The sequence below is a fragment of the Eutrigla gurnardus genome (assembly GCF_963514095.1).
Source record: "Eutrigla gurnardus genome assembly, chromosome: 8".
In the NCBI taxonomy this organism is placed as follows: domain Eukaryota; kingdom Metazoa; phylum Chordata; class Actinopteri; order Perciformes; family Triglidae; genus Eutrigla; species Eutrigla gurnardus.
Window position 1 is genome coordinate 18,915,278 of NC_139922.1, and position 72,089 is coordinate 18,987,366.

The following is a 72,089-nucleotide window of genomic DNA, read 5'->3' on the forward strand; positions in this document are numbered from 1 at the left end:
GCCTGTTTTCTGCAGATTCCATTGACTGAATAGCACACAGATATGCACTCGGTTAGATAGGAAAAGACAACATTGTGGTGTAACTTGGTAAGTAAAGGTTGCAGACAATTTCAGGAGCTTCTTATTTTTTTCTCCACAGATTAAATGGTAAATTATTATAAGGTCACAGTGTATTTTTGCCTCTCTCGTCGTGATGATGTTCAAGGACGATATACAGTATACTTGCACTCTCTGCTGACAACCAAGTCTTAACTCATAAGGATTATACAAGACTGTTGTGAGTTCAACTGAAGATATGAACATAGATAGTTCAAAGATTCCACCATATATATGTTTTGAAAGCGAGCCGATGAGCGTTGCAGCTTTGAGACTCATTTTGTTGGTCATTTTCTCCGTTAAGGTGTTAATCAATGTGCCACATGTACCATAACATACCCTCCCCAATGAACTTCAGCCCCATTTCTGCATGTGTTGTCGTTGGCAACGAGGCCGAGGTGCAGCCTTGATCCTGATGCAACACTAATCAGCTCTCTCTCAGCTTCTTATTGATGCTCTCGTCAATTTCTATTAGTTTTATGAAGCTAATAGAAATTGTAGTCTAGACACACACACACACACCAGAGTCAGGGCTGACACACACAGACTGACAACTATTGTCACTTGTCGTCACTAGCAACTGGTTGAAACCCGTTTAGAAACACAAGTAGGTCTGCAGAGAAAGGTCCTGTGACCTTGGCTAGGCACAGAGTTTAGGAAGGCCTGCTCGGGGGCATCGGGCAGAGACACCGCCGCCTCTGAAGTCTGTCATGGAACGTCAGAAAAGCACCGTCATGGGGTGAAAATGAGACGCTATTCTCCCTACAGAGTTCCGAGGGCAGGAAGGAGGGACATCAGTTAGCATCAGCTCACAGTGCTCAGCTACAGTTAGCGCTGTCTGTTGACAAGCTACCACTTGTCTCTTTGAATTTCTTGTTTGAGGAAGAGATTGCAAATACAAGGAGGAGTAGCTGAACCTGGTCCCGTGGATTTACCGATTTGAGGATTGGTTACACAACACCCTTATTTGTGTCCAGATGCGGCCAAGCATGGAAACCAGACGAGCGAGGGATTATTTAACCCGACAACAAGACGCCGATGCAAGACACACCTGGACCTGGATTGTATACATTCTGCAGGTTTACCAGGCAGATACACTTTGAGACCCTGCATGATGCTTTGTTAGAAAAAGGACTATCACAACACCATTTCATCCTCTGGTTCTTAATTACTCCAACTATTATTTCAGGTAAAGGCATGACCCGGCTACCCATTAAGCTGCCTAATTATTTGGAACATAACTTACAGGGTTAATGGATCCTGCTCTCGGGAGACTCCGCCTGTCCAAACCAACTGGCAGCGAGAGTTGCTGTCTCCTCCTAGACCTGTACACCACCGATCACCGCCATCGTAGCTGTGGAAATTCATGAAAGACAGCAAACTTCGAGGACCCGTTTTGTAGTCCTCTCAGACCTCCTTGGTCTGCCAGTCAGCAGTGGTCCCTCCACTCAACACCGGACAACCGAGGAGCTAATCAACTTTGACTGCGCTGTCTGAACCCGGTGGTGGCGGAGTCTTTGACGGGTGCAGGTTCGCAGCAGGGATTAATCTCACCGCACTAAAGTATCTCCCCGGCAGCTGTTGGCATGTGTCGTCCAACCCCATTGATCGGGCCCGTCTGTGCAGGCAAAGCTGCATAATTCTGTTTAATATATGAGGAGCGAGGGGGGGGGAGGGTGGGGCTCAAGGCCTGTCACAGTCAGCGAGGACCGATCCAACTCTCCTCATGCTAATGCGGCCTGCCAGTCCTCCCGGAGGACAGAGCCTTGCTTTAGGGAGCACGGAGGAGGACTCATTCTGCCCATGCCGATTCGTCAAGCAGGAGAGGAGAACTGTATCTCCAGGTGATCCCGGAAACACCCAGACGGCACGGGAGGGAACGCGAGGGCGAGACAGAAAGAATACGACAACCCGGAGACGAAGAGAGAAGGCACGAGAGGATGAGACGGATGCCTTCGATCAAAGAAAAAATGGAAAAACACTAACTGGCTGCTTGGGGAAATTATCATTTATTGTCTCATCGATGGAATCAGCTGAGTGTGTGTACGTGTGTGAGTGTAAGGAGATGTCTCCGTCCATTAGTCATTAGTTATTTTTGTTCCATCGTTTGGCTGTAACCCGGGGAAAAATTGATCAAACGCGTTTCAAAATCATAAATGTGGTGTTATTATTTCAAGGCAAACAAGTCAGACAAAATGAAACTGCATCATTCATGCAGAACAAGAATTATTGTTGGGTTGAGATGAAATATGAATCCCTCTGAGCACTAAGGCGGTCTCCTGGAAACCACGCCACCTCTTTTACACGACACTTTTCACATGAAACTCCAGCCCAAAGTGCAGGAATGGAAGATCTTGTTGCTTTTGACCCCGAGTTACATCACATCGCATGAGTCAAAAACCACTGTTCATTCCCGGAGCACCCATTTGTAGTGTTAGCGTGTATGTCCAATTAAAGTTTCAAGTATAGTTATTTATGGAGCACATTTAAGAACAACCAAAAGTCATATTTAGGCATACCTGTTTTCTTTTACAGTAGCATAGAAAGTTGTTTTTGGTTCCCAGTAGATTTTGAGGTGTATTAGTCTGGATCAAAATGCCAAGCTGAGCTGAAATGACCAACATCGAGCCGTGCTGCTAGAGTGGCTAAATGAGAAAAATAACAAAGTAATGAAACGAAAGCAAATGCAGTAGGTGTTAGAGATGCCAGTGGCTTTTTCATGTGAGCCGGTGCGATCAGGTTGTAATTTTAAGCGAATGTTAAATAGGATTCTCCACCCGGCCTGCAAAGACCATTGTAGAGGGAATACTAAACAAACAGCGGCTGTGCACACAAAGCTTTAATCAATGCTTTTATAAGAGGTTGACTGCTTTAGATGAGAAGAAGAGTCGGCCGAGAAGACATTTCACACTTTAATCAGGTAGAAAAATAGCTATGGCAACACTTGTGGATCGTGTCACTGCTCATTTCGGAGCTTTGGATTCAGACAGACCATGGTAGGAGTTATTTCTGTCACTTTGGAAATAAATGGTGCATTTGAGCCATTCGATCCATCGATCATGGCTTATCTTGTTAAGGGTGGCGGGCATTTCTAGAATTATAAATATGCAGACAATTCTTAGGGTTTAAAGCTGCTATATGAACCATGACAGTACCAAAATGAAAGCACTCTCACTCAGCAGTCTGAATGTTTAGTGAGAATGAATATACCCTGTATAGTTGACTCTAAGTATCCCACAATGCATCTTGAATAGTAATGTACAACTAATGGCCACTAACATAGCACTTTATACCATCATGCATTGTGTTAAAGGGAATCTGACAGAAGGATGGGAGTAGAGAGAGCAGCATGATTGAGACAAATCATGAGTTGTAGCACAAAAGGAATATATCACATTAAAAGCCTGAGGGATATACTAGCAGGTGAACTCAGATTACAATAAATTAGCTTATAATATGTATTTATTTTAAAAAAAAGGTATGTGTGTGTGTTGTTTTTTTACCTGCTGTAGCTTTGACTTGTTGCAGTCCGTCAACACAGTTGAGTTTCACCTCCAAAGAAAGTGGCTGAAAGAATCTGAGCTTGTTTGCAACCTTTCCAATAATCAGTGAATCGTCAACATCAGTGACGTCGCCTTGTTCCGAGATCTCGGCAGTTATAGTCGGAAGAAACATTCTGATAGAAATGCTGGCCCAAACTATAAAAACAAGAATATGGATTTCTTTTTCTTTTGTATTTATCTGGAGATTACATCCTTATCTCCAAGTAGGGTTTTTCTTGCAAACATGACTTGCTTGATGTTTTTTTAAAGATAACGATGCTTTTTAATGTTTATTTTTTTAGGCCCGTCATTTTCTTGTGGTACCAAGTTTATTATTTAATAACCCTTATGTGATAAATGTGACTCCATGCTGAGAACAGTAAGATTCAATCAAAGGAGACATTAACAGTCGTTTCATATCTGGCGACAATATTATAGTAAAACTGTTATGAATGTTGGATGAAGTTGTGATATATTTCTCTCTCGTTCACGTTGGTGGAACCTCGATCCGGTGTCACACAGCATAAAGGTCGGCGCTCTCCTTAGTGCTGCTCTCATTTGTTAGCACTAATTATATTATTGGTGTATCAAATTTAACAAGATAATAATTTATTCATTAAAACGCTAACTGAGCATAGCACTTTGAAATGAGCACGACATTTGATTTGACAGACGCACGGACGACCCAGCTTGAGTTCATATTTCAATCTTTCATCTCAAGCTGTTTGCGCTGAACCCCCCCCCCCCCCCCCCCCAAATCCCCCGACTCACTCCAAGAAACTCCCCATGTTGTTTTACATTTTTATTAATAGCAACATCAGAGTACTAAATGTACAGAGGACGAATCCAATGAGAATCGCATTTACAGTGCTTGCAAATACAGAGCTTAGTAGTACAAGAGTAACCAAATCAAAGTCACCTGGAAATCGAAACGTTTACCAATAACTACAAAAGGAAGAGATGTGATTCATAAGACACTAAATAAAAGTTATACAACATTGAGCCGTCACAGAGACAGACTGGAGTCCCTTTTGTGGAGGTGTGTGTTTTGTGTTGTGTGTGTTGTGTGTGTGTGTGTGTGTTTGTATATACTATAGTCATAGGTCTTATACAAAAGTTAACAGAGGTACTCATTGATATATTAAACACAAATATAAAAAGTTTAAGAGTCACAAAGTACAAACTCTTCATTTTTATGGCGACAACACAACTCGAGTCAGGTTTCTTCACGGTAGGTATGGATTGTGATTGTAAATCAGCCCCCCCCCCCCAAGAAAACGTCCTCACCCCTAGAAATTGGAACTCTGTGATGTTTTTTTTTGTGTTTTTTTTCTTCATTTTGATCAACTCAGGGAACAAGCAATGCAAATCAAACGCAGCGGCGGCAGATTTGGGTCACGCAGCTAGTCTCCGTCTAGCCTGGTGGATGGGGAGAATTGAGATGTTGGGAACAAAGTGTTGTTTTTTTCTTTCTTTTTTTTTTCTTCAAGTCTTTGACTGTATTGACACGCACTGCCGGTGACAGTGCCTTAGCTCTTGTGAATAGAAAAAGTAAAAACGTGACCCGAGAGGAGTCGGAGCCCTCCGCTTTTTAGATACAGTAAGCGCACAGTACGTGATTTCTCTGAAACGGGAGGAGAAGCGGAGGGAGGAGCTACAGTTTCCTGACGGCTGAAAAAGGAGAGAGATGCATGTCGGCCTATAAAAATCAACTTTGTCCTGTCCTCTGCGTTAAAACTTTTTTTCTGTCGGATCAAATATTTTCTCGAGTCTCACCTCGCTGTCTATCGACCGAGATCAAACCGAGTCAATACATCGATTCCTCTCCTTTCGTGAGCGCTTCTGGTGATGTGGGGAGAAAAAAACAAAAAGAAAGCAAACAGACTCCGGCCTTGGAGACGTTCAGCCGATGCCTGGTTTCGAACACGTATGTCAATAGGCTCCGCTCTGTATGTCTGACGTGCAAACAGGAATCACAGTCCCTGCAAATGAGCGCGCGGCACATCCTTCATCCTGACAGGAAACCTTTGCTGATTGATAGCTTTGTTTGTGCTGAAGGGGAGCGTGCCGTTGGCGGGGCCGCTGAAGGGGACAGAAAACGAGGGCTGCAAAATATGAATTTGCTGTGAAAAAGGCATGTCTTTGGTGTCTGTTTAAGACTTTCCTACGAGCCCCCCTCCCTCCCTTCCCCCCTCCTCCTCACCCTGTTTCCTGTTGCCTTTTCCTACGCTGCTCTCAAATAATGTTTCCTGAATCAAATCTGACCGGCGGAGTGGAATCATTTCCCCTCCCTCTCAGCTATGATGCACCACGCTCATCAGCCATTCTAGAATATAAACTGATAAGGCAAGAAAGCAGCAAGACATTTCCTTACATATCAGTTTGATTTCAGAGAGTTTTCCAGATATCCTGTTTAGAAAAAAAAAGGTACATATCATAGCTGCTCGCCTATCTAAGGCCCTTCAGGGATGCAACGTGAATTTCTTTTGGCTAGCAGCTCCCCGTGGTTGTAATGAGGGATGCCAGCAATTGGAAACACGCTTCTGAAGCCTAGTAATCCCTTTTCTCCACGGTATGAAACTCAGAAAGAAATTCCAAATGTCAAAGTTTCCCTTCAATAATCAGATTTCGTCTCCCACAGTCATTATAAGTCAACCATTGTCAGTAAGATTACATTGCCATGTTACAATTATCAGATACAGTGTTGGTAGTATAGAAACTTGGCGACCTTCTCTGACGAAGCAGTGTGCAACCCAATTGTCTTAACGTTGTGGGTGTGATATTTCAGCACAGATGTCTCACGAGCTTCAGTGTTTAAAGGTCCAGTGTGCAGGATTTAGTGGAAACTACTGCAGATTGCAACCAACAGAACGCCATCAGCTCACCCCTCCCTTCCCCAAGCGTGTTGGACAACTACGATGGCACAAAAGGGTCTCTCTTGGGCTAGTGTTTGGTTTGTCCTTTCTGGGCTACCGTAGACACATGGACCCGCTGCCTATGTAGATATAAACGGTTCATTCTAAGGTAATGAAAAACGCCTCATGAAAACATAATTATGGATATTAGGTTGCATTCCCGCCAATAAATCCCAACTTAAACCTCCACACTGGTCCATTAAACTTAAAGGATAATGTGGGGTCAGTAAAACTTGAGTCTTATTTTCTTACCATCGTTACTTTCAGTAGCCTATTATATATAAAAAGAATTAAGTAATAATGACATTGTAATTAACCAAGTTCAATGTTAAGATTTGGGAACACAGCAGAACAGTCAGGTTGTAAACAAATCCCAGTTTAGCCAAACTAACCTGGGATTTAGAAAATGTCATAAGTGATAGTGTGGTCATCGCTTTCTCCAACATTCCTATATACACTGTTGCCCATACAGTTGGAATATTTTGTTTTCACACACAATCTTTGTTTATTCCTATTAAAATGTATCAGTAATCACTTTTGACGAGGTGCAATGATGTGTCCCAATTACCCAGGTGAAATTAGTTTATTCAGAACATTTGTTTGGTGCTATAAAAGCAAATTATTCCAATTTTATGGACGACCCTATATATATATATATATATATATATATATATATATATATATATATATATAATAATCCTTTGAAAAATTTGATAAATGGAAAAAAATTTAGTGGCTTCCGACTTCACCGTGCATAACTCTGAACACACCATCATCCTTACACAAGTCTTTCTTAAGACGTCTTTCCCTGATTATCTCATATGCTCATAAATGCTAATATCATTTTCCGCAGTCATTGAAATCACTGTGTGGCAAATTGTGTATTGTTCTGGGGCAGATGAAGAAATATGTATATACATAAAAAAAAACAAAATACGACATAGCAATGCAACCCAGTGTAGGTCAAGTTTAGTTGGTTTCTTGGCAGCTACTGTTGGATTTACACTGTATTTTTTTGTTGTTTTTTTTTAAATTGTGTGATGAAACACTCGATATTATAGTCCATGTAGAAACGATGTCTAAGAACGGAAAGTCATTGGTTTTCTCAGCCAACCATGAACACAGCAAGACATGATCACGACGTGTCTTGGAACCGCTCAGTACTCTTCAGACATTCCACCTGGAGATCGCTCCCCCGGCTCTCTGAACTATTGCAGCGTCTACTGAAGTATCATACTGGTTAGCTAAAGATATAATACAAGTACTGCTTGAAAGTGCAGGTAGGAAGCTTGGCACAAGGTTAGTTTTGTGTGTTTTGAAAAGAAATACCGTAGTTACACATGTAAACAAAGACACTATCCCCGACCTAGCTGAGACCCTCCCCGAAACGGGATGGGCCCTGAAAAATAGAACACACCTGTACACAAATAGAAGCAAATATATAGAAAATACATTTACACGTGTATAATATACAGTAAGTTTTTGTAACCCTCTCGACTATTAAGATTAACACTCTTTGTTCAAAAAAATATATGTTATGTCAAAGAAGCAACTCCGCAGCCTGACACACACACACACACACACACACATGTGAGTGCGTTGCGAGGCTGAATCGGTAAGGGTCATTCATGAGAGTGGTTTTCATGTTGTGAATGGGCCAACGCGGGAGTTTTGCACCACAGTGTTGATCCCGGGACGCCGTGGCGTCTCCTGAATGGCTCACTTTAACAGATACTGATCTGGCTGGGGCGGCCTGTTTGCTCGAATTCCTTTAAAGGAAGCGAGTGCAAAGCGAATTACTGGACTTCCCCTGTCGACGCGCAACAAAAGCCGCCTTTCAAATCTGTACATATTGCTGTCTGCAGCCAAGAAAGGAGTACAATGACGTTACAGTATTTGTGCTTTGAACAAACTCCGCCGCACAATAAAAAGGTAGATTCATTGGCGGCTTCCTCAAAAGCTTAGAGCACAATCTTGTCTTTCCAGGATTGAGGTTAGTGATAAAAATTATTGGGGGCTAGAAAAGCTCTCAGGAGAGCTTTAGTGTCCTTCCTGGCCATGGAGTTCCCTCACCTTGACATAAGAGATAGTTTAAAGCAATTTGGCAGCGGCTGATTGGCTTGTCATAATCCCCTCACTTCAACAATACACTGACGAAGTGTTTCGGCCCTTTGAAAAGAACAAAATTAAACTTCTCTTTCTCAAAAGTCCATATAGCGTTTTTTCGCTCTGCTTCCTTTGGCGCAAATTAAAACACATCTATTTGTGCACAGAGCCCCCCCAGCTTCCTGGCTGCGATAGCTGAAATTCTGATATGCCCTGAAATATTGTCCAGTATTGAGTGGACCCGGCTCTTGGGGAGGGAAAACAAAGCCCTACTGCAGGTAGGCAGATCAGTTTGATCCTGAGGGGGCGCCTCTTTCACAGCAAAACTAGTGTTATGTTCCATCTTCAACAAACTGGTTCATGTTCTTCCTCACGTTCTGACTGTAATTCACTTTTTAGGGGCTCCAAATGTATTAATAATTGAATGAAAGTGAATCTGGGTGTTGGAAGGACATATTCATTTACTATCTGCAGAGGGATTCGTTTTCCACTCTCTTTCCTATTAATGCAAATCAATGAATGATTTGAATTTGGAGCTCTAATTGAATGTATTCCACTCTTCTTCTCCTTTTTTTAGCGTTGCAGATCCGATCTAAATCAAAACCAGTATTTAGAATTTCTCCCAAACAGCTGCTGAAACTGAGACCAACATAAACTGTGCAAGAGAGCTAGACAGACCTGAGGCAGTGAGAATGTCCTGTCCAGCTCCATGCAGTCTGTTGTGGCTGTCCTTACTGTCGAGTCATGAATTTGCTTCTATGGGATGCTCTGCAGCAGTGATCCTGTACCACAGATTTTTTCTTCCATTAAGCCAAATTGGGTACAAATCTTACATGATTAGCAAATGAAGCGGGCGTTGGGTTGTCTTGCACATCGTATATTAACGTGATCTACGTTGTTTTAATCTCAGCTTGGGTGGGAGTATTTAATTGAGTCCCAGCTGCTTCGGACTCCACTGTTGGGGCTGTGGCAGACTCTACTGTGTAAAAAAATAGACATAACTATTCTGTTTTTAAAATGGGACCTATAGAAACGATGTTTTTAAAATCAACTGTTCACTAAAGCATATACCGTTTCTTCCCCCCTCCTCCCCACATCTTCTCTCTTCCCAAACGAATACAATAGTGCTTCATATAAATATCTTTTTGCGACACATTTCTTAAAACTATTTCAAAACATATTCAAATACATCTGTAGCATGTTTTATCTTTCACATTTGTTTTAAAAAAAACAACAACAAAAAAACAATGTAGTTGGAGTCAATACAGGGTAAATATAACGCTCTTTGTTTAAGTCCATCCGTTGTTGTTTAAACTTCCTTCCATCCAGGTTGTGGCACATAGTGGCATTATTGGCACATTGTTCAGAAATACAGTTCATCCTCCACCCACAGCAGCTCCTTGGGTTCCTTTTTTTAAATGTCAAAGGTTTTTTTTCCTCGAGACATCTGTGACACCACAGTCTTGTCCCGCACATCCCGTAAATATACCTATATATAATCTATATCTAAATGACTGTACGTTCCTGGAAATATGGAGTAGCAGCGTTGTGGCTGCTCTTCTTGTCATCTCTAGAAAAATAAATATCTTCACCAGTGTCCAAAGAGTGATCACACTATTTTACAAAAAGAAGCTGTTTTGTGTGTTTCCAACCGGAGCCTGTGGAGAAGAAAATCATAATTATCCCTCATAAAGCAGCACACAGCACAGAGAGGATTTTCAAAACTGGGCTTCTAATTATATGTTATGGGGAAGTGTTATCCAGCTCTGGCCTGAAAAACCCATTAAAAGACAAAGCTCGATATGAAATACGTGCTGTAACATACACGTAAGCCTGAGAAATACATGAGGGTTTTAGTATAATAATAATAATAATACGGGATGTTGTGTCTTTGAAGGCTGCAGCACCGGGGACATGCTGTGTAGAGCCGAGCTGACTGAGACTAATGTGTGTCCAGACAACGGCGAGGCGTTGTCCTCTCACTACGCTACCTGCAGGCCATCTATTCCTTTTAAAATCTGGGTCAATAGCAGACGTTACACCTCCCCCCGGGCTCCCAGCAACACTGTGGGGCCAGAGCATGTGTTTAACGTTCATGCTTTGAATTTCAAATGCAGGCCAGTCTGGCATATATTAGCCATGAATTAAAAAAATATATCTAATGAGGCGAAGTGAAAGTGCTCCTTTACGCTTGTTCAATGTTCAAAACAATATGCTATTTGGTGTAAGACATAAATATGAATGAGAGCGTCTCAGATACGAGGAGTGAAATGGTTAATTACCAGCATATAGCTTATTAATACTGATACATGCACAATTTGTTTCCTATCTCAACTAGACCTCTGATACTGCGCTGAACTGTTTTTCTCAACCCTTTCTTCGTCCCTGGGCAATGGTTATAAAGAAGCATAATCATGTCACAAATAACAAACATATGCCGAGTTCCCTCGTATTCCCAAAATGGGGCAGAATCGCCACGGTGATCGAGGGCGGCCGAGGCTCGGACGATGATTTGCAAGGGGACAAAGTGGCAAGGTACCCACCAGAGCGTGAATTCAGGAAGTCCCTTCCGCCCACAGGAAGTGAACAAAGGCCTTCAGCTCGTCAACAAGAGATCTCGAACCATTTCTCTGACACGAAGGCCACAGGAATCAGCTGTCTTTCAGTGGGGGAGGGCCTGCAGGGGAAAAAGGTGGGGTTGTTAATACTGGTGGATGCCGAGCCTCACTGTCACCACTGTATCATTGCTCACAGGCAGACCCAACGGAGATAATCATATACTGAGATAGCCACTCCTAAATGAATCAGTCATTCCTTTGCTAAAATCTAAAAAAGATCCTTCCATGCCTCTGAATAAATAAATACACTCTTAGGACTATTTGCACCAGACGGATGAGCCTCCCCTCACTGCAAGCACAATGAATCTGTTCCAGGGCTTTGGATACACAGAGTAAGTGTGACCATCTTTGCTGGCCTTGCAGCTTAGATGACTGTTACTGTTATCCACTCAGACAGTAAGCACGCTCAAAACTCCACCAATTATCACACTTCACATAAATGTAGGTTTAATGTATAATCTGCCTAATTTCTATGTAAAACAAATAACTGCCTGTCAGTATGTATCACAAAGTGAGACACGTCTTCACCCACAGAGAGGAGCAATTTAAACTGTGAAACACAAACACACCGATGACTCACCACTTTTGTATTATTATTTTTTTTTACCTCCCATTATGAGTTGGCTTGGTAAACATGGACATGTTTTGTGCAGTTTGCTGGTATCATATTTCATGACTTCTGGGTATTGAAGTTCAGTTTTCAGTCGGAGATAAAAACGTTGTCAAGACTTCACATCACATTGGCTACATTGCATCTATAAATTGAGTCATTACACAACAAGAGAAAACCCTGTTAGGTTAAGGTTTCTGTGTGCAGCTTGAGGCAGCTCAGCCAGGTGTTGGGCAGATGGACGAGGAACGAGGCGATGGGGGGGAAGCATTAGAGGCAACCGATTTATGTGTGGCTTGGCCGGGAAACAAAACTCTGACTGATTGTGGTTCAGAGTAACGGCACATGCAAGGAGAAGGGGGGGGGGGGGGGGGATCCCAGCGTTTCATGATGAAAAAGTAGATTCACCATGAATGTCATTTCATTGGTTTCTTTTTGCCACCACTTTTTAATTGATTGATTCAATTCTATTGAATAATGTTAAACATAACTGAGCAATGTTTAATTACATTTTTGTATTCAGCATAAAATATTATGCAGGTTTACTTTTTTATAGAATAAATATGTAATTTTTCACCTTTCAGAAGAATACAGATAGTCTCACTTGCATTATTGCATGTTTATTTCATGAATATAGAATTTTGGTTACAAGTTACTGAATCAAATCATGGTTTACAGAATCGAATCGAATCGTTACAAAAAAAAAAAATCGCCATTGAATCAAATCGCCAACTACTGTATCGTTAATCGAATCGAATCGCTGTGAAGCCAAAGATTCACACCCCTAATGGCTCTGCTGTAAAACAGTGCAGTGTAAATAAAGATCAGTCATTCATTCACTAAGCACATAAGCACACACACACATCCATATAGAGTATCAGCTCATCCGGTCCCATGATAGAGTCGGATTAAGCAAATTGCAACTTGTTGATCAATAAAGCATCTTTTACTTTAGAAATTTAGGGTGAAGGAAGGCTGTTGGTTGTTGGTGTGGCAGGTGGATTGTCCATGTTTAGAACAGGTTCTTAATCTAATTCAAATTGATTTGTCCATTTAGTGAGAGGTTTCCTAATATTCCGGCAATTTAAACTCTAACATTAAGGATAATAACCGAACAGAGACATCAAATTTGAAAAGCAAAAAGGAGCTGCATATTTCCGTGCTGGCTGACTGAACAAATGTTCTAGTGTGCATCGGCCTTGTGCGGTAAACAGCCGTGGGCCGGCATACCTGTTCCCGTTGTAAGCAGTCTTGTAGACAGGCGTCTGCTGGATCATCTCATCAGTGTAGATGGGCACGGCAGTCCGAACGCACTCATGTGAGCACTGCAGGCTGTCATTGTAGGCAGTGAATATGTCCACCTTGCTGGGCACCCGCGCTGGGGTGAAGTCTGTCAGGTTTTGGCAGCTTTCTTCCTGCTGGTGGATCTTACGCTGATGGCTATTGTGGCGGCCATTTCCCGACTGCGCACAGCTACAAAAACACGCACCAAAGACAAGAAACAAACATAAAATCATACCTTGGACCTTTCTCAATCATCTGCGAGGGTTTCTGACAAAGTGTGAGCTTCTTACAGCTGCGTTTTTTTCAATAAAAAGTAAAGGAATCTTTCCTACCAGTTCTTAAGGACGAGTGTTGTGATCAAGGCTGCGATAACCATAATGAGAGACACAGTGATTGTGATTATCTGGTGAACTGCCAAACCTGCAAAAAGAAAATAAGCACAAGAGCAGGGAATTAGATTTGTGAAGGAAATGGTTTCAGTTGCTGAGTCCTGCACGTCACTTCCCTTTGGTTTTATGTACAAACTACACAAAGTATCCATGGCAGAAGAAGAAGATGACATTTTGCTCCTCATGAATTATTCCATTACAGTACAGCCAACTGTAATGCATCACTGAGTTTTCTTTCAATGCACATATATGCTTATTATTCTCATCATGGCATTATTCCCAGTTTTATTTGTATTTTTGCAAACAAAATGATTCCTCCAAAGCAGACCCAGCATGCTCTTTTATAACCTTTTCTCACCTAAAAGTACCTCAGCAGGATTTTGCCCTAAGGCTTTTCATTTAAACATTAAGCGAAAGCAAATTGTTTGATATGCTGTATCAAATAAAATATTTGATCAAAAGGAGGTCCTGATAGGCATTCTGAGAGCTTTGAAAAGGAAGGCGTGTTAATGCAGTGAAGAAGCCACACACAGGCATTAAAGCTGCTTTGTTTGACGGAGCAATAAATGATGTACTCGTACTATTGAGAGCTTTAAAGAAACATATTCAAGACACTGTTAGTGTTTCTTACACATTGAATGTAAAACTGTTGTAATAACAAAATAAAGTTACTTATTTCTTTGCCAAAACTAGGCTTTTTTCCTAGTCATTAAGACATACATTTTCATATGAATTAAAACTTAATGTGACCAGAATTTGTGTGAATATACTATAATTATAAAATATGAATGTTGAACTGAACTCAATATTTTCTCTCTTTTTGGCTCAACAAAACCAAAAGCTAAACAAGACGAAAAAATGCTCAGCTGAGGGGAACTGATGGGATGTTGATTCTCTGTTACTATTTTCACATCGCACAAAGTCATTTGATCCATTGTAAATAGAAATAATATTGAATAGTGCAGCTTTGAGGAATTATTAATTCTGTGCTAACGCGATGCTCTGCACGACAGTAAAAATGTGAACCACAGATGAGAAAAATTACCTCCAGCCAGGACTTCTCCGCAGGTCACCAGCTTAATATTCATAGAGCACGGCTCTTTAAGATCTGCTTGCACTTGTCTGCTCCATTATAGAAAATCATTGATGGACAAATTAAAACCCAATTACAGTGCTTTGAAATGGATGGCAGAGAGTTGAGTAAACGACAAGTAAATGGATCCTCTGTATTTTAGAAACACTGAGCAGTCAATAGAGAACGAAAAAAAACTCTTGACTTTGAGCTTTCTTAGCTAAGCTATTAAGACTGAAGATTCTATGCATCCTTTTGCATCTTAACAAAAATGCAGATATGAATGCAGACCAAAGGTGTTCTGTTTGTTCTGTTTGTCTAAAGTACAAAAGCATTGTTCTTCTTTAAACGCTTAAGACTCCTGTGTGTGCTGATCCTTCACGTCTGCCAGAGGATAGTAATCCAAAACAAAACTGTGCAGTACATGTCTAAAGGGAGGATTAGTGTGAGCCTATGCTACTGTCCTGTTGGTTAGTGTGTGTGTGTGTGTGTGTGTGTGTGGGTGAGTGATAGAGCATGAGAGCAGCTAGGACACGCTGCAGCAGGTGACATGCTGCAGGAGGGGAGGAAAAAAACAGAACCACGGTGAGAATGCCCACGTGGGCCTTCTACATCTCACCTCTCCATCAGCCCGCTGCCTCGCCGCTGATCAAAGCTCATTTGTCTTCGGAGAGGTTCAAAAGGAAGTGCTGCTCGGTCATTTTGGAAAAGCACGTGGCCTCGTCTCTGCCTGCCCGCTACCCGGACAGCCTCCTCTTGGATAATATACTTCTACGGGCAGGGCCTTGCAAAAAGGCAGGCCAGGTCAACCTTGGATTAATGATATGCCCGGCTGGCCCAGGGAAGCCTTACCTTCCCGGTGCAATCAGTCCCTTGCCATGGCAAAGGCACATTCACTTATCTGGCAAGTCATTTGCATTGCCCTCATATCCCCCCTCTTTCCGCCTCCGTCTCCCCCTCTGCCCATCTCCGGCTGATTCCAAGGCTGTTAAGTTGAAAGTGTTCGGTTATAAATTAACATCTGTCCGAGTTCAGGCATAATAGAGCTTGCTCCCGACCTTGATCAATAGCTGAGGCCTCTACTGAGAATTGTTTCATTTTACATTGATGTCAGAGTGAAAGGGAGCACTTCCCAGTCAGGAAATTTAGAATTAAAAGCTGCGCTTGACAAATTTGTCCTGCAAAACCGCTCCTGATTAAATCACATTATAGCACTACATTAGGTTGAGCTCTGTGCGCACCTCTGCACATCCTCTGCCCAGGCAAAGGAAACTTCTGAGTACGATACAAAAGTGCATGCAACCATCGATTTAAACAAGAGGAATCCGGCGGGCCCAGTGGGTAAACATGAGCATGCTGTGTGCAGTTTACTGACACTATGTTACATGTTTCAGGGTATTTAAGTCCAAATCACTCATTAAGACTTCCTCCAGGCTGCTATCTGAAGCCAAATATCCAGATACATATAGTACAGCTATTTAATGAAACAAATTAATCCGAGAGGCCCGGCAACACAAACATCAAGATTAAGTCCATTATAACCTCATTTTCAGGGCATTACGTTTAAGGGGACAGTGATAATAGAGCAGATAATGATATGAGTGACAAATCTGAGTGCAGAGGCCAGGTCTATTTTCATCCAGGAGTGCCAGTTGGAGGGAGGGAGATTTGGCCTGGCCATCTGAGACTCATTGTGCCCTGGCAGTCAGGTTGAAATATCACCTTTGGCAGTCACCTTGCTTTGGAGATACCCGGTTAGGATTTTGTTTGTTCAAATCACTGCCAAACAAAGAGGGGCTGAGAGGGGGGATGGACAGAGGAGACAAGGGGACAGGGAGAGATACAGAGAGGAGAGGACGGCTAGCATGTGACCTCTGTGGCAGCGGGATTTGAGTGCCCATCGATGCCCCCAGCAAGAAATAAATTAGATTTGTTTTACCTCCATGGCCGTGACAGTTTGATGAACACGTCAAAGAAAAGCACGCGGGTTCAATGAAATCTCTCCGTGCTACCTACTTTTAATAAAACAACCCCAGCTTAGACACAACTACTCAGTGTGAGGTCAATAAATGTGCCTAGCGGGTAATGTCTAGTGGTGTTTGTATCACCAATGAAAACTCCTGTTTTTTCTTTTTGTTTTCCCACTGTCATCATATTAGCTCTGTGTTTTCAGGCTGAGTACATTTAAGATATATGCATCAATCTTTAGTCACACACATCAGTAAAAAATCAGTGCGTAATGCAAGAGGTGTGGCTCATGGTGATCCAGAGAACAATAACCAGACCCTCAGCCTTATTGTAGGCTGGTTTAGTCCCACTGCCCTCCTCAACCTTGTTTCCAGACGCAGTAGGCAGCTGCTTTTAGCAAAAAAGCTAAGCTAAGATACAAAAAAAACACTGCATGCTATTCGGCAAACATCAAACAGCAGGCAAAGTTAGTGACTAACAGCTAAAGAGCCATGTATTCCCCTCAGGGGACACCAAAACAGGGCTAAAAGGAGTGAATATTGGCTCTGGAGTCTGCTGGATATGTAAAAACTATCAAGTTTGCTAACAAATTTGTTATAATTTTAGAAAGTGTGTATTACAGCTGCTTCACAGCTTCAGAGTCAGAGTTTCCAACATTTGATAGTGTTGGAAATATAGGAGCATCTATAAGATAATCCCAAGATGCCATTTCAAGATCTGACTCTATACAGTAACTCTTGCTAGTTACTGGCCATATAGTATAGCCACAACTTGTGATTTGTGTCATTAAATAATCATTAATGAAGAGCATTTGACCATTGACCACTGTCATTTTCCTGCTGTGTCAAGTTTTCAGACAACATCCTATCATATCCATATCAAAATAAAGAAAAGAAAAACGTATTGTTACAGCCAACCATAATATTTAGTACACATCACGATTCAGCCTCAGCATGCAACCATTTAAATGGTTGTCTTTTGACCTTTCTGAATTCCTGACTTGTCTTTGCAATTTACATGGTGAATGATGTGAACACATCTAAACTGCAGGCAGTTTGTCCTCTGAGTTAAAATCCCATAACAAGGCAGAACTGGACAAATGATGAGGAAAAGATCATTTCCATCTAATTAGTATGCATGTGTGTATGAGTTATTGTCGATCTCTAGCTGTGTGTGTGTGTGTGTGTGTGTGAGAGAGAGAGAGAGAGAGAGAGAGAGAGAGAGAGAGAGAGAGAGAGAGTGTATGTTGCAGTAACTCCTATTAGGTATCCAATGCAAAGAACCATTTAGGGCTAATGGTGCCTACACCCACGCAGCGCCGGCTTAAAAGCTCCAGAAAAATGTGGGAAAGGCCCTGCATTTGTTAAACAGATAGTTATGGCTTACAGAGGTTGAGCCGCCTCACTCCCACACACCCCAGAGCATTTTGTGCAGGCATATTCAATACATGCTAATACACTGCAAAGACTCTTCCCAGGTCCACTCTCCTACAACCAGATAGCTGTGCTGGGCAGGTTAGAGGGAGAGACTTCAGTCAAAGGCAGCATGCTGATAGTTAGGAATTGCCAATTAAGGTTGGTGTCAAAGTGTCAATCGGGGCTGATTTCCACTGAGTCACCAAGCAATCTAAAACACTTATTGGAGAAGAGGGTGTGTAGAGGGAGGGAGGGAGAGAGAGAGACGAGTAAAGTTGAACAGTTTTCTCTCAATGCCGAAGGCATCGCAGCATAAGTCAGCGAGGCTGGATGGCAAATGCTAGAATGGTCAAAAGAGGAGGATTTGCTGCGATGATGGTGTGCCTTACAGGAGGATCCACATGTCCTGTGTGTTAGGAACAGTGGAGAACACACAGTCACTCATCCTCTTAACAACAGACACATGGAAATGACTGCAATTTTCAGGTGGGTGTTAAAATGGCATTGCTTCTAAAGCAGCTTCAATCAGTCATCCGGGTACTGTCACGTCGAAGACGGGAGTTATTTTTTTCGTCAAACAAAGCTAAGCTGAATTGTTTCGCTGGTGAATGGAGTGAATGGAGTGGGGGAACATAGCATGCACCTGCACTGTTTTGGCTTTGAGTCCAATTTTTCGGCACACTCTATAATCCTCTCTGTCTTTCCTGTCAAGCAACACCATGTCCCTTTTCAAAAACAATTAAAATCTACAAAAAAAACCCAAACAGGTCATATTAAATATGCCCCCCCTCCTTCAGGCAGACGTGTCAAGGCCATGAAGATAGAGCTGAGCAGCGGAGGAAGAGAACGTGAAACAGCATCTGCTCGGTCTGGCCCCTTCATCTCCTCTTGGCTCGGGTTTCTGTAAATCAGGGAAAGGGGGTTTGACTCTGCATGCCTGTCACCAGGCATCAGCATTTAAGTCCAGATTTAACACTCGAGAAAAAGGAGATTCATTTTTACCCACTTTATTGAGAGTCAATACAGAGCGTAATGGCAAATTTATTGGATTGCCATGGTAACCGTTGGGAAAAGTGCTCTCTCTCTCCGTCTCCCTGTGTGTCTCTCACAGCTGAGGAGGCTGTGCTATACGCCTCTACAGGTCTATCACAGGTCAAAATGCTGCATTACATTGTTCACTGAGCTTGCCTCTATAAAAATAGATTCCAGAGACACTTAACATACTTTTTACATGTGCTCGACTAGCATATTTTCTCCATTCATTTAACCCTCCACCCCCCTCGATAACATGATGTGAATATCATTTAACATACCTGCTGGCTCTCACGCTGGATATCATCTTAAACTTTTATCACCTAGTGTCCTCGACAGAACTGTGAGGCTCTTCAGTGGGGCTATTCAATTACATCCAGTATGCATAAAGCCGAATATGACAAAATATGTGAACCATAAATATAGTGTATGGAAGTAGCCATGTCATCTCTGTTGAGAGTTCCATTGACTGCTCTGCATTGATAGGTTGGTTGCTCTGATAATGATATAGGCATCAGTTACTCAGCGATGCTGGTGATGCAGCTTTCCAACGTGGAAATATTTGCCCTCGAAACAAACAAACTCAGCGGTGGAGGAGACTGATATTCATTGCGATGTTGGGGGGAAACAGCCAGCAGTAAAAGCAGAGTGGAAGTGCCAGCAGACAGTTTATGTCGATGTCCGTCCACTGACAAACGTATTGGAGTCCAACTTAAAACCATCGTCAAATGTGGTTTGGTTTCATGTGTTTTTGCTGTCCACACTTTCTAAAATCAATCTGGATACATCTTAGTATGCCAAAAAAAAACACAGATTTGGGCTGGCAGATTTACCAAGACCTTTTGTAACTTTTCAAAAAAAATCTGGCTTTTGACAGTCAAAATCACAGAACTACCCCAGTGAAAATATGAAATGTAAAATTGACAATGACGTGTGTGGGAGAGATGGGGAGAGAGGGAGGTGTGAGAGACTGGTAAAGAGAGAGACTGTGTGATTGCCGCTTGTTCACTTCTGTGTACATTTTTTATTGTGTTTCTGCATTTTGTGATGTGTCTTGGTGCATTTGTAATTTCAAAAGAGAGACAATAAAGTACTTTTTTTAATACATGCGCTTGCATTTGTTTCAAATGTGTCATAATGAAATGCTCAAAAAAACTTTAAGGTTTTAAATGGGTAAATGTTTGGCCTTTCTACATTTTCTTAGAAATATCAATCAATCAATCAATCTTTATTCCAGACACAATGATGGTCCATAGTAGAAAAATACATATAAAGACATAGAGACATAAAATTATAAATATAAGTAAGATAGTTAAGAGGCAAATCTAAAAGACCATGGACACTCCATAAAAATGTTCAAATATTTACGTGGTACGTTTTGCTCACTCCACGCAAGCCTCTAACATTTAACCTTGCGACTCTCGGACCCTCTAACAAGACCTAAGTTATCAGTAGTGGCTTTACTGACTGCAGTTTTAATCATCTTATACCCATAATGGAGCTGACAGCTCCATCTGCGTAGAGTAGAGGGGGGTCGCAGTTACTAGCAGCACAATCACCGGGAACAATCAGTGAGCATCTGGAGGCACCACGGCTAAAACTCCCCCACCACCACCACCTCCTCCTCCTCCTCCCACCTCCTGTCTGATGGCCAGAGAGCACTGTGAGGATGAACAGGAGGCATCTAGACAAACTCACGGCTGACCAAGATATGCACAAGATGCACTCTGATGCTGAGAATGGCCCCCGTCGTTGCATTGTCTCAACCCAGGAAATGACACACTGACATACAAGTTATTAACCACCCAGGCTGGAATAAACTACTTACTATACTAAGGGAAGAGGCTTGCTGTGTTATTTTAACAAGGGACAGAGCTTGATGGCAGAATTACAGCCCACAGTATGCATTACCTGCTGACAGGTGAGGTCTACAGTATTTGCAGACTGCTGACATTGATAATTGTTAAACTGTGCATAGAAATAGTGCAAAAGGAAATCAAACTGTGGCAGCTTGCTTATAAGCAACATTACCATCTTTGTCCTGGGAAAGATGTTGGATTCTCCACAATAACAGAAAGAGTTGTCCCTTCGGGTGTCCTGCACTATCGATGCCAACGGTGTGTGGGAGTAAAGACACGTAGCCTGTAGTCAATACGTGCAAAACAGACAAGCAGTGTGTTCTCTGTGTCATTACAGCGTTGGTTTCAAACCAAACCAAACCGGTTGGTAAAATGTCACACATTAAAACGAATGAAACAATCACAGAGCTTGTCCATGCGGAAGTTAAGTCCATGGATCATTTCTGCTCACTGGCTGACCGCTCCACAAACTAGTTGTAGTAGATGTTGGATCTCACCTGCAGCTTCAGGCATTATAGGTAAATCATGTTTTCTATAAAATGTTGTTGCTATTGCGTTACATTATTATGTGTCTGATCATGGGAGGTTTTTCAAATTGAATGTAATGGTGCCTTATTTCCAAAAACAAAACACAATGGCTGACTATTCACTCTGATACAAACAAAATACTTGCCAGTCAAGTCACCTGGCAGATTTTCCTTCCTGTTATCAGTCATCGTTTCACCAGACAAAGGAAGTCTATTTTATCTGCACTGGAAAAGCAATTACATGTCCAAATCTTTGGGCATAAACGTGTTTAATCACAGGAATATTAATGAAAATGCCTGCACCAACAAAGCTACAACGCTGGTACACTATTTGTTCTACTGGCTGGGGCTGGCGTCACACACATGGTGATAGCAACATGAGTGGGTATCTGGCAGTGGTGATATTCCTCTGCACAATGGCAACAGGTAATTGTGTGTGTGTGTGTGTGTGTGTGTGTGTGTGTGTGTGTGTGTGTGTGTGTGTGTGTTTACAATGGAACATCTGACTTAATGTGAGGAGACATTTCATTTTAGGAGGCAGGGAGATTTGGCAACTTCTCCAGTGGGCTCTGACATTTGCTGTGCATCTTTTCTGGCTTCATGATGAAACAAGCTGTCAAATATGCATAATTATTACTTGATGTATTAATGATTACGTTGGACCAGAGTCGAGCTAGAAACTTGAATATTCAGACTGCTCTTCACTATGTGCATCACTTCTTTGTGAGAAAGGCATTTTGGAATAATTTCCTCCCTTGTTCTCTACCTCCTTCCACAAACAACCACTTGCATCCATGTTTGACACACACACACACACACACACACACACACACACACACACACACACACACACACACACACACACACACACAGCGTGAGATGATTACAGTCATGATACACACATCATATGCCTTATGTGGCTGAGACAAAGTACACAAAAGGCTTGAATTTGTGCTGGTTGCCTACAGTATTCATGAGTCATCGTGAATGAGTTCATGCAGACCGTTTATTGTAGGGGTGAATACGCATTCTGTAATCTCATATTCCGGAGAGCATGAATAGCAATGATATATATGCAATTTATGAGCTGCAGCAGTTGAAGCATTTATGTGAAATTAATTATGTATATTACTCTTTCCAAAAACGTTTATTGTAACTTAAGCGTATGAGGAAACAGAAATAGGTCAAATGCGGTTAATGTAGCTGCTCATAATAAAGGGTAAGCTCCCATACTGCAAGTCTTTGGACTGCAGGATGGGGATAGGTTCATTGATGACTCTAAATTGCCCGTAGGTGTGAATGGTTGTCTGTCTCTACATGTCCTGTGATAGACTGACGTCCTGTCCAGGGTGTACCCTGCCTTCGCTCAATGACAGCTGGGATCGGCTCCAGCCCCCCCGCGACCCTGAATACAGGATAAGCGGTAGACCATTATTATTTCTTCTTCTTCTTCTTCTTTAACATTTAATAGGTTTTACCAATCTAATGAAATATAGAGTAAAAAAGAAACTTGTTGGTTAAAGTTTTGGACATAATACAGACATCAGTTTAATGTAGACTCAAAGTCCCCAACATACATAATGCATACAATTAGCCATGTCAACATATAATGGAGTAAGGTCTGGAGTAAGGTCTACCTGAGCACAGAATGAAGACGCTGTCTCTCTGTGTGTGTTGTTATCTGATCTTCTTCTCGCTTCGTTGACAGAGCATAAAGCCTAACACTCAACCTCCAGTTCACCCTCAGCTAACATTGTTAGCTCTGTCAGTACTGTTGCTGTTGTTTGCGGCGCTGTTAGCACAATTGTCTGCAAGCCGTCGCCATGTTGAGAGCCATGTGGAGGCAATATATTTACTCTGAATTGAAAATTTGGCTCCTTTAAATGGAAGTTCACACGCCGTGGTTTGAATATGTTTGAGCAAGAACCAAAACCTCTTTCAGCACTGTCATACAGTCTATGTTGTAAGGCAGAGGAAGTATTTTAATGCTAAATTTACTGAATACTTTGGACGACTGTCTAAACTCAGTTTAGTTTTAAGATGCAACTAACATGCTGTTATGATATCTTGAACTTCATAATAATTCAAACAATACATTGTAATGCAAGCTAATATGATCACTTGATTAAGATCATGAGTTTTTCCTATGCAAGTCTGCATTATTGAGACTTATATTGCATGTCATGTATCCATAAACATCTTCAAAGACAAAGCAGGAAAGATACGAGTAAGAGACAGCGACAATGTGAAGCACCTCTTCTTCGGTAATAGTTTCATTCCATCAGCAATCCAGTGCTGTGCTGTCGGTGTGGTAATTATTAGGTCTTGTCTTGGGGCCAATATGAGGGAGACATGGGTTAATGTGTTGTGAAAGCAAAAGGAACGTTTTCTGCAGCATTTAAGCACCTGGGCTTTGCTTTGAAAGGGGATTCTATTCATCTGCTCTGATGAGACACACTCTGCTTATTGATACAATAATGTGCACCAGTCTAAAAAATCAGACCTTTTTCCCCTTCATCAGCGCTCCGTTAACAGTGCTGACTGATTTCCTCCAGGATATCATATCAAGACATCATCTTGAATCACTTGGTGGTCTCTCACTCGCCTCCCAAATCAAGATAAAATTAAGAGATCATCACATTGCTGACAAGACAATTACATGCTGCCACTTCCTTTCACATGAACTATACACACCTCGTTCACCATAGCAGATAGTTATATATGCAACTAACATGAACTAACTTTCATGGTAAGTTGTGTTGCCCTCTTAAGAGCTGAGAGTTTCTTTTTTCTTTTCTGTTTAACTTGCACAGCATTGCGAGGCTATAGTAATATTAGCTATGGGATCAAGGTTTGCTTGTGGTCCCAGTTCACCACCTGGTCCTTTTTTTTCATTATCTTGAATATTGGAATGTTGGTATAAAACCGTTCCTAAGGAAATTGTCAGAGTTTCAAGTTGAAATTAGGGTTGGGCGATTGTATACCTATACTGCTTGTTTTTGGGGCAATATTTGGGGGAATTTTTGTCATTTTATTTTGTTCATTTAATGGTCTGCTTCAGGAGTGTGGCTGCTCAGCGGGCAGACAGACAGCATGGGAAAGCAGTGTTGTATGATGTGTGTTTGTCTGTTTAATAAGCAAAATAAATTGTGTGTTTATTTGTGGAATGTAGCAAACCCGCCTCTCAAATCATGTATATATATATGCACTCGCTGGTTGTTAACATGTCAGCCAACCCGAGTTCAGGTTATTTTCCATTAGCAGCCCTCTACTGAACTGTGCATTTTCACATTCCTATGTTTTAAGACATTTTTCATTGTAATTGAGTAGGAGGTGGCCAAGGATCTTTGATTACCCTTACTGCTAGCTGCCTAATTTTATGACATTTCTATTGATGCACCAAATGGGAAAGGTTCAATTAACATAGTGCTTGCTTCACAAGTTGTTAAACATGACTCATGTTTTATTGCTACCTGTATGGTCCATTTAAAAAGCCATGTTCCACATGGACTTAATGAAATGGTAAATCCAATATATCTGGCTGGGAGGTTTGTGTGTTCACAGCACAGAGGGACTGTCCATAAATATCACATATGCCCATGTACAGTAATCCAGGCATGAGGGCCACAGGACGGTCAAGGACATAGCCTGTGAATCAGGCTATTTTCCTAAGCTGTAATATTATATGACTAACCACTAGTCATGTATTTAACTCTTAACCGAACTGAAACATTTTTTCCTGGGAAACAAGTTCCACTTGCACAACACATAATGATACTGGAAGGCTGCAAGTGATTTTTCACCTTCTCCCCCCCCGAGATTCCACCCACATGATGCACTCCTAACCCTCTATTAGAAGTTTAAAGTGGAAGGTTAGGAATATGGTCCTGCACCGGCTTCCCACATGTGAATGCACGTCGACTGTGTTTGTTTGTTGGAACACACAACCAGGCTTCACTACAGACAATCAAACCCTCTTCATGGGGGAGAATGGTGCCATTGGTGACCAGTGCGCCCTTCATACTAATATTAGCTTTTGCAAGTTTCCTCTTACAAACCAACTTTTCAGAATGTTTGGATTACTTTAATAGTCTGTCAGACTTTCACAATGGCACTCATTCCCATGATGCTCTCTGTATTTCTGATATACTCATACTCTGTGTACATAGGCATACATACCGAAGATAAACTCATGACTCATGCAACCATGACATTTAAGGTAGATGATTAAATGTTATGCTTTTAAAGGTCTCTTACCTGGTGTGTCCCCATATGGCTTTGGTGGTTTTAAAGTCTCCCCCAAGCTGACAGTGGCCTTGGTGGTGGTAAGCCTCTTGGGCTGTGGTGTGGTCACCACAGGGAATGACCTTTGGGAGAGTGTGGTTGTAGTACTAGTGGATGTGGCCACTGTGGTAGTTGAGACCTTGGTGGACAGCGTTGTGTTGGGCTCCGGTTTGCCGTCGTCATCTATGTTATCTGTCCCTGTGGGTCCCCAGTCGATAAATCCGGCCACTGTGGTAGTCCGGCCCTCCTGAGACTTGTCGTAGTTGTCCCATTTGAGCTGCCTCCTGGCTCTAAGTAACAGCCTCACTGCGTCTCCTCTGCTCCCGCTGGATAAAGATGCTGGAGCTTCTCCTATTACAGCCAAAGGATCACTTGTCTCCACTTGAGAGTATCTCAACCGGCACTCCTTACATGCCACTTGTCCTTTATGTGCTGGCTTCCGATGCTTTTGACCCTTGACTTTTGTCCCAATCCCTGCCCTGTTGTCTTGGGGTGGACTGATAGGGTGGAGGAGTCGACGGGCCAACGGACTCACTGTTCTCCAGTGGAGCTTGTTTGGCGTGTCCCAAAGTGGCTGCCAGCGAGGTCGAGAGCGAGGCACCAATTTAGGCGTATGTTTGACCCCTATACCCTGACTGAGGGGGCTGCAAACAGAGAAGTCCAGGGTGAGGTGGGTCATGGCCAGCAGGATCCACACCCGGTGCCCCACACAGCTGCCTGGCCTCAAAGCAGACGGACTGCATAGAAAGGAGGAAGTAAATGAGAGAAAACGATTAAAATCAATATGTTCACTGTATGTAAAAAAACCCCACACATCTTTCATCCAGGAGCCTAAGGTCCGTGTCCCGTGCCAGACTAAAAGTAAATGTTTACATTTTGTCACATCAGTCATTAGTCATGTGACTCATTAGTGTCGTGACTCATGCGAGTGGCTAGTCATGTGACCCGTTTGCCACTCACTCAGTAGTGACGGGAGCCATTAGTCATTCCTGAAACCTAATTAAGTGTTTTTGTTGCCTATGAAGACAGAAGTTTATTTTGAAAAGACACTGCATGTGAGGAGTGGAAACCGACACGCTTTCCCTGCCACGTCTAAAACTTATGCTAGAGGGGTAGCTGGAGTGTCGTAGCTTGAAGCTCAGGGTCACCGACCAAGCGTTGGTGTTTGACGAGTTGGGAGTGAGAACGTGCTCATAGATTCCCCCCTGTCCCCTACCTTCAAGTTAATGGTCAGTTATAAACCTCCCCATCTGCATTCACCCTCCATTTGCACTCCTGGCAAAGTTCTCCACAACTTCTTCCACTCCTACTTAATTAAGCTTCGTAATAATTAGCTTCGCAGAGCACCTCTTGAATTGCAGTCTAAGGGTCAGTCACAAAGTAAATGCTGTACAACATGTGAAAGATTATGGATTTGCACTCTTCACTCTCAGCAGCCAAAAGCAGTGAGGACTTATCTTTGATGTTACAGATTCATATCAATCCAGGGATGATTACACCGACACACAAGGTCAAGCCTGGTTTACCTGATCATCATATTCTGCATTATCTCCCTCAGACACAAAGTCATCTGATTCCCAAAGGGCAGTTTGATTATGCAGCGCAATGATCAGGGAGGTAACACGCAACACCAGCTGAAGACACAGCATGGAGAGTGCATTGTGGAAACCTTCGCTTGTACTCCATTAATTCGTCCAAAACAAAAGTGTGTCCGAAAATGTCCTTTGGCATTGTATGACGCTCCCTTCTTTTAACTTACAAGATGGCAAGGTGACGGCTAAGCTGGCTGTTCAGGCCAGGACCCTGCAGTAGACTGATTTTCCTGACAACCTTCAGTGGCCCCTGGGACAAAGCTACACATTGATTCCTAAGGGAGAAACCTCATTATGGGCTATCTTTCATCTCTGCTGTCCTTGGCCAATTTAAGCCCACACAGAGGACTCGTTTTGGAAGCATCACAGAGGTGATGATAGATGGGAACGTGTGAATGGGTTCATCGACTGTCAGAGGCATCACAAAGATGATGTTCATATAATCAGCAAGTTCTGCTCTTGTAAGTCTATAACTATTGCCAGGCTATACTGTAGTGTTATTTGACAACACAAACTGGACTTTTGTATTGTGTTGCAATGTTTCTATACAAGTCATCGGCGATTCTTCTCACACCCAAATCTACATCATTGTGATCAAAGATGAGTGTTCAGCAAATGAGACAAAGTCTGTGGTGATTGCTACAGTCCAGTGAGACTTCATGCCGAGTGATTTCATGAATGTTAACTGTTCTGCAGTAGATTTTAAACATTATCTGATGCCAATTTTAATCCGAAATTCAATCTGTCCAACCGCTTGCATTCCCTGTCATCCTCTTAGTAAACTAGGCTTGTTTCTGTTCTCTTTGCTTGCACAAAATGGGACACATTGTGGTTTTTGGATGTGATGTATAAACAAAGATAACGATAAGGTTGTTTGAAGAGTTTGTTAAAATGCAACTGCCTGACAGTAATGTTGGCTTGTCCCCCTGAGTAACATCAACAGAGTTTAGGATTATGATTTGGGGGGTGGCATTTGAGTTTATTCCAACAAATGATCTGTAGTTCTCATTCAATCAAACTTTTTTTCTCCCAAAGAAGTCAGCCCTATTACTCCATCTAGCTGTTTTTCTGCACAATATCGTTTTGAGTTTTATGGTGAAGTGAGTAGTTTCAAAATACTGTTTGATATTCATGAAAACGTTGAATTTTGCTCTCATCCATAATTGACATGCGGCTCAATTTGAATTCTGTCATAATTCAGACTAAAAGAACAATAGGAACTTAGACTTTAACAGTACAATTGATGTTCAGTCAACATTTTTATTGAACCTTCCAACTGACGGAGAATGATTCTGAACTGGATGTTTTTATTATTCACCCCACCTTCATTTGAGTTGCGAGGGACCAGCAAACCACTAACTGATAAATAATTTAGAATGGCATTTTAATTGAGCCATAAACGGTGACGGATGTGGTCATTAAAGAGCAGTGACAAGGTCAGTGTATTATTGACTGTTAAAAATATGGGTAATAACTTGTCATGTGAGTGTTTGGCTGTGACCTCAAACTGCGATCCTGGCACTTCCCCAATCAACAGACTTGAGGTGAAGTTTAACTCCCTGCACCACATTAATGCAATATCTGATAAGGAGAGTGGTGTTACTCATCATACATAATGTGATCTGAAGTGGGATGTAAAGAAGAGCAACATGTTTAAGATGGTTGTTAATACTCTGCTGGGCTCAAATGCAACAATGAGGAAGGGATGAAATAACCCGAACAGACACGAGATCCATAATAATGCAGAATCAAGGTTGTTGTGTATTTCACACTACATGAGCCTTGAGACCGAACGGGCCAACAGTTAAGCTAACTTCAGGGTGAATACTCAGCCCATTTAATGCATGTATGTGCCATATTACATTCTGGGTTTCAAGGATCCAGGCTACCCCCCCAGATAATGGATGGATGGAACAATCCAGACTAACTTTTTTCACAACAAAGTTCTACATGTTATCCTCTTACCTTGTTATCACCATGTATGTTGTTTATTTGCATAAAATACACAATTCTAAATATTAGGAATGAAATGACTATATTTAATTAAATGAGCTACAAACAGCATTCAGAGCATTAATAAAGCTGCGAACAACTATAGGCTCTATAGAAAGATTATGGAGTAATGTCTACCTGAGCAGAGAATGATGTCACGCTCCCTCAGTGTGTGTTGTTATATGAGCTCCTCCTAGCTTTGTTGACATAGCCGGGTCGGCCAAGTTTGCTTTTAGTGTATGTCGCCACTCTGCACTCCCCTCATATGGCTGTTACAGATGCTGATAACACCAATGCAACCGACGCAGCGTCAACACTGTTAGCTGGTTCAGCATGTTTCTATGATGCTGTATTGAGGTGATGTATTGCAGCACTCGCCAACAGAGTTCAGATTCGATGGTGTAATAGGCAGGTGAGCTCAGAGAGGTGGCAACTGAGTGTTTTGGGTTTATTCTTTAAATTACTAAAGCAGTTAATAGCGATATGATTTTCTTCTGCCGCCACCACCCGCATATCATCTGGTCAGTACTGTCGGCACCTGCTGTGAACATAACATCAGGGAGCGACGTAGCAGTGCAGAGTGTGTACAGTTCAGGCTATTTGTCAGTGAATAACTGCATAGCTGTGTCCTGCTTGAAGGGGGGTTAGCCCTGGAATTAGCCACAACTTCAGCTCAGGCTCTTAAGTGCCTTTTAAGATGGACCAGCTATCTCATTTTAGTTACAAGTCACTCCTCTTAGTTTTTCTTTAGATTTGCCTCCGATCTGGGGCTCACAAAACTGTGGCAAGTGGAAAATAAAGACCAAAGTGGTGTAGTGTGAACAAGCATTTCTCAAGAATTTGAAAAGCACAGCTGAATGACCGTCACTGACATTGAAATCACTTGAAAAAAAGTGACATTAATACTGAAAATGGAAAAAAAAGACGAAAAACACTTGAACACATTAGTGAGAGAAGCTTTCATGCCAATGAAATCAAATGAAAAGGTAAATCTTCATGTCTTTCCCAACAGTAAGCTATGATGTAAAATGTTAATGATGCTAGTTTTTACAGCTGCTGCACCAACATCATCTTTAGTACTACAATCAATCAGGACCCACTGTCCCGAGAATCCTACCATTAAAAGATGAATAATTGTCCAAAAATGTTAAAAGCTAAAACTGCTGGCCGGCACAAAGCCTCTAAATCTTCTCGTTTGCTAATATAACGACAGCTGATTCTGTCTTCAGGTGAAACTTCATCAGTTTTATAACGCCTGATCAATCAAGCTCTTTACTGTTCTCCCTCTCTCTCTTTCTCTCTCTCTCTCTCTATATATATATATATATATATATATACACATACATTCTTCAGTGAATGAGCCTTCCCATTTGTCTCTTGATGTGAATCTGTTTTGTTTTTTCATGTGTAAATCGTTAATGACTTGCTTTGTGTTTAATTATTGGTTTATTTGTTAATAAGCATCAACACAGATTGAGGTGATTAATTAACATCCCACTTAAATTACACAACGAATACAACTCTTAATAAACCAGATGGTTTAATTGACATTCAAAATGATTCAGATAACAATTCCATTTCAACATCGTATCTTTAATGGATTTGTATACACCTTTGCCTACAAAGTTGGAATATTTTGTTTTTTTGACACAATCTTATGTTTGTTCCAATTTAAATGCATCAGTAATCACTTTTGACCAGGTTCAATGATAACATTTGTGAATTATTCCTCTTTATGGGTGACCCTATATATATTTATGAATGCATAGTTAAAGTGAAACAGATTTTAAATCTCTTATAACATTTAGCGGCGGCATGTTGATGTGGTTGTTAGCACTGTCACCTCATAACAAGAACGGCTTGGGTTCAAGTCGCGGTTCGGGATCCTTCTGTGTGGAGTTCTCCAGCTTCCTCCCACAGTCCAAAGACATGCAGGATGGGGATAGGTTCATTGATAAATCTAACTTGCCCGTAGGTTTGAATGTAAGTGTGGTTGTGTGCGACCTGTCCAGGGTGTACCCTGCCATTGCTCAATGTCAGCTGCATCTCACACTATGTACTGTTGTAGCATTGACACATTAAGGTGTTAATTATCTGATGTCCAACCAGTTCAATAGAGCGACAGGTAAAGGAGCAGTCACTGTCCACCTGTTAAGTGGACTGTGATAAATGCGGTACATTATAGCCCTGTTCCATTTAGGTCCTGGAATGCATGCTGGCTCACTTGAATGACTGTGACACACTAAATAGAATGAGACCATAATTAATAGTACATAATAAAAGGGCCTATTGGTAGGACGGGGGATGTCATACACTCAGGTCCCATTAATAGTAGGCACCAAGTAGGCCATCTCCATCCATCCAGATGCCACCTTATTTAGGTGTTTGCAGTGAAATGAGGAGGTATCACAGTTAACTCCTCATTTCAACATCACAAGTCAGCTTTCCTCGTCCATTCCAGCACTTTCACAGTGCTTTATAGCTCGAAGGGGTCGAAACATCATTTTTGCCAATCATGACAGCCTTAAGAAACAGGGCGCTACCACTGGGCTGTCTGGTCTGGGAGTTGTCTGTGTTTTTGTATTCGAACTTTAACACTTTCTTTGGGTGTTTTGTGTTCATGAAAGTTAATGCAACATTTATAAATACAAACACACTTGCTACAGATAAAATGGGCTGGAAATGATAATTCCTTCAAAGTTAAAGAGTGTCTCTCTCATATTCTTTGACATATAATGAAAGTATAATTTGGAAGTGTTCTGCACAGATGGCAGATATGTGCAGCCTTCGCAGTGTGAACGTACCAGATTGCTTTCTGGTTGGGAATGTGTGCCTGGTGTCCTATTTTATAAGCACATGCTCCATCATGCCGTCATTACTAACTTCCATATATAGTTAAGCCTCGACAATATGGCAGGAAATCCCTTTAGTGGAGATTGTGACATCTCCTGATTCTGAGCTCCTACTGTCCTGCCTCACATTTTTATCATCACAAAGCGTTGGGATTGTACATGACGTCGCTGCGGGGCACACAGACAGATGGATTTTCATGGAAGAACCACATTTTCCTGAAAAATTGAGAAAACTGGTACGTTGGTGGAGGGGGAATACATTCTTATGCACAAGTTTATTGATGGGGGAAGTTAACGTGGACCGTAAGCTGCTTTGTATGCATTATTCGGTGGTATTCATTGGGCCAACGGGCTGCTCTCAGTATGCCAAGTCCATTCCACAGCAGACAAACAGGGAATGAAATAACTTTGTGAAGTTATGGCGAGAACCGCTAATTGGCGCGTCTGTTGGCCTGGAGGAGTCGGATTTGAAGGTCAGCAAAAGACTTGCTGGAATGATGATTTTAACCGGGACATGACAGACAGCAGATGAGAAAGTAGCAGCCTGTGTTGCTGCTCACAGACGCACCAGGCAGAAAACAAAATCTCTGTGCATCGCACGTACACACACTCCTGGAGCCTCTACCATCAAAATACACACAAACATAATATTCTTTGTACATCCCATGTTTCTTGTACCTTCAGGGACCATGATACATGCCATATGTCCAACTATACATCGTATGGCAATTGTACAACTGAGGTCTGTGTGTGTGATCCCAACCTCAAGCAAAGTAGAATGGTATCAACAGAATGCAAGTGATGTGATATTTCGGAGCAATATATACTGTATGGATTATGCTTCTCAGGCCAATTACAAAAAAAGCGCTTGGAGGAGGATTCACCAAGCTTCACTTCTCTCTCTCTCTCTCTCTCTCTCTCTCTCTCTCTCTCTCTCTCTCTCTCTCTCTCTCTCTCTCTCCTCTGTGCCAATTTAAGCTGTACTATATTCGGTAAATCTACTTCCAACTTATTCTGCAGCTTCCTATGAACGCCACTGTCACAGGGGTCGGGATTAGGCCCTGACAGGCACTCCAAATTAAACACACGATCTTCATGCTTGAGAACCGCAGACTGCAGCACATGATTACGGTTTCCCATTTTGTGCAAATATGTTTTGCATACAACTTAAGCCTATTTCTGACTAAATTGCATTTCCCCAGTTAGTCTTGCATTAACGACATTCTGCAACTATGTTTGCAGCATGACTGTGCCTAAAAATAGGCTATAAAAAGTGTAGAGTTGTGCTAAAAATAAGGTTTACAAAGTAGGACGGATGCCTGCAGAGTCAAAGCACACAGCTTCTGTCTTGCTAAAGCTGGACATTTTCATGATTTCCTGTCACGTCCCTCTTCAAAAAACCCACGTTGCACTGCTGTGCAAACAGGGAGAACATTGGAATGAGTAATCCGTTGCTCACAGCACTTAATACAATTTACCTGCCCTTGAAACTGGACACCTCATATAACCAACATAATGCCATCAAAAGACCAAAATGAATTAAGAGCATCCTTTGAAGTCTGTTAAAAAGATTCACGACATAATCCTGAATCAAATGCTTGAGCAGAGGATGAGAGTGCTTAATGAAAAAGGCCATTCACACACACACACACACACACAGGTTGCTTTGCATAAGAGGATGTCGTCCAACATGTCAGATTGTTGACATGTGAAGTGCTCTACTGTGGTGTGGGCTGTTTCTAAGACCGCCCTGTGATGTCTTTGACTCTTTCATGATCCCTGAACTCAGCCGCAGCACGTTTGAGGGTTCTGGTTCAGAGAGGCGCCACGACTCAGGCACTCTGAATGAAGTAATTACATTCCCATCCCTCTGCTTCATATGTAGCATCGGCTCAAGGGTCTCATGTGATGTCTCATAAGATGTTGAAACCGATCTGAATGTACCTCGGCGGCAGAAACGGGCTCCTTTTACTGTGCAGTTGTGTCCGTGCAAAGTGAGGGCATGTTAATGTTCGATTTTTTCAGATACAACACAGATACTGTGCATCGCCGACGCTGAAAATGCCAAGGAGAGCTTGACTTGCTTCATGGTCAAGTGTTACCCCAGACGACGCAAGCCTTATACGTCATAGTTCAGTCTGTATATCAACTGAACTATACGAGCGTATCATCTGTGTATATACATGACTCATACGATGTGCAAGTTGGATAACCTTTATGTCTGCATGTGCAGAGTCTTACATGTTTAATCGTATGTGATCATGTGACCTGAGTGTGGAGTGGAAGGCCACATGGTTGTATAGATCGTGACTATTTTGGTTTGGATGTTTGCTCCAAAAAATCTACTGAAGGAACTTTTACTTTAAACCCTGTTTTTCATGTATTTTGGTTAAAACATTGTTTGCGAATAGAGGAACCAGAATACAATCTTGACTTCCAGTAGTAAAGATAGATCCAATCAGCATTTTTTTAAACCAAATCAGACAGTATGTGACTCATTTTATCCAGCGACAGTCACCATTGTACCTACGAAATAAGGAAGCTCGTCACGTACTTAAGGCTCGCAACATGTCAAGCACCTTGAAAAAAGGTGAGCGTTGCCCGCTCCCTGATGATTGTGCTCTTACCCCAGAAAAGATCAAAGTCATTGAGCGCTGTGTAGGCTACTATGTGCGGCGATTCTGCAAACCATGAGCCAGTGGGGCATAGATGAGCACAGAAACAAAGGGCAGGATATAGTCTTTGTGAATGAGGCCCACTTTAAAAGCCCTTGTAAGCCTTTTTTTCAAGGCTTCACAGAACCTCAATGTTTTATTTATCATAAGCAGTCAAGCTGGCAACGTGGCAAAACAGTACAGAATACATTAAAATAACACCCCCACATAGGGGCTATTAAAAAAAATCCTTCTTTATAGTGTATTTAAATTATTGTCGTGAGAGTACTAGAGGCTAATGAAAGATTTTCTGACTCTTTGAACCCTGTGTGTCATGTTAGACCCATTAAAACAAAACTATTATCTCTGCAGCTAATCACATATTGCACCTAATTATTGTGTTCTGTGCTGTATTCCTGGCCCACTTCTCGTGTCATTGTCACACTGTGATCGCTTGTGCAAAGTAGGTCTAGATTAGTACTTCTCGGTGGTTTGCAGGAGTGAGGCCTCGGCAGATGGGCTTCCCACCTGAGGGAGGTGAAAAAGGCACGGCTTCTTCTATCCCCTCATTCTCCGTCCCCAGGCTGCCATCAATGGAAGTTTTGTCAGCGTGGTCTCGACAGCCCTGCCACTGAGCACACATCATTTTCCAGCCAACACATCCATTGAAAGGCGGCCTGGTTGAAGGTGACTCTACCGCTGATGAAAAGCTGTGTGTGATGACAGACGCTATAGTCCAGGCAGGCTTCAGTCTGAATCAGTGGTTAGCTTTTCTTTTCTTTTTTTTTTCTTAACCTCTCAGTGGGGTATTTCCTCACCTGCTGATATTCAACCTTGTGTCAACATTTTTCAGTACAAAAAAAAAATAACCAGCGGTTTTATTCAGAGCATTTACAACTATGGTATCCGTGTCTCTCCCACACACTTCTAAAAACAGCACTTGGAAGAAAGAAAAGAAAAAGGGGAAAAAAACATCCACCAGAGACAAGGTTCATCAGCTACAGTTCATGAAGTTTCAAGCTACAGTGGGTGGTTTTCTCTGGTGGGTCCAAACGAACACAGCAGGAGTTAAGAATGAGACTTTGTGAGCTGTGCAGAAGGACTGCATCTCAACAGCAAACTTCTTTTCTTTGACATTTCATTTGTTTGGTTTTGTGTGGATTCTCAAGACTAGTAAACACATCAGCTTTCAGGGATTCTTGTGATAAAGGACAATAACGGGGACGATTCGGCAGCTTTTATGTAGTTGTCCAGTCAGTGTGGATAGTAAATGTCACCGATGTCGTAGTCAGTGTGTGCTGTATTGACTGAACAAGCAGAGTCCACAGCTGTAGAATGCGTTGTTCTTCTTGCGTCATCTCTATCATTTGAGGTGATAGTGGTGTAGTTGGGTGCAGGAAAGAACTAAAAGCTATGTCAGCTTGGAATTCTAGTCTCCCATTATTCTAGTATAAATCCTAGTAGCCAGGGGGCATTCTCAAGAAGCCACTTAAAAGCACAACTTCATTATTCTCTTCATTTGTATTACAAACAAGCTACGTTTTTTCAACAGTGAAAATAGCATTCCAAAATAAGAACGCAGAGGACGTTATTGACAAGGCGTTAATGCATCCTGGTACATGTAAACACTGCTATGGCTATGTGAGCAGGAGAACTGAGCTTTCTGTCATTAAAGGAGTCATCACCTGGAAATCGCAATTTCTCTTGTTAAAACATGCATATCTGTGTTTGACCTCAGTTGAAACTTGCCTGAAAGGCTGGAGTTTGAAAGTGGCGCCGTTTTTTCGCTTCTGCTCTTTTTCTGAACAGGAATAGCACACAAGGGTGTGCATTCCTAAAGCACGAGATTTTGATTCTGCGCCTTCGGTGACGTCACCGTGGCGGCTACTTGCATAAGCCCACCCCTCTTTCACCACCCAACCCCGCCCCGTCCGCTACCTGAAATCGCCGAAGCGCCGCCATTATGTTTTGGAGTCTGCATGCAGGCAAGCCCCCCCGGCTCTGTCCTTCCTGCGGCGAATCAACGCGCGCCTCATTACATATTATACAATGCACATCCGGACCAGTCAAAACCTCGCGCGTAATCTCGCGTGATAAAATCGCGGTACGAAAAAGGGTCAGAACAAGCTCAATGTTTGATTAAAATTTTTTTTTTTTTTCTAATAAGTTTTACGAATTGATCCAAAGCGATCCAAGGGGGGCTGGATACGTATAAAACCAGGTGATGACTCCTTTAAAGCATGCACTGAGGAATTAGTTGCATTGATCTACATAAACGATGGCAAACTTACCCTTTAAATCATAATAATACATTTTTTTTGCTTTGGCAAACACACACTCTACCTGTACCAATACAATCTTATTTATTTTTAATTTGATTCAAGTATTATACATTATATATTAATCTGTTACTTTAGTTGATCTCCACAGTGTTTGTAAGTCAAATAATACATCTCAGAAAAGAAAATAACTCAGTATGAAATAATGAATCCTTTGATTCCCCCCACAAAACTTACTTAAAGCTATTTGCTCTTTGTAAATGTTAAACTACAAGATGGCACGTCACGTCTAACTGAAAAATGTCATTGTTATTAATGAATAGTCTAGCATGCTGCTTCCTGTGTGCTATCGCTGCACGTCTATGTAGGCCTTTCTGTCTCTCCTTTCTGTCGCACTGCTTGACTCAGCGCTGAGCACTCAGACCGCGGCTGCTTAACTCATCCACACTGATCAAATCATACGGGCACAAAACACGCGAGTTGAAATATTTCAACTCGAGCGGAAAATGTGCGCGACGGTGTGACTCAACAGCCTATCAGCATTGAGATTCCCCACCTGTCGTCATTCAGAAATGGAGACGACAAAACATATTGTAGCTGTCTGTGGTCATCCAGAGCTCTAGCCATTAGTACAGAGACCGAATGAAACAAAGTGTGTTATTTTAAGTCTTGATGGTGGAGCTACAATGTAAGCCTACTTCTGATTGATCCAAACTCCTTCCAGAAAACAAACAAAATGTATTGCAATGAAATTACAAAAAAAAAAGTATATTTTGGGGTTCATACCGCTGTAGTTAACCAGCCGATGTGTATCTTGCTACATACGGTAAACACAGCTCAGCTGCGGATGGGTCAAACAAACATGTAATTTATTAGTCATTGAGTCATTCATCTGAGTCCCTTGTCACTTGTTTGTCACTCGCTAGTCACGTGAGTTATTAGTCAGCCAGTAGTCAGGCAAGCTAACGTCAACCACGCTTTGTCTAAACGTCACTAAGTGGTTTTGCTGTCGAAACCTAGCTTCATGTGAAGACACAATTTTATTTTGAAAAGACACCATGCATGTAACAAGTGGAAACTGACATTTCGTCCCTACATGTCCAAAACTGACATTAGAAGGTAACCTGGAGCGTCATATTTTGAAGTTTAGGGTCACTAACCAAGCATCAATACATGACGAGTTCTGATGACTTTGAATCTGGTAAACATTACCCAATACTAACCTGCAATAGTGATTAAAATCTCAAACTTCTGTAGTCCTTCCTCAGGACATTCATTCCACTTGGGTGGCTCAGGTGGTAGAGCCAATGTTCGGAGGGTCGGTGGTTTGATCCCCGCCCTTGTCAGTGTGTCATGGTCGTTGTGTCCTTGGGCAAGTCACTTCACCCACCTCACCTCGTGTGAATGTGTATGACTGCTGTTTGTTTGTCGGAGGAGCCGTAGAACAACCAAAACCACATTATATTATGAAGTGTTGAGGATGAGTGTGACTGCCTGAGGAAAGAAGCTGCTCTGAACTCTGATCGTACGGCAGCTGATACTTCTGTATCTCTTGCCAGACGGCAGCAGGGTAAACCTGCTGTGGCTGGGGTTGGCTTTTGTCTTTTAATATCCTTTGGGCTCATTGTAGGCACCTCTTGTCACCATTTTGGGTGATTCTAATCACCCTCCTGTCTTGGGCCGGGCACATCCCTTGCTAGTTTGTAATGTTTCCAGTCATGATGCTTTCTATTGTTCCTATGTAGTAGTTAACAAGAACCTGGCACAATAATGTTGCCTCCTTAGAAATACAGCCATTTATGAGCTTTTTTCACCAGGATGGAGATTAGGGGTGAGAATATCTTGGCACCTTATGATTTGATTCAGTTCCAAGTCAGAGGTCAACGATTCGATTCTAAACCGATTAGCGTTGCATCTCAATGAAACAATTTTTGGTGTACATTTCCATGCATGATTTAAAGAAAATAAAAAATAAATCTGAGTTTGCTACTCAGAGCTTGCTGGTCACTTCCTACTTTCGTGATCATTATCAAAGAAAATCAACAGGTTACTTACCTTCTCTAATATTTTATTAAAGAAAAGGCTTTTCTTTGTCACAAGTAGATATTACTTTATATGAACACAAAATGCTCCTGTTGCAGGCAACGAGCATATCCCTGAGAGAAAAACAGTATACTGTAGCCTATATAAAAATAATAAAATCTTTCAATGCAGTAATCAATGCAGCTTGCATTTCAACACATCACAACGTAGCGGTCTGTGGTCTCCCGGCACCTCGGTATAGTATCTTACGTTTCATACAGAGACCAACAAACTATAGGTAAAACTAGAGACTGTCCGTGGAACAAACAACAAGGTCGCTGCCGTATGTATGCTGAGACGACGAATCATATATGAATAGCAAGCCACACATCGGCTGGTTTACTACAGCGGTATAAACTCAAAACAAACCAAAAATGATGCCAAAATAACGACACAATTGTGACAATTTGTAAGAAGTCCAAAGTCATGGTTTGTTAGGTCGGTCCGCAAAAGCAAATAACTTAAGTGCTTGTTTTTGGAGGTGGGATCAAATGGACGTAGACTTTGCTAACACTGTAGCTGCCCTATAAACACTTAAGATAACATCTTATAGGCGTAAATACAGCATATATGGTTTATACACATAGTTTCATTCGGTTTCCATACTAATGTGAGGTTCTATCGCAGAGCTCTGGGGGACCACCGCTACAATATTGTTGTCTCCCTTTCTGATGAAGTGACGACAGGAGGAGAATCTCAATGTCGATAGGCTTTCACATCACAATGTCACGCAAATATTTTTGAAAAAAATTAAAAAATTTGCGTCTTTTCATAGAATTTGTACACACATAGACATGACAACACCTTTAGTCAGTGAATTAAAATTTCACATAAACCAAGCATCTTTTCACAGTAACACCATTATACTGTATATGAACTAAAGGGGGAGATCTGAAAGAATATGATGTTCATAGTGTGTCAAGTGTCTGCATAATCGGATGTGTTTCCAGTTGGAAAAATTCATTCTGGCATTCAGTGCCTGTTTGGATCATTGTATTAGACGTTATTTTTAGCCAAGTTGTCTAAAACACATGACAATGTCACGGCTTTCCTCAAAAGCCTCCGGGGGATATGTGTGGGTTGGTTATGTCTTCCTTTAAAGTCATACACTTTGAGCCTTCCTATTTAGTAGCTCCAGTAGCTGTGTTGCTGCATTGAACAAATGTTAAAGGATTATGGATTAAGAACACACTAAAGACAGTGGGATGCTGGTGAGAGCTCATACAACAAGTTTCCATTCATTCCACTTTTTCCGATTCTGCCAGCCCCGAGCACAGCCCGTTCACACACTGGGGAGAAGTCTCTTAAAATAGAGACGGGGGGGGGGGGGGTTATGGAGTAAGCATTTGCATTACCCTAAGAGAGCGACAGAGATGGAGAAAGAAAGGAGAGAACGGGGAAAGAGCTGTGTGCCATTCTCACTCCTCTGGGGGTTAAAAACTCTGATAACATCCAGGCCATAGAACAAGGACACTTCTCCTTTCAGACGTCTCGCTGTGAGGTCAGCGCTCACTGGAGTGAAGATTGGACCCCACTGGCAAAGCAAGCTGCATTTGACTGCTTCATCAAGTTACAACAATGGCCCATTGAGTGTGTATATGAGAGAGAGAGAGAGAGAGAGATGTATATAGAGGTATATATAAAATTGAGAGCTGTGGTCCAGATGCCACCTCTGGGTCAGCCCCAGTTCCACTACCTTGAGTCACTCACGGCTCAAGGCCAGTCACGATCATTTCTATTTCCACTGTACGTACATGGTCGCCATTATTTTTGCTGACCTCGATACTACCGTTGTGTTGACATGCATGTTTATTTACCTAAGAATATCACCAACATCTTAGCCAACACAATGCCAGAATAAACAGCAGGCTTTTCCCTATCATTGAAATGACATTTAACATTTTTGAGAAGTGAGGCAGAAAGTCCCCCTTAATGTTTTATTTATTTAGAATATTTAATTATTTTTACATATCGATTCTAAAGTTGGAATATTCGTAAGAATTGAAAATGCATTGCTCTTTGAAAGGGTGTAGTATTAAATTATTATTATTAGTGGCATAACATCCCTCCTAAAATTGGTGATTATATTGTTTGTCTTTGGGACAATATATCTCTAAAAGAAGTAGTTATCTTGACAGGTCTACTCTGTTTCTCTTATTGAGTCTTTCTATGTTATTCACCTTTTTTTCAATGCTTATAAATGCTAAATAGGAAGATTAAAGCAATGTGTTAACCTGGGTTTGCTATCCTCATTCTAACATACGTGTTTATCTACTGCAGTGCTTCCTATTAGAAGTTGAAACCGTTTTGAGCTTTACAGTGTAAAACAACAAAGCAGAAAACACCTAAAAACATACTAAGCTACAGATCTTAGTTAACATCACTGCGACTTGGCTTCTTGCATATCATGATCGAATGCTCTGTTAAATTGTCAGTATTTCTAATTTAATAACAACCCATTACTGCTACTGTTATTAAATCCGATATATTGAATAAACAACAAATGAAAGTCTCTTTTTTTAAATCAACCCTGTCTAGACAAATTAAGTATATTCCAGGTCATACTGTTTTATAACTCTGAGTTATAAGAAAAGTCAATGTGATTTTTTAGTGAGGTCTTTATGCAGATTCTGTATTTCATCAACTGGATGTTCAATACAACAGCCTTAGTTTCACTGTTATGCATTGTGACAGACAGGACTCTTCACATGGACAACACTGAAGATTCATTCAGTATGTTTTTACTTAAAACTAGCTGGGAAAATCAAGTTGAACAACAATATTTTATAAAATGATAGCCTGACATATCATCACTATCTGATCACCAATTAAGTGAATAACACTGAATTATGTCCGAGGCCTTTATTACTTATTATCACTGTTAACATTCCAATTCACTGAAACACTCTACGTGTGGCTACGGCAATATGGTGGTGTTCTGGTGTATCAGCAGCTCAAAGAGGTTTTACAACCTGACATGACATCACGTCCAAGTGAGCGCTCCATGTCTACAGTAAGTGCACCTCTCAACAGTACGTGGGAAACACCTCCATCTTCTGCTCCACAGATCACTGGACAGCTGAGACTGCTGAATGGTACAGTACATAGATGACATCATGCACTGTCACACTGTGATAAAAGCTTTCAACAATAGAGGAGGGCCATATTAGCATCACTGTAAAATCACAAGTGCATGAAGCCTTGGGGAGCTGAAAATGGCACTTAATCTCCCCAAAGACTGAACTGACCTCTAAAAACAACTATGAACCACAACGCTGACGCACAGTAAATAATTGCATCACTCTTGCTTATAGGAAACGTCTCCAATATACTGGTAATTGCCTTGCTGTGTTATGGACACAAAACACAAATTCACATCTTATGGGAATGACTCTAACCCCTCTGGGATTAGTGAGGGAACAGTTCCCCCCCCCCCTTTCATATTAAGAAAAGAGGGCATGTTAACAGTCCTTCTCTGCCCTTCCCAGTTCCATTAATTCCAACATGTAGCTTTAAGAGAGGCTGACCCCTAATAAACACTGGTTTCAAGAGGAGGTCAGATGAGATGTATTGTGCAGCTAAGATATCCTCAAAGGCTCGAAACAATTGAACTCAACCACTGCTGTCTTTGTAAAAGCAACACACTGTAACAATTACTGATGATGATAATTATTTGTTTAACTGTGTACAGACAACAGGAATTTTAGCCTCACAGCTATCTTGTTAATGCGGTGTAGCCTTGCAGGGAAAGGGGCTGCATGTGTCCATGACAATGCAAGCAACATTGTAGCGGGTGAATGCCTGTTTTTTAACCCGTCTGTACATCGGTTGTCATTGCAGCTCGGCGGCTTCAGGAAAAAGGGTAGTGGTGATATACTACATGGGTTTGGAGTGAGTTTACAGGCGATCATAAATATTGGGTTGTAATCCCTCGCTGAAGAGCAAAAAAAGTGAACAAGTTGCAAACACGCTCTGACCGAGGAAGGTTTCTCTTCCAAACCTCTTGTTTCTTTGTTGAGAGAGCGACTGACAAATTCTGAGCAGAAATCATAAGAGCCCAGATGTACCGAGGGTCAGATTGGTGCTCTTTCACACTTCTGGTAGTCCTCCGTCTACCAGGCTCTCCACATATTATCATTCTTTATATCTATAGGGGGAGAAATGCTCTGGCTGTTAAGGATGCAGCGATGGAGCCCTGGCAAAATACATAGTGCAGATAGTGGAAGGGAAGGCAAACACACAGCCAATGGCAGGCTCGTACCCATGGGCTAAATCAGTCAGACTATACTTCTGATTCATCCACGGAAACAGAAAGAGATGCGGCCTCTATAGAAGTGACTCCAAATAGCCGACTTCTCAGCGATCCTATCCAAGGAGCTTATTTTGACTGGTAATGTCACAGCTGAATCCTAGCAGTGACGGGAAAACAAAGTATCATTCATAAATAACAACATACGCCCACTGTTACAATATCAAATAATAAGTGTATATTCATCACAGCACTCACATAAGAATGTAGCACTAGGCTGACCCAGAATAATCACTGTTATCAAGAGGAGGTCAGATGAGATGTATTGTAAAGCTAAGACTTTGTAAAAGCAACAGATAATATAACAATGAGAGAGGATAATAATTACCCATTTAGCTGTTAACAGACAACATGAATTTTATCCTCACAGCTTAACTAATTGATGGGGTGACATTTTCTAAATATTAGATGTTTTCGGAATTTATGAACTACTCTCTAAAATACAACGGGGGGAAAGGAAGCAAAAGTTCTATGGACAACCACGAAAAAGTTAGCAGGCTTTAACGGTGTCTCTCTGTATATCGACCTCAGCTCCCTGTCAGTACTACAACACACACACACGCACACACACACAACACGTTACAAACATACTGTCCATTATTCTGACACCAGCTCAACCACTGTCACATGTATCTTGATCAATACGTGTTGTTTTTCTACAGAAAGCTTTAACCGAAGAGGATCAATGAGCAAAACAACATGATTGGGTGATAGGCAAGACTTGGCCAATCTGATTCGACTATAGGTACATGTCTGGGACACCGCTAGGCTCCTCCAACCTGCAGGCAGAAGGGGGTTCTAAGCCAATGGGTAACATGGGTAGTCATGCACATACCACTTATCTGCCATAAAGCTGGCCTTCTTGGACCATGTTTTGAGCTGTCAGTGAATAGCAAATTGTCTCAAGACATGGTGAGCACCTTTATGCGGCGTTCACACCGAACGCGATAGACGCGAATACAATCGCGTCAGACGCGTGTATCGCGCCGCTTGATCATTTTGGACTTTTTTAGCGTCATTCGCGCCATTCGCGCCATTCGCGTCATTCGCTTCATTCGCTTCATTCGCTTCATTCGCGCATGACGCTCATTTTTGAGGGGAGCCGGCGGGTCACGTCGGCGGACCCTCCTCCTCCGCCTCGGGGTACCCGATGCCAGAGTCCGTGAGCCTCCTCCGGGAGCCACGTCCCTCGCACCTCTCCCCAGAGTCGGGGCCACATTCGACCTCAGATCAGACAAGACAACCCGCTGAATTTAAGCATATTACTAAGCGGAGGAAAATAAACTATCTAGGATTCCCTCAGTAGCGGCGAGCGAAGAGGGAAGAGCCCAGTGCCAAATCCCCGTCCGACGGGCGGGCGGACGTGGGAAATGTGGCGTACGGAAGACCGATTGCCCGGTGTCGCGCGGGGGCCTGAGTCCTTCTGATCGAGGCTCAGCCCTGACGGTGTGAGGCCGGTACGGCCCCCGTCGCGCCGGGGTCCGGTCTTCCCGAGTCGGGTTTGGTAATGCAGCCCGTCCATCTCAGCTCATCTGTCTGTCGGCTTGAACTCGTCGCTGATTGGATGTCGCGGCGCGATGCCGCCTGAAAAGTTCAATATTTTCAACTTTATTCGCGCCGCGTCAGACGCGCCATTCGCGCCGCGTCAGACGCGGCATTCACTTCATTCGCGTCAGACGCGCCATTCGCGCCGCCTCCGCCTGAATCGCGTGTCATCGCGCCATTTACATTGGTTTTCAATGTAGAGTCGCCGCTCAATTCGCATCTATCGCGTTCGGTGTGAACGCCCCTTTAAGGTTAATAAGTCTGTAGTGCCATTGACTGAGATTGATGAAGGGGGCGAAGCAAAAGAGTTTCAGCCTTTAATTATCTTGGGATTGAAATGTAACAAGCTTCCATTTACTGATGCTTACAGCTTCTAAATCCCCAAAACGAATGAATTTCGTCTAACAGTTAAACAAGTTTAATATGGATTATGGTGTTCTTTTATTAATGAGTCAGAATCTCAAGGACTACTACAAACTTTAGCACATCATAAAGACAAGTCTTTTTTTTTTTCATGTGTAATTGTAATGTATTGCGATGTCTGATAGCATGACTCTGTAAATGGTGAACATGGCTGTCACCAGTTTCCATCATTTGAAAACACACTGGAGGCCTTTTAATGCAAATGCGAACAAATGTCTTCCTTCCTTGTCCCAAACGGAATGTATTCATATACGGTTTTCATTTTGCACTGCTGCTTCATCTTCTGTATGTATGTGTGGAATAAAGCAGACGGAGGGGGCTGGGGACTTTCGGGACATTTAGATTATGGAGCAAAAGCGAGGCTCTTGTGGTGCATTGCTTGCACAGAGTAAAACTCTCATGGGGAGAGAGGAATATGTAGTAGCTTCAATTCTACAAGCTCCAGAAACACACTTAGTCTCACACACACACACACACACACACACACACACACACACACACACACACACACACACACACACACACACACACACACACAGTCCCTGACCATTCTGCTCCTCTTACCGTAATACACCTGTTTCTCAGGTGTTCCTCCTCCTTACATGGCTCTCTAGAGACACTGGGGACAACACATGAAAACCACCGGCTCTGCATTTTCTAATAATAATAATCTAACTTGGAGGTCTTAATGGATTATTTATAGTAGAAAAACAATATTGCTCTGACTTTTTACCATTTAGCAGCTTTTGTAACAAACCTCTTCACTGTATCTGAATTTGTATCTGATATTTCACCAAGCTTTTTGGCCACACTAGTGTCTATTGGATAGAATAGTCCAAGTGTCTGGGACTATCCTGAAATTTGGTAGAGACATTAAAGGTTCCCAGAGGATAAATCCTGTAAACTTTGATGATTGTTTGACCTTTCCTCGGGTTTTAATCAAGCACTTTAGGGGAGGATTATTGTATCATAAAACAAATGCAACGGGGGGGATAATAGGCTCTGGTATTGGTATTTATAAATCCTTGTGTTATGAGGACATCAGTAATAAATGTCTCACAAAAAAAGTACACGGATCAAATAAATATCTATGTTACAAACTCACCTCATTACCGTTCCACACTGTAATGCATCGATCACTGCTACCTGACAGCAATAGCAGGGCTAGAGAACAATGTAATCTAAGTGTCTCTTGAGAGGTAACACCTAAATTGACTGGAATCATCTCCACTTGCACGAGGAAATACAATCCAGACAACGGAGTAAATCCACACCAGGGAGTGTAATCATGCCTTCAGCTTGAAAGAAAAGCCCAACTGTCATTTAGGAAGATATATGGCTATTATAAAGGCTGAACTTCTCAGGGAAATGTGTTATTCATATGAAAAATATGGCAGGGCTTCCATTCCAGTCCAATAAACTCAATAAACTGTTAATGATAAAGCAAATTGAAAATGTCAGAAGGTATACAAAATGCTGAAAGGAATTCTCTGCAACTTGATGAATGGTGCTGCATATTGGATATTTATGAATTATGAGGCTACACGGCTTGGTCCATTGTTGTATTTAAAACCCATTTTACTAGCACCTGGCCCACAGTCAGTCCTGGACACAATGGAATCTGTTATGACACCGAAAGCAAACTTTAGCACATTGTTGAACAAGTGCTTCACAAATTGTCCGACTCAAAGTAAAATTCTTTGGCTGAAGGAAAACACTGAGCCTTAATTCATCACAGGTATCCACAGGCCTTAGGGTGTATTAATAAGGTCTTTGAGAGGATGAATGACAGCTAGAATACTTCTGCTATTAAATAACATGCTCAGACAGTGCGACATACAAAGAGTGCTTCTCTGTAGACATCAGAACCTTTTCTTATCCACCATAATTCTCACAGACTATCATATTGTGGCAGGAGCTCAAAATGGACCATTAGCAAAATGCTCTATTGTTATTTTAATCCGGTTCTGCTCATTTTTTTCCCCTTTGCTTGGCACTTTTTCCCTTCTCTCACATCTCCCATTGTGCAGAGCACTTTTCAGGGATGAGTCTCCAGCAGCCGATGCGTTTCCGATGCGATCATGGGCATGGAAGAATCTGGAGGTGTAGGTCCTAAATCTTGTGCTTTTATATGCATATTTTCACAACCAGATGTTAATTTGGCAGCAATAAAGACATGAATAAAAATGTGTTATGTGGTTATCACAATCCCATCCCACGCATAATTAATTAAAGCTGCTATAATCAATATTTTTGCAATAATAATCGATCAAATGAGGATGTGAAGATAATGTGAATGTTTATGGCATCAGTTTATGTAGGATACGCTTCCAGGGTTAATGGGCTATATTTCTGTAGCCAGTTTACAAGCTCACTTTAAATAAATATATGATAAATATATGGTGGGTTCCCGGATAGCATTTCGTTGAATGCTCTTGCCTCTTTTTTTCTCCATGCCGACTGTTTAAGAACAGAAGTCAGCATGCTTCAGAAGATGAAAGATTAATGTAGGACTGACTCAAAACACAGTACAGTACCCATGTGCATAGTAATGAAGGACATGTCAATCCAGTGCAATAGTTTCAGATAAAAATAGCACAAGTGACATGCCTTTACAGTGTGATTGTACTTATATTTATTGTGTGGCTATTTGTTCAATGCTGACAAGAGGTAGTAGAATGTATGTAATAATACATATTAAGTTATTACATACAAGGTACAACACAGTTAAGAGGGTTATTATAAGCCACTTGACTTTACTCATATTTATTGAGCTCATACATCATCTTAAAAGGACTCCAGAGCTCATAATACATTTAAATGGTATATGCGCAGCAACTACTTCAACAGTGTCACTCCTGGACATTTCCCGAGATAATTATGAAACCATTATCCTGTGATTATAATGTCTTAAGGTGATTTATGACTTTGTGACCAACATTTAAATGCCGCACCTTCTCTGATCATGTCCGATTCCCATGCAAGCCCCTTAGCCGTTGAGTATATTTGCACTGCAGTTGTGGAAGCTATTCGTGGCAGTACAGCTGAGGGGGTTCATCCTCCATCCACACAGGGCTCAAGCTGTGATACCTCTGAGTCTCTATCTGCAGCCTGTTGAATATGCAACACCTTCAATGGCGCTAAAGAGGGTCTGTGTGCTCAAGCTCTCAGACTATGCGACGGGGCAAATATAACCCAGCATGTACATACACACACACGCAAATAGCTCTGTAAACTATTGCCAAGATACAATCATATCGCTTATTCCCATGGTGTTGTGTTGGTAATTTGTTGATTGTGGGGGCATAATCCTCCTAGATCCTGCTCCAACCATGATATGCCACTGGGTGTGATAAGCTTCGAGACTGGCCAGGTGTTTGCAGGCCCTGCTCTCATCGCCCACGGATCAACAAAAAAACTCAAGAGAATATGTATATCTGGTATTCTGCTTTAAATTAGCTCATATAAACACATTACCAGGAAAGAAATTGTCCAATTGAGGATGCTGAGAATTATCTTTGTGGATCTCCTGTTTTGATTTGCCATTGTGTTGCAGTATATAATCGGTCTTCCACTGGACTCCACAATTCATTTCGCCTCATCATATCTCTTAAATAAGAATGCACTGTTTGGAATTACCTCTGTGTTGGTTGTGTTTTTTAGAAATATCAGCTGCATGTGGTTGTGTAGCTTTGAAAGATACGGGCTCTGAGGTGTAGGAGTTAAGCTCTCCTCACTAGATATCCTGTATTAGGGAGATAAATACCACAGTTGGCTCTCCAAAGAGTTCCGGAGATTTATGGATTGCCTCTGTGCAGCAGGCCTCTGGGAGGCAAATATTCTATGAAATCTTCCGAATGTTTTGGTACTGTGCAACACACACACACGCTCCATCCATGCCTGCAAGGCTGAGCTGCGGCAGCTGCTACTATGCTTGTAGTGAAAGAAATATTGTTGCATTACTGAGTTTGGAACATTACACATAGTGAAAGAACAAACAAAAAATATAAAGGGTGGAGTATGTATGACAGTGTTCTAAATCAGTACATACTCAGTCAATATGTACTCAATACTCCTGACTAAGTTCATGATTAAGTACACCCAAGCAACTGATCCAAACAGGCGTCATTTGGATAAACTGGCCCCATGTTGTGAATCTGAAAGTTACTTTCTCACCTGAAAACATATTGAAATGTAATAAAACGACAGATATTAAAAGTGTTTAGTCTGGCTGAAAAATCTCATACACAGCACAGTCTGAAGTGACGCAATGAATTGTGGGGTGTTAGGTTAATCAGTTACTAATGTAGTATACAGTATATCTGGGCATTTCTCACATGCACAAAATCCACCTACTTTGCAGTAGGAAGGCACGACATAGCTCGATAGTTAGTATGAATAGTACGTTAGCATGCAATTTCAAAAACAGCCTGTGTGTGTGTGTTTGAGGGGGCCGAAGATGCAACAGCCAGGGTGTTGCATCATCCCATTAATTACTCCCACTGCACAACGCCCTCAACTGCAGTGTGTATGACCCACATGCTCTAAAAGATAAACAGGGCTGTAAAGAGCATGGGAATAACATGAAAAAGATCAGACAAGCAGGACAATGCCCCCAATCAGCTAAGCCCTTCACTGACTAAGTTTTTATTTTGGCCCATTTATAAGCGGTGGGGATGGGGGGGGGGCTGTCTGTTCATTTATTACGTTTTTTTCTGTGGAAAGTGGCCCATTGAGGGGCGCCCCCCTGTGCCAGGAGAAGGCCAGTTAGTGGGAAGGGTTTGACGGATAAATCTGATCCTTTGTAGAGGCAGTATTGATCCAGCAATACTGCCTCTACATGAATCAAGTATGAGCTCTGTACTGTTAGTTCCTGCACTCTGTAGGATGAATGTGCTTCAGTGCAATTGAAGCACACATTTTCTCATGAAGCCCAAACTGGACAAGCTGGTCATTAGACCCAATCAGCCTGCCGGCTGCTGGCACTGTGGTTGGGACTGGAACTTGAATTTCATGAGATCTGAGTGTGGGCATTTTAGTTTCGGAAGAAAGCAATGTCAATGTTTGCCCACAAAGCTCATGAAAATATGTGTTTCAGAGTAAACTGAGCATGCATTAAACATTCATTTCCCATTGTCTAATTGTAATCATTAAGGTTAGACCAACTCCTTAAGTCGTCATGCAGTTAAACCTGCACAGAAACCTGGTTTCAGAAGCTGTTAGCCCACCTCTTTAACAACAATTCGTTTTTGTGTGGTTTTTAAAGAGGTTTACTGTCCCATGATGGTCTAAATCCTGTTTCACGGGATTTTCATAGCCAAAAAAAGAAAAAATGATAAACTTATAATGCTTGCAAGTTCGGCCAACAGAGCATGTATTCAAGTGGAGTTGTGAGTTTTCCACGAGCTATTTGAGCTGAGCTCCAGTCCTCTCATTTTAAGAATCCACTATGCAGTTCTGTGGCTGTTCTGGTCCAATGCAGCCTATGTCTTTCACTAATCCTATGTCTTTTACAATGCTAGACAATGATGAGACATTTACCCCCCCGTGCTTTGCATCATCAAGTTTCTCTCTTCTCTTCTATTTCTCTCTCGGGTTGTATTTCCAAACAGCATCCATGTCTGTTATGTCTCTTACACTGTTTCACAGGGACAACCTGTTCTGGTCCTTCTGGATTTAACAGACTGTTGAGCACAGGGTGTTTACGAAACACACACACACACACACACACACACACCACACATCTCCAGAGGATAGGATCTCATAGAGGCAACCGGCCTATTTCACTGCAAATTATGTTAATCGTGCTCCAGAGAGGCCCAGTTAATAACCCTCATAGAGGCTATTAAGATGGCACCTAAATCACAGGAATATCTGATGGACCCTTCCACAGTAATGCCACGCTTAGCCCTGGAATTCTTGGTCGATCTAGCGAGGACAATGACTGGTCGTACACGCTATGCGGCTTTGCACTGATGATGTTATGCAAGAGCAATCGTTCTTCACTGGAGAAAAACTATGTGTAGAGTTTTAATATATTAGGAAGGTTTCATTAGGCAAGTGATATTAATCAGAATTAGACTATCACTCAGATTCAAAGACACAGAACACTAAAAACATGATCGCCAGGAATATCAATACACATAAATTTGCCTTTACAGCTCTTGTAGCTCAAGATTCATTAGAGCCACCTTCTCTCTTCCACTTAATGCATATTCCATGTATTGCCAGCCAATAGTCCAATCTCTTGACATATCACAGTAAGCCAGTCCAAATTAATTACAAGAATGTATATCCAGGCCAGATAAAGCTGGCCACGTGTAGGGTCACCTGTACTTAACATGTTGGAGGAAACTGGAAACTGAAAGCCCTCCGGAAAGGCAACTGGAGTCTCCACTGGTAATATATTGCAGCTGCAGGCCTGATTGCATCTCCAGTGCATCAACGTTAAGAGAGCCCACCACGGGGAACCTAAATCTGTGTGACGTTCATGAAAGATGGAGCCACGAGATGCCGAGCCTGGGAGAGATGAATCCCTGCTGCTTAGCCCTCCATTGAGACACACTCTGGTTCGAGCTTGTCATAATCCAGTACCACTGCAGGAACAAAATGTATCTACTTTGAGATACATATACATGTATGAAACTTGAGCGTCACATTGCTTTGACTGGAAAGTGTCACATTTAAGTGGCAATGCATGCTAGGGGGACATGTTGGTGTAATGTGTCTTCCTACTTTTCCTATATGCATTCTCCTGGGTAATAATTATATGCTCGGGTAGTTCTTGCTATGGGGAGAATTTAACTTGACACACTATATAAGCCTATGAACCATCCTCTCACCACTGTGTTCTCATGAGGCACCTTTACAATGTTACTCGTGATTCATGAAGGAGATTTTTACTTCATTTTTTAATGCTCCAAATGTTTGCAACAAGCAAGCGCGTTAAAGCTGCTCACTTATTTCCTGTGCTGAAATGATACTGTGAATTACTCAACAGAAATTCATCAACCAGAATTTTGACAATTAATTTAAGTAATTTATCAAAATCATTAATTACAGCTTTGCACTGTTTCTCTTTTTATATTTTTTGCAAATGAACTATCTTTAGACACTTGGTCGGGGGAGATAATTTGAAGACAACAACTTCACAGTGTGGGAAGTTATGATGGCATTTTTTGGGATATTTAGAGACTAAACAATGAATTGATTATCTGATCGTATCTATTGATTGTCTGCCCAGATTACGAAAGAGTAACCACAGTATCTGTCTTCAAAATCCTTGGCTTTAATCTACTGAGGAATCCATCCATCCGTCCATCCTTCCCTCTGGGTTTGCTAAAGTCAGTGCTGTTGCATTTACGCCCACGTATGGAGCTTCTGTAGGTGGTCTGTTGTTTGTTCCAACAGGTACAGAAGCTTTCTCTGCACATGCTCACTGCCTATTTCTTCCTGTGGTTATTCAATTTAAAAAGATGAATAATGTTAAACGCAGCCCGTCCTGGAGAGGCTTTAAACCCGGCACACTAGATGTTAATTATCATCCTGACAAATTAACTACAAAACAATCTTGAATATGATGAATTACTACAAATAGACAGCAGTTCCTGTTCATCCCACATCCCATTTTAACATCCCCTATCTGATCAGCAAGCGATGGGGACATTTCTGAGGATGGAAATTGGTTTATCTGTGCCTCTGATCGATTCATCAGTTGATATGGAGCATAAATCCGTTTCATTTCATTGTCTTATACAACTGCTCTGTCTAAGGCGTGTATTTCCATTACCATGCGAGGTCAGCCCTAAGATGTACAGTGTGTGTCATGCATAATAAATGAACGGTCTGAAAGTGGGCAGGAATTAAGAGCCCACCGGTGGGAATGAGATCCAGCAGGTGGTGAGAGAATCCCACCTCTGGCAGGTTGGGTCTCATATCGCAGCGTACCTCTGAACCTATTTCACAGCAAAATGAATGAGCTCAGTTTTAGCTTTTCTTTGCAGACTTTCTAATGGGACCAAAGGTTCATCATAGAAGCAAAGAAAGTGTCCATTTATGATTTGCTTCTATGACTAGAACATGTTTTGGGGTGTTTTTTTAATACATGAAGTAGGCAGAAAGTGGCTTTCGTTGAGATGAATGAGGTAAAGCTCCATCCAGGCAGATCCTCTCCTCTACCTCGGATAAGTAGCCAACAACAGCGACTACTTTCATTTTTATTACACTCCCAAAGCCAAAATCTATCTTTTCACCGACTCCCTCATTCATTTTGTGCTGCTGTGAGAGCGCGTGCGTGTGGTTGCCCCCCCTCACAAGTGAAGAGAGGGAGCTGGCATACCTAACCTTGAGACGAGGTGTGCGCGTGCGTCCGTACACGTGTGTTTTGAGCGCGCGCGCGCATGTCTCTCAGTGTATATGTGTGTGTGTTGCTTGTTGCCGTACTGTTGGCGACCCCCAGCGTACAAGATGTGAAATCTTCCATCATATTCTACCTTTTAAACATCGCAAAAGACATCCACATATACAGCCTCCGCCTTGACGTCCCTCCGCGGAGAGACGGTCGCTCCGTTTGACGAACTTTGGTGGCAAAGAAAACTACGTCTGCGTGTTGTATTTAAGGACATATTGATACACTCATCAATTCCAGCAGACAAACTTGCATTGGCGTATAAAAAAAAACTAAGACAACACACATCAAATGCTAAACATCATAAAACATGTCTGCATGTTCGGTTCCCCCTCAAAATGTAATTATTATAACCTAATAATAAAAGAAAACCTTCCGTGTCTTACCTGCGCGCAACACTCCGTTTTATCCACATTTTTTTCTCGACTGCCGAATCCGACTCAGTCCTCCTGGTATCCTCCCATTTAGATTGGGTTTTTTCCTCCAAAGTCGACAATAGCTGATGGAAACACTCAAGTGACAGACCTTCGTCCGACTGTCAGCAACGCAACCATTATTTAAGCCATATCCTTCAACGTTGCGCACATCAAAAAATCCTCCAACAACGCCGCCAAATCCCACTCAAAACGGTCAGGGTCTCTCTCTCTCTCTCTCTCTCTCTCTCTCTCTCTCTCTCTCTCTCTCTCTCTCTCTCTCTCTCTCTCTCTCTCTCTCTCTCTGTGAAGTTGCTCGACAATTGTTTCTTACTGGCGATAATCGTCCTCGCTGTCGGTGGAGCGGGGAGAGAGGGGTTCGCGCGTGCAGGCGCACAGGTGAGGAGCGGGAAACCGAGAGAGGTGCCCTCAAACTTTGCCTTCACGGAAATCTTTCATACCTTCCCTCCCCTCCTCCACGCTGTAAAGGCGAAGATGTGAGAAGCAGAGAACCAAAAAACAAAAACGAGGCATGTAGTTGGCATCCTTGGTCGCTGAAATGGCATGGCAACCCTCTCCTACATCGTTGAAAGGCAGAAACGCGTCCAAAAAAAAAATGTGAGGGGTGGAAGATGAGGATGCACCGAGGAGACAAGTCACCGCTGGCGGGGGGTCCTCATTAACATCTCTGGGAGGAGGGGGTGTCGAGCGCTGCCGAGGGAGGTTAGATAAAGTATAAAATAATAAGAAGAAGAACAGGTGCAACTGAAAAAAGATGAAGAGTGTAAACGACGAGAGAGGATCCCGGAGACTGAGAGTTGTTTCGGGGAGAGGAGTTGGAGAGAGGGGGGACGAGTTTGTCATATGAGAGGAGAGGAGGCTGCTCCGTCTCCTGCTGCTTCTCCTCTTCTCTCAGACTGACGAACGACCTGCTCGCCGAAGCGCCACGCGCCTGTGACGTCATGTTTTAAAGCCGAATAATATGTCATGTGCTGGAGCGCTCGATCCCGTCACATGGGTTTCACGTCACGTCAGTCACACCCTTGAGTGTCGATTAGCCGTGTTGGGAGGGGTGAAATGTAATACCCCTAGGTCAAATATTTGAGTTAATTTAACTTATGATAACCGTGGTGACTAGAATGTGACTCCCCACCCTTAAAAAGGTGAGTGAAAACAACTTAATTATGATTATAATTGATACCACAGGCTTTAGCAGCGGATGACAGCGTTTGAAATGTGTTCCTTGCAACTTTAGCAGGAAACGTGCAGTGCAAGCATCAATTAGCATCACCGAAATGCCACAATTAGTTGATCATCTTTTTTTAAGCAATTCAATTATGTTTTCCTTCTGATGGCATGCGGTTTAGTTTAAAAAAGTTGACACTCCCCGTGAATATTGGTGCAGACGTGTTGCTCTCAAGCCATTTATTCACTGTCTGCAGGTCAGACTCACTGAGGCAGATGTTGAACTTTGGTTTTGACACAAAGCTATTATTGTACTCAAAATATATGAAATCATACGTACTTTATTCTATGCATTATGCATTTCAACAAGTCACATTGTTTTTGCTCAAGCAGGTATTAAAATATGTTATTTGGATAAAAAAAATCATTTTTTTTCCAATTCCTATTGTGAAACGTGACAATGTCATGAAAGGATTGCTCTTGGTTTTAGATATTTACCACTGCAGCAATAAAAGCTAGTTATATTGAATTGAAAGTGAAGAATTTCATCACACTGGCAGCAAATTAGACAGATGATAAAAGCTCACTCAAACGCGTTTGCAGTGGCGTAATTAAAGGTATCATATGCGACAATTTCATGAAAAAAACAACAACATATAGACTGATATAAAAAGAATCCCTCTCAATCATCACGTATGACTCACGAGAAGTGTGTGGTGTCTGTATCTGCAGAGACCCGCCTTTTGCCTGTATTTTCGCTTCTTATTTTGCTGTCATCCAGACTCTTCAGAGTGTCAGTAGAGCTTTGGTAGTGATCATGGGGATGTAACCCATTCTCATGACCGGGTCAAAACCGCCGCTCAGTTTCCCCTCAGCCTCCGAGGCTCACAGAGAGAACAGACAGGCCACAGCAGGATGAAGCATGCCTTGGGTTCTCTTCGCTGAAAATCGGACACCTTCCTGCAGGTTTGTGAGACTGTGTCGATGCGCTTATTTGTGCTTTAGGATGCAACCGCCGAAAAACTATCTGAATATTAAATGTTATTCTTCTGGTTTACAGCTTTGTTCTCAACAGTGTTGTTCCTTTTCTTCGTTAACTCCAGCTCGACAATTTTAGTGCATATTTTACCTCATAGTCATTATTATGGTTACTTAGCATCAAACACAATGTACAGCTGAGGCTGAAAAAACTAAAGTATTGACCTGATGGGGGCGCTAGATGAGAATTTCACTCAACATTTCAGTCAAAACCAACCTCACAGTGGCGTCAGAGTTAGGAGATCACCAAAATCATTAGAATTCAACTTCTTTTGAGCAACATTGCATGGCAAACCATCAAATAGTTATGTTATTTCTTTACTTTGCACAGATTTTGGCTCCTCCATATCCAAAACACTCAAGAATATATATATATATATATATATATATATATATATATATGGATAGTGACGTTGGGATCCATCGCATCATCCGAACATCAGAACATGCTGCAACTCCCTCAGCCGAGGTTAACTGTGTTTTCCTGTCATGTTTACCAGCCTGAATGATGGAGTGAATGGTGCTTTTCTACCATCCCTCCCATATGAGATGAACACAGCACTAAACTGTCCTCCTGCAGGCTTTTTTTTTGTTTTTTGCACACATGTACTGCAAAGATGTCAGCAGTGGGTGAAATCCCATTACATTTGAATCAATGTGCTGATGCGACCGCACAGCCGAGATAGGTGAAAATATTACCTATGACAAGATCAACTCTTGCGTGAGAAGAATAGAGAGTGTGGCGGCCTTTCATGTACGCCTCGGGGTCAAAGTGTCAAACCAATGAACGTATCACACCTGTTTACGCTTTTGTGACTGCTCTAGCCTTTACTGGAGGAAAAAAAAAACATATATTTATATATTACAGGGCTGAATTGAATATTTCTTGCTGCTTTTGGACTTTTTTTAGTGCACAAATTCTTCTAGAGATTCGTACTTTTGAACCTGCGAAAATGAGCTTCCCCCTTCCCTCAGGTGAGGTTCTGTTGTTCTGTCGGGCTGAAGCTCACACTCTCCCGAATCGCCTTGATCAGCGTATGCTGCGGTAATGAACGCAGACGTCCTCCTCCCAATCAGATGAATAGCAGCTGTTTGTAAAATTGAGTGCTCCACACATGATGAGGCAACTTTCCTCCCCTCCTAATTGTTGCCATAAAGCACACTTCTGTCAAATACCCTCATTACTGCGTTAGCGTGTATGCATACATGCGGATCCGACTGGATCCCTTCGTCTGAGGAAATCGTCAGCAGATGGAGGCTGTTGTCGCTCTCCCTCTGTCACCTCCTCCATCAATTCTCTTTGTTTTCACAAATTCACTGTTTTTGCATGTCGCGTCGCATGTCTGCGGTGCGTGTACTCGTGACTCGCGCACGTTTCTGCTTCCCCTCGCCTGTGTTGCTACGAGTGTGATGTCAGTGTGAACGGACTCGTTTTGCCTCAGAGACAGTCACAGGTTGTCATGCATGTCTAAGACTGTGGGTGGCTTCAGCTCACATGGACCTAAACGCAGCATACTAAACATCTGTTGTGTAAGCCATTAACACCCCGCCTCGAGAGCGCGAATTAAAAGGAAGAGGGATTTGAGTATTGCTGTGTATCTGCTAAGCTGGATTGAGTCACTCTGAACAGCAGTTGCGGGTACAGTTTAAGTGTGCAGGGTGAATTGGATGCTGCAGGGGGGGGGTTATGGCAGCGGTCTTGCTGGGGTTACGGGCAGCGAATGGAGTGACTTTACATGGTTCTTACCGGGCAGCAGTCCAGTTAACTGTCCTTCTGACCTTGCTGTAAAAAGACATTTTCCTTACCTTAGGAAACAGTCGGAGATGCATGCTGCAGCTGCCGGAGGCGTTAATCTGAACTGAAAGGCCCACTGCCTCTGACATTACAGGGAACATTTAGATTAGGGCTGCACCCTCTTAGTCCTTCAATCAGTTGATTTGGTCTTAGTCGATTAGTCATTTTCATATGCTTTTTTTCCCATGCGGAATGACATATTTCCAACCTCTGGTAATCACAAGATTTAAAGTGGTGCATTTGTCTGATTCGTTGTGGAGGAACTCAGTTTTCAGATCTGTCGGTTGAATCAACTAATTGATTAGTCGACTAAATCGTTCGTGTTCGCCTGGTAAGAATTTCTTTAGTCGAGGACAGCTCCAATTTAGATATTCAAATCTGATAATAATGGATTGGTGATAATCATGTTTATTCATTTGATGTTCATGTTTAAGATTAAGCTAAAATTCTTCATAAACTTATGTTTGGCTGCACTTCACCGCCTAATTAAATGGCCACTACAGATAACGCTGCAATAATAAATACAACATCCTAAACGGAGAACATGTCCACCAGTGTTCCTGCACAAATGTTAACACACAGTACAGAGCACCTTCACCAAATGGCTCCATAATTAACTGAGACGTCAGGAGATGTTTAAATGTTTGAAATGCAATCACACTTAGCTACAGAGCTGCTGCAGCGCTATTATTCTGTGTAATGTTATTATCATATAAACATTTCAGGTATAATAGGTTCACATTGTATATATATTTCACATGCATACACATTTACATTGGCTTTTACACAGAGCGAATGGGAATAAGCTTGGAGCTTTTTTTTGCCGGACTATGCAGCCTGCTGTTACATCACTGGGTTAATTGAGCATACTCAGAATATAAAATTTTATTGTAATTGAGTTCATTCTTGTCAAGTGGTAGCACCATAACAGGTCTGCCCATATGCTTCCATTATAAAAATCACTTAATCCAGTGTTTTGGCAGCCTTTCAAATTTGCCATTGCTTAATTACACGGGAGCTATCTACTATTTATCTACCATTTGTGTATGCAAAGACCCATTCAAACAGCTATTAATGCACGGTTTAGTTCCGCATTTATAATATGGCTCCGTGGGGAATGGCGTGCTGTTACGGACAGGTTAGCCTGTATTTCTGAACATTAACACTGCCTCAAAGCAAGACAGTCAATTCAAACTATGCTATGAACAAGAGAGAAGCATCCTCTCATGGCACGCTAACATGAATCTACGTCCCGTGATGGGTCCCCTGCCAAAAGTTAAGAAGCACCAAGTCAGAATTTATTCCCAGGTTTCAAAGTCATTGCTTGTGGGAATTTAAAACTGACATCACAAGCACAGAGAATAAAAATATGCATCGCGAAGGCTGTAAATATGGGAATTTGTACGTTTGGTGCTTCATCCTACTGGTGGGTAAAGTGGTGCCAATCAGAACAGGCTGCCAGACATGTCTCCCTGAAGCCTAAAGGTAATGCAGGGGAAATAGTTATTATCACAGGAAGTCCCTGTGGGAGCCTTTCTGCAGGCAACTTCTCCTGTGTGTCTTTTTAATCTCAAAATGTAGCTCAAGACCAGAGGTTCAACGACAAAAACACCATATTCAGGTAGATTTACTGCTACTAGCTTTGAGAGTCAAAGTTGTATCTTGCAGTGAAGATTAATTTAGATTAAACGTATATTGCGATTGACAATAATAACATACTTGCATCGCAGGCGGGGCAGCCGCGCCCAGTGGAGGCTGCTGATATTTCAGCCGTGGTTGGGTCCTTACATTCAAACTTACATAAACCTCAATCAGATAAAAGACCAATGAGACAGACAGACTCACCTAACAAGCCGTATGCCCCTGCACTAGGGGTGCACCAACACTGACATTTTATATATATGATATTGGGCCAAAATTGACTCAAATAGCTGAAAGTTTGATGTTGCCTTCCACATAAAAGAGTCTCTTCCACACAGCGTTTTAATGAAGCACTGACATTGGATCAGTACTCCATATTGACCTACTAGGGCTAGTGATGTCAAATTTGTGGAAATGGTTGAGCTTAAAAGTTTGTTTTGGGGTCTATTGTGTATTATTATTGTGTGTTTGCAGTGGCGGCTGGTTGCTTAAAAATGTATGCTTGCCGCTCGATTTCTCCAAAGTGCTGATGAAAACAAATACATCAGGAAAGAAAGTTGGTGCAAGTGTAACTGATGACCTTTCCAGGTCTCCATTTACTTTGATTTACTATATTATTTTGTCGGAGGTGTCGCACTGAATAATGGCCTCTTATTGATTTGTGTTGCACACCTTAATGTCTAAGGGGGAGGATAAGCAGGGGCAGCAGCAGCACTTTACAGGAGGCCTGTTCGGATAAGAGAGTCCTCAACTGTAACTAGGTGACGGACCGGTAATACCCACTGGTGTTGATAGTTACCATGGCAACCATACGGCATGTCATGGAGATCCAGCAATCACGGAACCTCATGCAACCCAAAACAATATGAAGCATGCGACTGAGAAAGCTGATGTGTTGCCATGGCAACATGATTTGGATGAACATTTCAGTGGCAGCTGCGATGAACGGTCTAACTTTCGAGGGCACATGTTTGTTGTTTTGTTCTTCCCTTTTCATTCGTACAGAAAAGCCACGTTTTTTGGTCCGAAACAGAAAAGAATGGTATTAAATCTTTAACATCACTGTATGAATCAGGTGGATGGATGAAGTATTTATAGACGCAGTCCTGTAGGTCTTCATCTCTTGGTTATTAATGGGGGGGTGAGCTGTACAAAGTGGAGAGCTTGTGCCATTTTGGGAATCGGGCTTGGCTCGGAGCCACGACCGAGGGAATTCAGCTGAACAGAGCCAACTCTGTCTACTCCACTTTCTCCACCACTGAGTTGTCTGTTAGCATAGCAGCTAATTAGTAAATAAGGATATTGAATGCGAAAGCAGCTTTCATGTCCTTAAACACAAAAGGCAAGATTTCTACCTTTACGTCAACTGACAGGAGTCATTACCTGCTGCCCACTCGCTGTTCTATAAAAGACTAAATGGAGCTCACTGACTGTCTAGTCGGGGAGGATTCTTCATGTGGAATATATTTTTCTCATAATACTCCCTCGAAGCAATACCTCTTGGCTCCTTTTCACTCCTGTATGTCTGTTTACTTCTACAATCCTGTCAGTTCAACAGGCAGCTCCCTCTTTGTTAACGCCGTCAAATCATATATCCCTAAAACCCAAACTGTCCACACAGGAGGCACAGTCTTCCTATTACTATTACTGACCACTGGACTCTTTTTGTATGCATGATTTAAAATACCTCAACTACAACAAATTAGGGAGATATGAAAGTGAAACACAATAATGTGTCTTTTCTTTTTATGTGTACATAATGTGAGTGTCCATAATAGCTGAATGTATGTTTTTCCCATGAGACGTGTTGAGTGTTTTCTATGGCAGAGTTGTCCAACAGAGCGCAGCATAAACTTCACATTTCTAACTTGTCAGTAGTTTTCATGAGGAGGTGCAAGTCTGCTTTTTCCTTTCTTTGGAATGGAGATGCATTGATGCAAAAATGCAATGTTTCATAATTTTAAAAGTTCTATACTTGTGACGCTGTGAAAATAAATAATAATAAATAAAATAATAATGTATGCATATGCATATATTTATATATATGAAATATAAATCATACCATAAGTAAACAAATAACATCTTGGGTATTTTAGCGTCTATGTGGATTAGCTCACCTTTAGAGCCAGTTTGAAGAACTCTTTGGCACTTCTGCGTTGGCTTCATTTCTCAGCACCGGAGGTTGCTACTTGAGTTCATCCATAAACGTGCAATGTAATACATTTTATAAAGTGTATGTGGACGGGGCCAAATATTATATAGCTACCTTGTAATGTAGTGCAATCAATTACAACACTGGTAAGCTTAGCTGCAGTAATCAATACCTCCTCAACACATAAATGTTTGTGTCTTCCTGCTGATTGTATCTCAATGGTTTGCGTTACATTTCTATAAAGGTATTTACTCTACAGGGTTATTATGGGAGTCTACAGGGCAGAGGAGGTGCAAGATGATCGGCTGACAGTCGGTGCGATACGATGAACAGGAATAGCTCGAGTGCTACATCGGTTACAAAACACACACTCAATCAGGCCAGCGCTGGTGGGACGGCGTCTCTGGATCTACTGAGGAGCTAATGAGCAAACAAGGAACAGCTGTGCGGGGAGTTGGCTGATGACAGGTGTAGTCAGGTGGATCCGTAGTGGACAGGTGTGGTAGAGCAGCCACTGGGAAACATGGAAACACACAGATGAGGAGAGAAGGGGAGGCAGAAGAGGGGGAACTGGGAGATGATAGAGATTTGATGATTGGATGTGAAGATTTATTCACTATTCATGAGGAGTTCGACACAGTTTTTGATAAGTGGCTCTGCAGGAGTTTTGTCAGTTTTGAGAGAGAGCTTGTGTTGTAAACTGGGCTGTGGACTTGATGCTGTGTTCCCAACATGCTCACTGAAAAAGTGTTGTGTGTGTGTGTGTTTTTTTATTGAACTAATCAAATACTGATTAAATACATTTCAGGGTATTTGTGACGCCATCCCATGTCATGTATCACGCAATACTGACTGTGGCCACTACATCCAAATGTCCTCACAGTCCAATTCTCTGGGAGCATGGATTCAGTGTGCATTATGGGAAGTGTATGAGCCAGTGTTTTCATCTGCCTGCTGCAATTTGTCCAATGTAACGGAAGTGTGATGGTAATATGATGTAACAGCACTTTAATGTTAACAAGCATTCTATTTTATACCAATATGATGAAGAAATATTGTTATAATAACAAGAAGAATCGAAACTTTAATTTAAAATGTTATCGAATGCACAAAATGTGCTCAGTTGTCTGCTTTTGTATAGGGAAATTATGATTTACTTTGTTTTATTTTTTTGACATTATTCAGGCTGTTCTCATTAGCTATTGTGTTATTTGACTGGACTTTCACCCAGGAGACCACTGTCTGTGTCCGCGTGAAACCAAAACAACAAGTTGACTTATTTTACCTTCCTATTGTTACGCAACTTACATAATCATCTAACACTATTACACCGCCCGCGTGTGATTTTTTTCGTAACAAATGTACTTATTGTTATACTTGATGTTACTCTACATTCTAAAAATGAGGGATAACTTCTGGTAAAGACCCTGTGAACCTGTGTGTGAAGATGTGTTGCAGTATTTGCTTCCAGGGTCTGTAACCGAGGTGATAAAAGGATGAACAAAGTGTGAGCGGGGCGGCTGTTAGAGTGTGTGGACGAGCCACCTCCATTGATCCCCTGCCATCCAGAGCCGTGATACTCGACACTCCCCTACAAGCTGGACATGCACTTATTTTGGCTCTTATTAAACACACACACACACACACACAGAAATGGACAAAGGTTCCCTGTCAGCACACTGGGCTGTTGGCCAGCGCAGCTCAACGATTTTCAGGGAAATGTCACATCTTCTCAATTCAAAGCGGATTTTCAACTTGCGTCCACCTCAGTGTACATGTGTTTGGCGCGGAGAGGAAAGCAAAATGTATTTTTATGGCGCTCGCACAAAGAGTGCAGGAGGAGAAGCCCCAAAAAAACAGAGCTGGCAGTTTATGTCTTGACAGATAGCTGGAAGATGAATGTTGAAGGAGGAGAGAGGAGGAATTGCACACTTCCAAAAACGCAGCAGTTCACCTGCTCCGTCTGTAACAACGCCTGTCTACTAGATACACTACTGTTCAGCTCTCCCGTGTGCTTTCACGCACATTTTTCTTACACGTGTCAACCAGCGAGGCAAACGAGTTCAGACTGACACCTCGGAGTTGCGAATTTGATGACGCAAACACCAGTTTCAGCAAGGTGGCTCCTCAGATGGAATTAAGCAAATTATAATGAGTGTAAAAAAACAACAACATTGGAAACGGGGGGAAAAAATGAGATTGAGGAGACTGTGAAATTGAGTATACAAGGAGGAAAAAAACAAATGTTTTTGTCTTTGAGCCACGAGCATATGCTCTCCAAAGAAAACAGACTGGGGTTCTTTTTATTTGGCTTCTACGGATGGCCGCAGACATATGCCTGGAATGAGCGAAGAAAGGAAACAACAAAGTGACTCGATCCATTTCACACGCTGCGCCGGCCCTCGCTGGAAGTGGCGAAGATTGGCACGTGATAAATCACCGCAGCGCTTGAGTGTTTTGCATGATTAGATGGTGGAGGGAACATTAAATCAGGCTCGATTTGCTAATTGACTTTCTGCGAGACCCTTATCCCTGTGCATTCTGGCTATGAGCATTTCCCCGTGCATACTGTAAATGAAAATGACTGTCCCTCCTAAAAAAATGAAAAATAAAGGCACATTGCCAAAATCCCTGTCAAGAGCTTATTGCTGTAATGCATGGCTTTAGAGGCCGGTACGTTTAGCAGCACGTCTCTTCTGCTCCAGCTCTGCGCTGCCTCTTATATTTTTGTCATTTTTGTTGAATCATAAAAAGGCAGCCGGATAAATCAGTTAGAATTTGAGCAACGTCGGCAGAGGCGAATGACGTGAAATGTGGGGGAGCTGACCTTGAAGAAATGTTCAATTTGTGTTCACAGTGGGAGCCAGAATGTCCAGTGGTGAAGCATAATGTTAAAATTGGTGACCAATGAAATGATTGGAAATTATGTCATCACGAAAAAAAGAAGCATTACTTTTTTTTTGCCCTTCTTTCCAAAGTCATTTCCGCCTGATATTTATCACGCATCGGGTAAAAGAATCCGCCCCAGTTTCCTTTTCTTTGACCCTTTTTGTTCAGCTTAACACACACAGACACGCGAGTTCAAAGCCACTCTGGTATGTCGAATGCCAGCGCCCGAGCCTTCAGACCAGATACCAATGAAAATTTATCGGCGCACACTCAAGGACAATTGACTTACAGCTAGAATATCTCTCTTTAGTCGAGCAGAGCAGCTGTAATGATGAGAAATTCTCCAGTGAAGAATCGTCACCCCAGCAGCGCCTACCTGGAAGTAGAGAATGTGGGAGCGCGGGGAGTCATCGCTATGGAAACAAGCATAACACTGGCACATAAAAAAAAAGGAGGCATACACAGGGCATATTTTTAAAAGCAGAAACTGCATGGCGGTGGAAAGGATGCTCCAATTGATTGGTTGATGCCCCTGATGGAAGAAATACCTTGTTTCATTTTGGCAGGTCACACATGTCCCACGCATTTTCCCCCATAATAACCAGGCAGGCAGTAAAAAAAGTTGTTATAGCTATACGGAGACAATGGATACAAGCCTGGAGGGAGGCTACTCCATCTCCTACAACATTCCATTCCCATACATCTGAACTGCATTACCAATTACGTTTCCAGGGGAACATTTTTCTTCTGGACCAAACTGTAGTTTTTGTTTGAAACATGGTCGCCGAACAAAACTACATAGCTATATCCATATGTATATGGATATGCAGACATATATACACCGTGATATAATAATATGTACAAAGAGTCTGGATTGGCCAATTCAGCACAGACAGAATAGTCTCACTTCCTCGATCCCATTATGTTACCTGGAGGACTAAAACACTTCTAGGTGTAATAACATGACTTGAATTCCTTATTGCCCCTGCCTTTGTAACTAAATGGTACAGTACAGGTACAGGAGTATCCACGGGCATCTTGATAATGTTCGTTTCTGGTGAATCTGGTGAGGCAGAACACGGGTCAGGAAGACAAGCTCCTCCACCTCCATCCTCTGTGGACGGAGCAGGATGACCGGCGTGACCAGCGGGCTAATTTGATTTATTTCCAGTCACATCTGTGCCCCTGTCACCTAGAAAAATGCTGTCGTCTTGTAAGAAAACTCTGAGCTACAATAACCACAGTTTTCCTCTCTATTGGTGAAGCAAAAATACAGCTGGAGTGCAGTGGATGGATTGTGGCCACTGGGAAGCCAGCACAGCCAATATCACACATGGTTGGCTTTGTTATTAAGATGAGATATGTATGGAGGGAGAGGGAGTGGACCGGCCACAGAACACCGGTAGTTGGCATTCTTGGGAGGAAAGTCGATAAAAGGAGCCGGGCTTTAACTCAGAGAAAACAGCCCAGAACACGGAGCGATATTACCAACATTAAGGACAAATACATTTGTAGCTACTAAAGCTTTAAGAAGTCATTGAGGGAAGTAGGCTGCATATCTTAGAGATGGATCTTTAAAGCTGAGCAGGGAACAATTTGTATGTAAAAAGGTACTCGGGCATCCGCCTAAGTGTATCGTCGGAGGCTGGAGAAGTTAATTACACGCCATCCTCCTACTTTAGGAAGTGTTTCTTGTAACTTAGATGGCCAAGAATTGACATTTTGATTGGTCAAAAATCATATAAAACCAGGGTAACATTTCAGAAGTAAACTGGAGATGATAAACCCACTTCCATTTAGTAGCTGTTTTTGGAGCTTTCTCTCCTATCACATGAACTTCATCAGCAGTTGAATTGGAAACGCTCGTTTTAAGTACTTCTCATCCATTTCTAACTGCTGATAATAATGTGATATGAGCGAAAGCTCCAGAACAGCCACTCAATTGACCTGGTGGTGCGTTTCTATGTTGTTGGTTTCCCCTCAGCTACTGTTTCTGAGGTCAAAAATGAACTTTGTATACATTCTCATGGACACACTTCCTTTTTCTGATGTCAGATTACAAGTTCTGGACGTCTACTGGAGCCACCGTGGGACCAAATAGTGCCCCATATTTTTTAGGGATTGTGGGATTGTTGTTTTTTGACAGTAACCTGACTTTAAAAATCGTTGTCTCGATGCCGGTCTGCGACAAAACCACACTCTTGACTGCCGGCCACTTAAGCAGCGAGGTGATCAGAGGGACTGGGTTTACCCAGTGTGAGAGGTTTGTCACTGAAACTGAATTAGGGCAAATTGATGGTATTACTCCTCAGGCTGTACTACCGGGATGGTGTAAAATCACTGCTGAGCAGAAAAAAGAAAAGAAAGAAAAGGCAGCCAATGGATTAAAGACACTCTATGAACTTTTGCAAATATGACATTTTGAAAGAGCCTTGAAGCAAAAGCAGCAATCCTCCTTGTAATATAGCTGGCTGTTGTCCGTCAGGGGCTGAATAATAGTGTGTTTTTGATAAGGGCGCGTGTGCCACCAGCGTATTTATGAGGCAGTTAATAGGTTTTACTCGCTTTCATCTGTGATTCAAAGGATTGTCCCGTACAAACACAATCACTTGCTTTTTCTGTCCCAATGCCCCCATTCATGACTCGTGAGTGAATGCAGATTTAACACACAATCATTCGTTCTGGATTTCAAGGCGCAGGGGCATTCAAGGTTGTGTTTTTATTTTTTTTTATCTCTGGCCTCCTCGTCTCCACACCTATTTTGCTCTTTAGTCCTCCGGAGCCTCGGCGGGTTACAGCATTGCTGCACAAATCCAATAAGATTCATCACGGGCTCAAATCAGATTAGTTTAATCCAGTGTAAAGCAGGAGCCAGACGTACTTCCTCTCAATATGGCGCATCGGAATCCTGACAGAACAATGACAGCACTTAATAGCAACTCGTGATTAAGCCCAGAGCATGTGCAGCACACAAGCAGGCAACATATGCTCCTTTAGCATTAATGCTCACTTCACGCATCGCTAAGCTGCGTCTTCTACTTGTCAAGGGGTTGGAAAATTTGGATAAATGCCAAAAAAAAAAAGTGTTTTGAGTATTAAAAGAACCAGTAAGAGTCCTGGTTGTGCTGACGCATGAGTCCACCAGCATGTAGGACGCTTTTTGGCCGGAAACGCTTTACAAATGGTGAAATGGAAAAGCTGAAATCGGCACATTCTGTAAAAATACAAAAAAAAGGGAACTTCCTCAACAAATCAGGACTAACAGATAGCCTCCTGCCTGATTTTCTTTTACACCCCTGTTCCTCTTTGTCCGCCGGCCTCCCAGAGACACTGTTTTAAACAACTTGTAATATCGCCTCAGTTCAGCCGCTTCTTTCCCCGCTTGCTCATTCCCCTCTCTGTGGCATTTCATTTATCCTTTAATGCATCGATTTGAGATCAGGAGTGCGGGCGGCTTCTCGCGACTCTCCCCAAATGGTTCATATGTTTATTGAAAGGCTTGTAGACACACAGACTTCCCCCCGCTGCCTCGCCCGCCGCCTCGCCACCAACTTCCCCATTCCACATGCTGCGATAAATTCCTTCAAGCTTTTCAAGACAGGTGATTTGAATGATTTATGGCTTCCCTTACTTACACATTGCCTCAGTTTCCTCGTTAATGTAAAACACCGTGGTTTAGCCTGGCACTTTGCTGATTGGAGATCCATTTCTGCTGAATACCTTCTGCCGTGGATCTGTGTGCTGGTTATTTTTTTTTACCATTTGCTAATTGGCACACTCTAACGAGGCTGCGGGACTGCTTGTGTCCCGCTTGCATGTTAGTGGCATCTGATCATCCGTAAGGGCAAATTAAGACACGGGATAATGGGAAGCCTTTGGTTATGACTTAAATGTCATTCTGTAACTGATGTGGCATGCTAGGAAACTTCACATCATCTGTGTAGTATAGCAGCGGTGTCGTTTTGTCCTTTCTCCTCTCTGGTCCATCCGCTCCTAGATGACCTCAGGGCTGCCTTTGTATTTGCCTCACATAGGGTCCAGTTGTCGGGAAGGACGCTGAACATACTGTAATGATGCCCAGACAGGGTTTGGTAAGTGGTCAGACAGCTGGGAACCGCAAAGCAGATGGACTGATGTACCCTTTACTCAGCTGAATGTCATTGGCTGGCATTTCACACCGTGCCTCATGGATAAGACGGCTGGAAATGGCCCCGAACGAGAAGGAAAGGCCCACTTTCTTCTAACAATGTAAAGGGAAATGCTTATGGTTGGTTACATTTCTACTTTGAATTTAGGAATGCTGCTTATTAGAAAACATCTATTTAATGCGTATATTTATATGAAGCACTGAGGGGGTGTGTTGGCTGAACATATGGAATGGGAGTATTTTTCACAGTGCTGGTTCTTCCTTCCCCCAAAATGCACAGAAATGCACTCGCTGAATCCTAATGTGCTGCACTTGCAGATTAATGGACTGGATGGGCGCATATTTGTGATGGTCCAGAGTGCCAAGGGCCTTCCAAATCCTCAATCCATAAAATCTGTAAGTGGCAACATCAAGATGATGGACATTTCTTTCACCTTACTTCCAGTAATTCCGGACGTGCAAATAGAAAAACGTAACTTTGGCTTAAACATCAAACTGTGGTTTTTTTTTTCCTCTCTAAACGTGACTTGGGTGTAATGTTTTTAAATGTCTTCTTAATTTGTCAGGCCTCATGCTGACAGCTGGCAGGTTCTCTGCTGGTCTGTCCTCATCTCCCACTGGATTCACTGTGAACCCAGGAGCGAGTTTGAAGCTTTATCGTTGGCTATACCAAGTGGCTTTTTTTTACAAGCGAAGCTTTCTATATCCAGGATTTCGAACAAAGCTTCAAACGTCTTCTGCCATATTTTATCATGTTGATGATCACCTTACAAAATATCATATTGTATTATTATGGTGCTCCTAGACGGCCCTTATTGTTCAGGTGTGTGAGGGAGAGTAAACCTTTTTTGACCCGCAGTGAAAATGTTGGTTTTGAAAGGTCAAATGCAAACAAATATACATTGAAGCACAGCAGTTTGTTGGATAAAAACATGTGAATTTGGGAAATGATTGACTGATGACTGAAAGAATCCAGTTGCATTGTCCTGGAATGGAAACTGTATCCACGTCTTGCCCATGTCCCAGGAGTCAGCCTCAGAAAAGTCAGATCCAAATTGACTCCCTTCCAAGTGCACAACAAAGGCTGAGGTACTTCAGTGACCAGCGGACAACAATGGCGACGATTGAAGTCTGAAGTCCTTATAACGCATTTGATCCTCTCGAGCTCGCTTGTCCTCGCAGACTTCAGGCACATCACAGCTTGTTTCACTAAACTCTAGAAGGGACGAGTCTGAGGATAATTCTTTGCCCGTGTTTGGATGTAAGGTGTTGGCGAGTGGTGCTCCCAAACCAAGCTTTCCGCCAGCAGCCAATTGACCAAAAATAGATCAATTGACTCTTAGGCAACAAGCGTCTCTCATTCAGAAAATGTTAAGCCAACGACGAGCCAAACAATGCAGCCTGCAAGGCCTCATGAGGAAAGGAAAAGTGTTTCCAACAGCGAGTAGTGGAGGGACGATAAGGTCTAAGTGTTTTTTATACCCCTCCCTTCTTTAATTTGGAGACTGCCGTTGGCAGTAGCAATAACTGTAGATTAGCAGTAGGGGGATTTCTCTGGGGACAGAAGCTCCAGAAGAAATCGTTCCAGGCCGTTCCTCAGCAAATGTTTTTCTTTCCAAAGGCCAGATCTCTCTGCTTCATTGTCTTTGCAGCCCCCGTATTTCCCCTAGTTTTACGGCTCTTCCGAGGGACAATTTGTGTGTTGGGCCCTGGTTTTATTTGTTGGTGCTCGGCGAAGGGTAGGAGAGGACGTCAAATGAAACCCATTAATCACCTCGCAGGCTATAAGAGATAATTGTGAAGGGAGAGCGAAAAAGACATTGAGAGAGGGAGAGTGAGTGAGCGGGAAAGGAGAGGTAAGTGAGGGAAAAGAGTCGAGGGAGAGCAAACAAAATAAATCAGGAAGTGTTTGTGTGGGGATTCTCACCGAGAAACAGCCTTTGCCTTCAATCTCCTCGCTCACTCTGTCCTCCCGCGGCGCTGGGAGCCGGTTGATCGAGGGCAGCAGAAAGTGAAATATTTGAGTAAATACATGACTTTTCCAGCCCCCATGATGCTCAATTGATGGCGCCTTGTACCATTTGTTTAAATTACGCAACCGCATTGAGCCTTAAATTTAGAGTCAACTGACACGGCACTGACACATACTTTATGAATGAATTGTGAATCCGTGGACTCGCTCCGAAACAAAGCAACAGTAAACATGTCGACTGCTGTGAGTGATGCCGTCCCTCTTTGGGACGATGAATCACAATTATGGTCAAACGATAACTCCCTGGATAATACCGAATATTTAACACACACAAGTGGTCGACATGTCTTTATTTATACATATTTTTAAAATCTACCTGTTTGGCTCAAATTGTCTGCGATATGAAAAAGAAAAAGCAATCGATGGCGAAGACTAACCGAGAGCAGAGCTGATCTGAGAGCAGGGACGTATTAATCCTGGCATCATGAATGAATCACACTTCATCCAAGTGACGGGGGAAGAGGAACGGGTCGTGTTGGAGACCTTAAGTAAAAATGCAAATGGCTTATGAAATAAATGATTCCTCAAATTATCTCGTCCTCCCCTGCCAATTCTCCCTGAACTTCTGATGAACTAAAAATGAAATTTACATAATTAGTCAACACAGCAAACAGACGTCCACACAGTTCACTAGATGAGAAATATTATTGTTTCTTCATATTCAAACGAAGCAATGCAATGTGAGGATTTGCAAAAATTCAAGTGCAATGCAAAACCATCAATCGGTCCAGTACAATTCTACAAACTTTAATAACCATCAAGCAATAGCTTGCTTCAAATCACAAAGCACAGAGAGTTCATAATTTTTTTTTTTTTTTTTTTTTGCGTGGCCCAGACATTATGTTGCGTTTCCACATTTCTGTGTTTGCTTGAGCTTTTTGTACTCGCAGCTCTTTGTACTCGTACTTGTACATGTCTCAGTCTGCATTGATCTATGAACGACTG

General features: G+C 42.2%; 1 protein-coding gene across 1 annotated transcript; it reads right to left on the bottom strand.

Moving 5' to 3' along the window:
- Positions 1 to 10,266: 10,266 nt before the first annotated feature.
- ajap1 (adherens junctions associated protein 1) lies at positions 10,267 to 54,293 on the bottom strand. Its single transcript, XM_084016554.1, has 6 exons — positions 54,239 to 54,293; positions 25,691 to 26,454; positions 13,504 to 13,591; positions 13,118 to 13,360; positions 11,203 to 11,336; positions 10,267 to 10,317 (listed from the first exon to the last, which is right to left on the bottom strand). Exons 1-5 carry the CDS (start codon positions 54,265 to 54,267, stop codon positions 11,264 to 11,266), a joined length of 1,197 nt encoding a protein of 398 aa, XP_083872680.1. The 5' UTR covers positions 54,268 to 54,293; the 3' UTR covers positions 10,267 to 10,317; positions 11,203 to 11,263.
- Positions 54,294 to 72,089: the final 17,796 nt, after the last annotated feature.

Excerpts from the sequence above, each read along its gene's own strand:
- ajap1 (XM_084016554.1), bottom strand. The coding sequence starts at position 54,267 with ATGTGGATAAAACGGAGTGTTGCGCGCAG. Across the intron at positions 26,455-54,238 it reads AAACGGAGTGTTGCGCGCAG|TCCGTCTGCTTTGAGGCCAG; the intron begins GTAAGACACGGA and ends CTTTCTATGCAG. Across the intron at positions 13,361-13,503 it reads ACACTCGTCCTTAAGAACTG|CTGTGCGCAGTCGGGAAATG; the intron begins GTAGGAAAGATT and ends GTGTTTTTGTAG.